This window comes from Pecten maximus, chromosome 4 (genome assembly GCF_902652985.1).
Source record: "Pecten maximus chromosome 4, xPecMax1.1, whole genome shotgun sequence".
Classification (NCBI taxonomy): Eukaryota; Metazoa; Mollusca; class Bivalvia; order Pectinida; family Pectinidae; genus Pecten; species Pecten maximus.
In genome coordinates, this window is record NC_047018.1 from 22,126,428 (window position 1) to 22,185,265 (window position 58,838).

The window sequence follows — 58,838 nt, forward strand, 5'->3', positions numbered from 1 at the left end:
TTAAATGAATTCGAGATCAGAACTCCCCCTTTTTAAAGAGGATTTGTTATGGATATAATTGGATATCGTGTGGTAAAATTCAATGAGTACATATAATCATATTGTATACAAACATTGAGGTGTTGAGATGGCAAATTGTCAGGGGGTCTACCTTAGAGGAGGGAGTTCTGCTTCCTATACAAGATATCATTGTGATTGATCTAGAATAGCCAGGATATATCAGGTCCCCTAAAAAGTATGCCAACTCCCCTTCTAAATATCCATTTTCTCTTTATCAGTCTTCATATCCCTGTTCACTGATCGTTATATATTTTCCTCTTCACTGCTAACTTCATTGATCGTTGTATATTTCCTCTTCAATGCTAACTTCACTGATCGTTATATATTTTCCTCTTCTCTTCTAACTTCGGTATATCCCAGTTCACTGATCGTTATATATTTTCCTCTTCGCTGCTAACTTTACCGATCGTTAATATTTTCCTCTTCACTGCTAACTTCGGTATATCCGTGTTAACTGATCGTTAATATTTTCCTCTTCACTGCTAACCTCGGTATATCCCTGTTCACTGATCGTTAATATTTTCCTCTTCACTGCTAACTTCGGTATATCCATGTGCACTGATCGTTATAAATTTCCTCTTCACTGCTAACTTTGGTATATCCATGTTCACTGATCGTTATAAATTTCCTCTTCACTGCTAACTTTGGTATATCCATGTTCACTGATCGTTATATATTTTCCTCTTCACTGCTAACTTCGGTATATCCATGTTCACTTATCGTTGTATATTTCCTCTTCACTGCTAACTTCAATACAATCAGATCTACATATGTATTCAATACAATCACATCTAAATCCCTATTTACTACAGCGATATCTGTATCCACATTCACTGAAGCCTCCCTTGTGTTTTATAATCCTGACTGAAGCTCCCTTTAAATCAGTATTTACTGAAGCCTTAGTTATATCGTTATATTCGTATTCTTTTTCATTATAACCATCTATATATCCGTATTCAATGTAGTAATTTGTAAACCCCTTTCAATGTACTGTAGCCATGTTTATATCACTTTTCACTGTACTGTAGCCATCTTTATATCCCTTTTTACTGTACTGTAGCCATCTTTATATCCCTATTCACTGTAGTCATCTTTATATCCCTTTTCACTGTACTGTAGCCTTCTTCATATCCCTATTCTCTTTAGCCATCTTTATATCCCTTTTCACTGTACTATAGTCATCTTTATATCCCTATCCACCGTACTCACCTTTATATTGTTATCAACGGTTAAATCTGTGTATCCCTATTCCTTTTCATTGTATCCTAGTCCGTCTTTATCCCGCTTTTCACCTAGGAAATCTTAATACCGATATTCACTGTAGCAATCGTGCTATCTTTTCCACTTAAGCGTTCTTTATATCATTGTCTAATGTAGTCATCGAGTTTCTTCTTTTTACTACACAGCCGTCTTTATATCCCTATTCACTGTAATCATCTTTGTATTCCTTTTCATTGCGTACCGTCACGTCGTCATAATCACTCATCCCAACTTCAATTCCAAAATTATTACTGTAAAGAGTTTCAATATATTGTAGATTTTCTTGCAATTTTGAAACAAAAAGCAATATTTTTTTTTTTTTCATCCTCATAAATACTGGAAAATTAAATACATTTTAAATTGATTTTTTTTTCAAGGTAAACATATTTGTATCTTATCATACGGCAGGCCAAGTTTATGGATCTATATTTACTCAATGCTTAACAAAATTATATAAGATATCGTATTTATTATATAAGAACAAAATATTTCATATATTTGTAAAATGTCTTCTCTTTAAAGAAGTTTATGAGAAAATATGTATCTTTTAAAAAAAAGTATATTAGATATTTTATGATGTGTATGTGATATCTCATTTATCATATGATATCTCCTACAGTATAACACTAATCTTGTGTAATTTGGTTAATGACTAGGTTCTTATTGCTCCATGAATACACGACAACTTTGTTACATGGTCACCATGCCTTTTATTGTCTTAATATATCTCTGTAGCCCTGTTCCTTATGTTGTCATAGGAGTGTCCCTTATTGATGGGTGTTCAAACGTGTGTATTCTAGAGGGAAAATGGCTAAAGCGTCCGCATTTGTCTTAAATGTATCAGTGAGGAATGTTATTGTCTCTTTTATCCGGACACAATCTGAATGGTGCACGTTTGTTTTGAGATACGGTAGCAATGCTTTCTTTAAATTTCAAATCTTTAAAATGGTGTTCACCTCTAGGGCACTAAGAGCACACAATAGAATCCGCTCATAAAACAGTGAATGACCTGAAAGTGCGGACACCAAAGTTGACTTGACATAATTCTTTGACCTGCCATCTAACTTTAATCTGACCAGATGTTGTATAAATTGATTGTCAGATGTACCTGTAACAATCCGACACACAATTAAACGTGCCCTACTCCTTTATCGCCGTCACTGACCGACGGCGCATAGGGTATCGCTGATCGACAAAGGTCAATACTTCTAGGGACATTGACCATTCTATTGATGCTTTTTATAACATGTTTGAATAAGGAAAGATTATGTATTCACGTCTAGAATAGGATATATATCGTATCATTACCCTTTTATCCAGCAATCAAACATTTAGGCAGACAAAGAAGAGGTCGGGAGACGACACAGAGAGACCTCGAGAGAAATACATGAGGCTGCATGCTATTTATATGTAAATGTGATAAAGCACAATATTCTGATTGTTTATTTTATTATACACTCACTTATTAGCCAGATGCCACTTGTAAACATTAAAAAAATCAACACAAGCTCGATTAATATTTTGCACAATACAGGTACACGAATAAATATTTGATGACAAACATATGATTTTCAGGACATATCGACGTGTTTAGTAATATGGCCTACTTAAAGGTGCTAGCTATTCAGTATCATACACTGTGTCCCCAGCATTTCACACAGCTGTTCGAGTCTATGCAAATACAACAACAGAAACATTGATATATAAAACATTAATATAATGTACCAGATCATATACACTTTATTTTCAAACTATATCGCATTGTTTTGAAACAACGACGACGTAACAAATATATTGTTGGTGAAATCCAAGCTAACCAGTCACGCCTAGACCAGCTAATGAGCTGGTAGTGTAGACAATATAGATTATGTATTGTTTAGTCTGTTTGTAAACCCTAGGCCATAGTTCTCTCTTATCTCACATTGCGAACAAATAATGATTTAACATCAAACAAATATGAATTAATCTGTTTCCATATCGATATTGATTATGACAGGGAGGTGGAGTGTTCATTACAAAATGAGTTTCAATAAATCTTTTCTAGGATATACGTAACTTAATCTATTGTTTTATCACTATGCAAACATATGCAATCTATTTATATCTCCGTCGTTGGCACTTCCGGTGTGTTAAATTTATGATCTCCAATCCATTTTGAAACTGAAACCAATACGTAATTAGATTGTATACATACATCACAATGCTTCGTAAGGTACGAGCTTTGTTTCGTGTAGTTATACTAAAGGGGAAACTGTGCTTTATAATGGAGAAAACCAATTATTTTTTGTTGTACATTAATGGTCAGAAAAATATGCTGAACTGTAAAAATGGAACACCTAATTACTCGTTATATTTTAAACGCTAGAATGTTTGCTGGAATAGTTTGTTGGGCGGAGTTACACGTCATCATCATAGGATTATACAAAATACACACGAGTAACTGACACCTTTAACGTGAATTTATAACAGTATACACATGTATGTGAATTTATAACAGTATATGTGAACTGAGTAACAGTATATGTGAAACAGTATATGTGAATTGAGTAACAGTATATGTGATTTTAGTAACAGTATATGTGATTTTAGTAACAGTATATGTGAATTGAGAAACATTTTATGTGAATTTAGTAAGTGTATATGGATTCAACTACAGTTTATCTTAATTTAGTAACATTTTATGTGAATTTAGTAACAGTGTATGTGAATTAAGTAACCATTTTTGTGAATATAGTTATAGTATGTGTGAACTTTAATAACTGCATATGTTAATCTAGTAACATTTTAAGTGAATTTAGTAACAGTATATGTGAATTTAGTAAAATGTTGTGAATTAAGTAACGATGTATGTGAATTTAGTAACAGTATATGTGGAGAATTAAGTAACAGTTTATGTGAATTTAGTGATAGTATAATTTGTGTGAATTTAGTAACAGTATACATGTATGTGAATTTAGTAAAATTTTGTGAATCAAGTAAGAATGTATATGAATTTAGTAATATCATACACGTATGTGAATTTATTTGCAGTTTATGTGAATTTAGTAACAGTATATGTGAAATTAGTAACAGTTTATGCTGAATATCAAACTGTTTCAAGAGCAGGTTCGTCTTAATAGGACTCGTACAGGGAAACCAAGTTTGGAAATCTAAAATGAAGCTAGCTAGACAAATTCAAATCGTCCCAAAGACACTAAGCTTTAATAAGTTTGGTATTTGGCATTTTTCATATTGGATAATTTCTATAGAATATGAAATATGTGTGTATTCTGAGCTTGAGTCGCTATTCTTAGTAAACTTAACACTGCATACAATGGACTTGCCTTGCACTCATCAAGGTTGGAGGATTGCAAAAAGATACACATTGAGTAATTTATAGAATAATGCCGAGTAGTGTATATTAAAGTTCAAGTTCTAGGACTCGTTAATAACACTAGGAACCAAAAGTGTTGAAATCCAAACGGCAAGTCAAGTATTGACGGGTGATGAGGTCTCTCAAGGAAGCACCATTTGACAGTGTCCTGATCACTATAGCATGACACTCCACCCGGTCACATTACTAGGGCATTTTTCTAATCAGTCATTTAACAGTTACACGCTAAAAGTCAAATCGTAAGCAATAACTACCCATTTGATGAATTTGATTTTTGTCTCGATAAAATGTCAGAACTCAAAACTTTCTTCGCTTGGATGGACTAAAAGTACTTAAGAACAATGCGTGGTTTTGACAAAGAATTGAAAAGTGGTAGTTAAGAAATGGAGATTCTAAAATGTTCTCTCTTGGAGTGTCACCATCGTCTGTGGTGATGTCGTCGATTTCAACTGATGCTTCTCAGAGTGGTACCATCATTCGTGATATCGTCGATTCCTATGTTGTTTCTTGGGGTGTCACCATGGTGACGTCGTCTCCACACGACATTATGGTGTTGTTAGGCCTTAAACTATCGCAGTCTTCACCTCGATTGTTTTTGACTTGCTATATGCCAGATTAAATGCCACTACAAACTGATTTGTCGAATTTCTAAACGATATTCTCACTGCACATAGAAACCATTACCCATTACTTACTAAGTCTTAAAACATCTCAAGCATAAATGACGATTGACCTACAGACCTTAAGATTGTTGTCGAGTCCCGTCAGGAAGCATCATTATATCACTTTGTTCGTTCTAAATGCATAAAAGTGTTTGCACTTCTTAGCAAAGTGTCAGTCATGATGCAGGTATGGACTTACTGGTAGGGGTTTGATTTAGTGTGGATACGTGTTCGAAAGAGTCATCGTACTGACGAAGTTGTTAAGACACCAAACCACAGACTAATAAGGTGTCACGAGAGTTATGGAACTTACAATAATGGTTATGATATTATACATACAGTACACATCTATATCAGGTAGTTAAATATGGAACCTCATTCTATACCTATACACTTAGTAGATAAAACAAACGACCCACTAAAACAAACAACCCACACATTAAATCACAATGGTACATGCTTTTATGGTCCATTGATCAAATTATAGTAAGTAAGAGTCGTAACAGCCAGTTGTGACATTAAAACATACGTTTGATAACATAGACTGTTAACTTTCAATATTCAAGCGACATCACAACTTCATCGATAAACATACTTTTTTACTGTGAACTCAAAACATTGAGTCAAATTGGCAATTTATTATTTCAAATCAATGTGGAAATAAGTCTTGACTCGATGATAAACAGAATCTTCCAATTGTAGTCATTACCATTTTGTATTTATCAAACGCATCACGAATGTTTTATTTCAGTCCGCCAAAGGTAGATCTTATATTTAGTCACAGAAATGTCACATATATTTCATATTGTGTTTTATCACGTAATTAGGCTGTTATTAAGTACACTCGCCCATGTATTATATTTATGAGTAATGAGATAAAAATTAGTTTTTATCGCATCTGGAAATTTTATTAAACCTCGTCTCACTTTCATTTTTAATCACCAAGACTTGCAAAATATAAACTTATGAGACTCGTTCCATAAATTTTCATATGAAATAGAAAACGCATTGAAGATCCATTAAATAAAACTGTATATGTATATATTATCAACATGAACAATAAGCTTTCTACTTACTGATAATAGTTCTAAATTCTTTTAGATATTTATTTTCAATTCATCTGAAACACGATATTATATGACGCTGTTTTGATATCCATATCGTAATTATTATCTTACATGGCAGTTGACATTGTCAAGCGTTCTATATGAAGCAGGAATGTTACCTCTGTGTAACAATAGGAATCGTTTAACACCGTATACATATAAACATGGTTGTAATTAAATTAGTTACATAGGTAGACAAAATAGCAAAACAAGGTAAAAATAATTCTATGCGTCAAGTCAAACAAATCTACAAATTGCAGCAAAGTATAGAATATCGACATGCACCTATCGGGATGTCTGTGGGTATAAACAATTACCATATATCAAATATCGTTCTGTAAGACTTGTTGGTGTTATAGGATACTGTGAATGTGATTAATTATAGTAGAGATCTACCTGCTTGTCTTTGTACATAGATACGACATACCTATCACGGCACGAGGAGATATTTATAGACATATTCTAATTTAAAATATTTAATTAGATAATGGTATTTGATTAAGTACATGATATCTTTAGTGTGATCTCGATGTATAGAATACAATAGCTAGTGTGTTTGCATAGTATAGCTAGAATGACAGAGGAATGAAGCGGTCAGAGGGAAGGTCAAATTTTATACATGCTCGTTATCTTCCCTGGTTAGACGATTGTCCCCGTGTGGGTGGCGTCAAAGAATACCTTGGATATGGCATTGCTCCGACGTATTGGCTTATTAATATTGTGACCAATTCGTTTTTGGTCAAAGGATAACATTACTGTCGAATTCTATAGTTTGATTATGGCGTGCCTCCGTTTGAATTTTCTGAGGTGAAATTAAATTATTTGATAAACCAGGAACAAAGATAGGAATTAAAGCTCCATACGTCTTTGTAACACATACTTGATCCATTTATGAATCTGATCATTCATTATTCATCAATTTATTTTTGAAATGATTTAATTCATTGATGAAAATATTGTTTCTTATGATAAACGGTATGTATATAAATATATGTATATAATTTCATAAGAATTTTATAATTCATTAAGGACACGGGCTTGTCACCTCATGATCATATATCCACATATTTGTTGATATGCCTGGTGATTCCTTTGTCACTACCGAGTTCTCATTTTGAGAATGTCACTTAATGAGGAGTTGACCTTTATTCCATACGGGGTGTTGTTGTCATTGAATCAGGAGACGTTCTCCCTCCTCGAACACCTGGTCGTATTCTCAATATAATTCTGTATTTTGTTCTCGTTGTATTGCTTCTGACCTAAAATTATGATTTCGTTTAAATATCGATATTATTTATTGAGTTATTAGTTTTTTGTTTTTTGTTGTTTTTTGTTTTTTGTCAAGTTTGAAAATTCACATCATTAACAAAGTTTTCGTTTCATGTGTGTATCGCATTGAAAGTAATACCGTTGTTTCCGCAGATGGTGTTATATTAGCCACATATTTAATTGTACGACATTAAAACTATTTTCTTCCATAAGACAAACTACTACAGATGTTGTTATTTTCATTGACGGTATTGTTTGCAGTCAAACACACTGGAAATGGCTACCTAGAAAATGATCAGTGAAGAGAATGCTATACTCAGTAGTCTGTTTCACTATTTCCGCTACCCTCCTTTTCCCCTACTGTTGGTAAAACCATGGAAACCTGAACCAAAGTTTTATTGTATGGTGATGTCACAATGATGGCAATGGTCATATCATTTGGAGAGATTAGAGTCCACAGGTATTTGTAAACCCCGTCACTTTAAATAGTTTCCAATCTGTTTCAAAAGCGACCATCGTCTATTTTGTTGACAAATTATCGGGTTCCTTTTGCAGCCATCTATTATCGATTTACACCTAGCAGAAGTCGGTCTGTCATTTTGACCTATTGATCCTACTCTTAGGCGCACGTGCACCTGTAAATAAAGGTAACATTAGCTTCATCATCATCACGTAACAAGAGCAATAGGTTAATATAATTCTAAGTTAAACTTTAAATGACACAAAAATTACCATAAGTGTCTGCGCACTTTCAAAATTAGAATCAGCTGAATTAAAACACTGAATTGATTTCTTAACATTTACAGAATTTCCATTTGTAAACATAATTTGAATACTCTCAAAGAATATTTACATATTTTTATCGGTTAATCTCGACTTGGTTTATACACGTGTAGGTAGTCGTACTCACAAACAATGTTGGTTGGACAAAGCCGTTTATAAATAACTGGATTAAGTAAGCCTGCACAGACGTATTATAGAAACAAACAGAGAATTAAATCGGTAACTTTAACGCACCTTGCTGTTTTTGTCACCCATTCTGGCAGACTGCCAAAACCAAAGGTGAAACGTAGATTATTTGCTGGTTAAAATATGTTTCCAATTTTGACGTAACTTCCCTGTAGAAAGCCCCCTGTCCCCATTCTAAGTACCATTTCTGATGTAAACAAAGATGTTTCGTCAGACTTCGGAACTCCAATAAAATACCCGGAAACTAATGACATGTAAGCCTTACAAATATTGACACTGGTATGATATCTTTATGACCAATTCAATAGGGTGTTTAGCATTGTCCTGTGAACCATCAAACACATTGGTCAGTTGACATATTGCCAGCATTTAAACTGACCGAAAATATAAACAACTCCGAAACTGAATGGAGTAACGCGATCGACATTTTGGTTAGTAAACTGAAAACGTGGACATTACTCAACAATAAACAAAACTTTCTGGAGATCTCAGACACATGTACCAGGAATAATAACCTGTTATTAATAATAAACAAAACTCCAAGATTAATATATAATACATAAAACACTCAGATATCAGGTGCCGGATACGATCGATTAAAAACTAAAAACCCAGATACCAGTAGTTATAAATTATATACCAAGTGCCCAGATATCAGTAATTATAAACCATGTACCCAGATATCAGTAATCATTAACCAAGTACCCAGATATCTGTAATTTAAAACTTAGAACCCAGATACCCAGTAATTATAAACCAAGTACCCACGATATCAATGCTTATAAACCAAGTGCCCAGATATCAGTAATTATAAACCATAAACCCAGATATTAGTTATTATAAACCAAGAACCCAGATATCAGTTAATATACTAGTAAACCAAGAACCCAGATATCAATAATTATAAACCAAGAACCCAGATATCAGTTAATATACTAGTAAACCAAGAACCCAGATATCAATAATTATAAACCAAGAACCCAGATATCAATAATTATAAACCAAGTACCCAGTTATTAGTTATTATAAACCAAGAACCCAGATATCAGTTAACATACTAATAAACCAAGAGCCCAGATATCAATAATTATAAACCAAGAACCCAGATATCAATAATTATAAACCAAGTGCCCAGATATTAGTTATTATAAACCAAGTACCCAGATATCAGTTAATATACTAGTAAACCAAGAACCCAGATATCAGTAATTATAAACCAAGAACCCAGATATTAATAATCATAAACCAAGAACCCAGATATCAGTAATTATAAACCAAGAACCCAGATATCAATAATTATAAACCAAGAACCCAGATATCAATGCTTATAAACCAAGTACCCAGAATATAGTTATTATAAACCAAGTGCCCAGATATCAGTTAATATACTAGTAAACAAAGAACCCAGATATCAGTAATTATAAACCAAGAACCCATATATCAATAATTATAAACCAAGTACCCAGATATTAGTTATTATAAACCAAGTGCCCAGATATTAGTTATTATAAACCAAGAACCCAGATATCAGTAATTATAAACCAAGAACCCAGATATCGGTTATTATAAACCAAGAACCCAGATATCAGTTATTATACTAATAAACAAAGAACCCAGATATCAATAATTATAAACAAATAACCCAGATATCAATAATTATATACCTAGTATCCAGATATTAGTTATTATAAACCAAGAACCCAGATATCAGTTAATATACTAGTAAACTTAGAACCCAGATATCAATAATTATAAACCAAGAACCCAGATATCAATAATTATAAACCAAGTACCTAGATATCAGTAATTATAAACCAAGTACCCAGATATTAGTTATTATAAACCAAGAACCCAGATATCAATAATTATAAACCAAGTACCCAAATATCAATAATTATAAACCAAGTACCCAGATATTAGTTATTATACACCAAGAACCCAGATATCAATAATTATAAACCAAGTACCCAAATATCAATAATTATAAACCAAGAAACCAGATATTAGTTATTATACACCAAGAACCCAGATATCAATAATTATAAATCAAGTACCCAGATATCAATAATTATAAACCAAGTACCCAGATATTAGTTATTATAAACCAAGTACCCAGATATCAGTTAATATACTAGTAAACTTAGAACCCAGATATCAATAATTATAAACCAAGAACCCAGATATCAATAATTATAAACCAAGAACCCAGATATCAATAATTATAAACCAAGTACCCAGATATCAATAATTATAAATCAAGTACCCAGATATCAATAATTATAAACCAAGTACCCAGATATCAATAATTATAAACCAAGTACCCAGATATCAGTAATTATAAACCAAGTACCCAGATATTAGTTATTATACACCAAGAACCCAGATATCAATAATTATAAACCAAGTGCCCAGATATCAATAATTATAAACCAAGTACCCAGATATTAGTTATTATACACCAAGAACCCAGATATCAATAATTATAAACCAAGTGCCCAGATATCAATAATTATAAACCAAGTACCCAGATATCAATAATTATAAACCAAGTACCCAGATATTAGTTATTATAAACCAAGAACCCAGATATCAATAATTATAAACCAAGTACCCAGATATCAATAATTATAAACCAAGTACCCAGATATTAGTTATTATAAACCAAGTACCCAGATATCAATAATTATAAACCAAGCACCCAGATATCAATAATTATAAACCAAGTACCCAGATATTAGTTATTATAAACCAAGAACCCAGATATCAATAATTATAAACCAAGAACCCAGATATCAATAATTTCAAACCAAGTACCCAGATATTAGTTATTATACACCAAGAACCCAGATATCAATAATTATAAACCAAGTGCCCAGATATCAATAATTATAAACCAAGTACCCAGATATCAATAATTATAAACCAAGTACCCAGATATTAGTTATTATAAACCAAGTACCCAGATATCAATAATTATAAACCAAGAACCCAGATATCAATAATTATAAACCAAGTACCCAGATATCAATAATTATAAACCAAGTACCCAGATATCAATAATTATAAACCAAGTACCCAGATATCAATAATTATAAACCAAGTACCCAGATATTAGTTATTATAAACCAAGAACCCAGATATCAATAATTATAAACCAAGTACCCAGATATCAATAATTATAAACCAAGTACCCAGATATTAGTTATTATAAACCAAGTACCCAGATATCAATAATTATAAACCAAGAACCCAGATATCAATAATTATAAACCAAGTACCCAGATATCAATAATTATAAACCAAGTACCCAGATATCAATAATTATAAACCAAGTACCCAGATATCAATAATTATAAACCAAGTACCCAGATATTAGTTATTATAAACCAAGAACCCAGATATCAATAATTATAAACCAAGTACCCAGATATCAATAATTATAAACCAAGTACCCAGATATTAGTTATTATAAACCAAGTACCCAGATATCAATAATTATAAACCAAGTACCCAGATATCAATAATTATAAACCAAGTACCCAGATATCAATAATTATAAACCAAGTACCCAGATATCAATAATTATAAACCAAGTACCCAGATATCAATAATTATAAACCAAGTACCCATATATTAGTTATTATACACCAAGAACCCAGATATCAATAATTATAAACCAAGTGCCCAGATATCAATAATTATAAACCAAGTACCCAGATATCAATAATTATAAACCAAGAACCCAGATATCAATAATTATAAACCAAGTACCCAGATATCAATAATTATAAACCAAGTACCCAGATATCAATAATTATAAACCAAGTACCCAGATATCAATAATTATAAACCAAGTACCCAGATATTAGTTATTATACACCAAGTACCCAGATATCAATAATTATAAACCAAGTACCCAGATATTAGTTATTATAAACCAAGAACCCAGATATCAGTTAACATACTAATAAACCAAGAGCCCAGATATCAATAATTATAAACCAAGAACCCAGATATCAATAATTATAAACCAAGTACCCAGATATCAATAATTATAAACCAAGTACCCAGATATCAATAATTATAAACCAAGTACCCAGATATCAATAATTATAAACCAAGTACCCAGATATCAATAATTATAAACCAAGTACCCAGATATTAGTTATTATACACCAAGAACCCAGATATCAATAATTATAAATCAAGTGCCCAGATATCAATAATTATAAACCAAGAACCCAGATATCAATAATTATAAACCAAGTACCCAGATATCAATAATTATAAACCAAGTACCCAGATATCAATAATTATAAACCAAGTACCCAGATATTAGTTATTATAAACCAAGAACCCAGATATCAATAATTATAAACCAAGTACCCAGATATCAATAATTATAAACCAAGTACCCAGATATCAATAATTATAAACCAAGTGCCCAGATATCAATAATTATAAACCAAGTACCCAGATATCAATAATTATAAATCAAGTGCCCAGATATCAATAATTATAAATCAAGTACCCAGATATCAATAATTATAAATCAAGTACCCAGATATCAATAATTATAAACCAAGTACCTAGATATTAGTTATTATATACCAAGTACCCAGATATCAATAATTATAAATCAAGTACCCAGATATCAATAATTATAAATCAAGTACCCAGATATCAATAATTATAAACCAAGTACCTAGATATTAGTTATTATACACCAAGTACCCAGATATCAATAATTATAAAACAAGTACCCAGATATAAATAATTATAAATCAAGTACCCAGATATCAATAATTATAAACCAAGTACCCAGATATTAGTAATTATACACCAAGAACCCAGATATCAATAATTATAAATCAAGTGCCCAGATATCAATAATTATAAATCAAGTACCCAGATATCAATAATTATAAACCAAGTACCCAGGTATCAATAATTATAAATCAAGTACCCAGATATCAATAATTATAAACCAAGTACCCAGATATTAGTAATTATACACCAAGAACCCAGATATCAATAATTATAAATCAAGTGCCCAGATATCAATAATTATAAATCAAGTACCCAGATATCAATAATTATAAACCAAGTACCCAGATATCAATAATTATAAATCAAGTACCCAGATATCAATAATTATAAACCAAGTACCCAGATATCAATAATTATAAACCAAGTGCCCAGATATCAATAATTATAAACCAAGTACCCAGATATCAATAATTATAAACCAAGTACCCAGATATTAATAATTATAAACCAAGTACCCAGATATCGGTTATTATAAACCAAGAACCCAGATATCAATAATTATAAACCAAGTACCCAGATATCAATAATTATAAACCAAGTACCCAGATATCAATAATTATAAACCAAGTGCCCAGATATCAATAATTATAAATCAAGTGCCCAGATATCAATAATTATAAATCAAGTACCCAGATATCAATAATTATAAATCAAGTACCCAGATATCAATAATTATAAACCAAGTACCTAGATATTAGTTATTATATACCAAGTACCCAGATATCAATAATTATAAATCAAGTACCCAGATATCAATAATTATAAATCAAGTACCCAGATATCAATAATTATAAACCAAGTACCTAGATATTAGTTATTATACACCAAGTACCCAGATATCAATAATTATAAAACAAGTACCCAGATATAAATAATTATAAATCAAGTACCCAGATATCAATAATTATAAACCAAGTACCCAGATATCAATAATTATAAACCAAGTACCCAGATATTAGTAATTATACACCAAGAACCCAGATATCAATAATTATAAATCAAGTGCCCAGATATCAATAATTATAAATCAAGTACCCAGATATCAATAATTATAAACCAAGTACCCAGGTATCAATAATTATAAATCAAGTACCCAGATATCAATAATTATAAACCAAGTACCCAGATATTAGTAATTATACACCAAGAACCCAGATATCAATAATTATAAATCAAGTGCCCAGATATCAATAATTATAAATCAAGTACCCAGATATCAATAATTATAAACCAAGTACCCAGATATCAATAATTATAAATCAAGTACCCAGATATCAATAATTATAAACCAAGTACCCAGATATCAATAATTATAAACCAAGTGCCCAGATATCAATAATTATAAACCAAGTACCCAGATATCAATAATTATAAACCAAGTACCCAGATATTAATAATTATAAACCAAGTACCCAGATATCGGTTATTATAAACCAAGAACCCAGATATCAATAATTATAAACCAAGTACCCAGATATCAATAATTATAAACCAAGTGCCCAGATATCAATAATTATAAACCAAGAACCCAGATATCAATAATTATAAACCAAGTACCCAGATATCAATAATTATAAACCAAGTACCCAGATATCAATAATTATAAACCAAGTACCCAGATATCAATAATTATAAACCAAGTACCCAGATATCAATAATTATAAACCAAGTACCCAGATATATACTTATCACTCGTTTATCATTATGTATGGACAAAGAAGCCAGATATAAAAAATGAAGAATGCGAAATGTCGTCTCAATTAATCTTTTATTCTGTTATTTATACGGTGTTTTGAAAAAATGATTAAAATAGTATTGTGTATGAATATAGTTCTGATTCAAGCAACGAATGAAGATACACCGTCCTATACTATAACTGGAGACGTTATTAACTGATCTACCTTGTAATTAGTTCTAGGTGTCCCTGTCAACTGGACCTACAGGTTTAGTTTTAGAGTAAGTACATGTTTTGTAAGTCTAGAAATTGTTTATATATGTCCATCAAAAATAATGGGTGGAACCTTGACAGAACCTTAACCAAGTTGATCGTAACGGGAATAGGAGAACTATTTATACCTGTTTACATACTTTGCTTACAAAAGAAATACATTTACAGGTACAACATTTATCATGAAATGGCAAATAGATCATTAAGGCATTTAAAACACGACAAATACTGTGTTCTGTCTGACAAAGACAGATATCAATCTGTGAAGGACATGAACTTTTGACATCTTTTCGAGGTAAACACATTTCAATGAAGGATATTGCGAACACAGCATGCCCGTTTTTGGAATATAAAGAATTCTAAACTATTTGAAGGTGTTTTTATTGCATGAATTTTGACTTCCCGAGAATGTTTTTAGAATAATATCAACGTTACACAGCACTTGACATACTGTACTTCACTTTTATTTTGGTTGGGATTTATTTTCGCGTAAATACGCTAAGAGAGTCAATCGAAATAACAGTCTTGCTGGGTCCATGATTCTAAAACCTCACCATTCGCGAATTTAACGTCATTTCTATATACGCTTTCATGTACTCGCGAAAACATCTGAAGAGGTAAGTTCGCGAAATAAAGTATTATAAATATTGATGAATGTTTTAATATAATGAACTGGTACTTTTTTCATTCGCATGCTGAGGATCGATATTGATATGGAAAGCAATTCTAACAAAAGTACCAACAATGTCCTATGTTATGGGTACACAAATGAACAATTTCCCCAAACCAAGAAACTCAAAACATGTCTTTGATTATCTGATATCATTTCATATAATATCTTTAATTATTACTATGATAATGCCAACTGACAATTGAAATCTTCGTGACAAATCCCCCACAAAATCAAGGTATGAAATAAAGTAGTTGATTTGAAGGGAACGTTAAGAATAATTAATACCTATATCACATAGTACAAATGTATTTATAAAGTGGCGAAACTTAAACTAATTGTCAGGATAAAGGCCTTAAAGGTTATCGAGAACTTGCCAAAACAAAATTAATGATAGGTGTTTTATAAATGTTAAAGAACATTTGTATATGTTTTTGTGTAATGTACTCATATAGTTATAAGTTGTACTCGAGCGGATGGACATAACAATGGCTTGTTGGCAGGGTGACTTGTTTGTATGGTGTAGGTACGTGGGATACATTACCAACCCTGTTTACATTGAGACAACGTGACCGCATGTATTAACCTTATTTTATGTCGACAGCATTGTTCTGATGTACTTGGTATCCTTTGTTGATGTGCAGGTGTTTGTTATGGTATTCGACTTTGTGAAATATCTCTTAGTTTAACAGAATAATGTCGATGATTTAGTTTCTTGATATAACAGAGAATATATGAGAACGGTCTTAGTTTAGTTTTTATTTCTGAATCATACAGATATATGGATAGAATAAATTCACACGAGACTAACCTACGTCAATATATTTGGCTCATTTACGTAGGTGTACTACACATTAAAACACCTACCTGATATACATGGACGTAATTATTTTGTTAAATAAAAGTTTGCGGATTTGTAACTCTGGATCACCAAGGTGGTAACGTAGATAGATTATGATAATCGTACATGTAATTAATAGGTAGGTATAGGGTTAGTGTTGTAAGCAATCACTGACGTCTACGACAAACAATGTTATAATCCCCTATATCGTTAATCCAATGTGACCTTATAGCACGTTGAAAACAACGTGAGAGAAACACGATAATATGTTTGTTGTCAGATTGTTATTACTCTAACATATTACTCCCGTATTTGTAAAAATCTGGATCCACAGTTTGAAGTATCAATTCATGTTCAAACCAACTTTCTTGAAAACCAGGTGACAAGGTTACAGAATGAACACAGAAAGTGTTGAGCGGTATTCGGCTTGAAGTAACTCCTAATCATTGTAAATTGTTAAACTTCGTATAATAAGGATAGACTGAAATTACACAGAATCATGGTATAGAGTCCTGAACATCAGACTGAATTCTCTCTGTTGAACAGTCAGGTTCACCATCTGCCGATTTCCAAATTGCTGAACAAATATTTACTCCAATCATAAACGCTAAAAGTTTCTAATGACAATAACTGTTTCTGTAATTGTTTAACTTGGGTAACGGTCATATCTTCTGACTGTGTAATTTTATTGTAACTGGTGATTTGTTTCGTTGATAAAGCCATTGCTATGTAAGATTTTTGTTTAACTTCCATTGATTTTCTTAGTACCTCATTTTAAGATGGTTGTATTGAAAGACTTATCAAATAATTTTCTTTATGACCCTCATACAACATTTATTTATGAGATAGAACTTATTATTTCTATGAGTTTTTCGTTGGACACAATTATTCATATCTTGTTTTGAACAGAAAGAGGGAACAGTCATATTATCGATAAACAGAATATTTACGAAAACAAAATATTTACAGTCACGTGGTATGGTGATGTTGTCAGAATGGAAGTAAATAATAATGAATATCTTTTGTAGTACAATTGCCTATTACAAATATAAAGAATTCCTAGATGGTTATAATGCTCAAACAAATCACAGCTATTTAAGCAAAACCAAATGCTGAAGAAAATCAAGATAACGAAACTTCTAACGCAGCCCCTGACATGTTCATACTTTTTCAAACATAATGCAAACAGATATTCCTGTAAAATTCTACAGAAAAAAAGTAGGTCATCAAACCCAAACCCACACCAACCCCTCAATATCTGACATTCTGGAATGACCATTGGTCTTGATCATATTATCAGATATATATTTTGTATATATATAAAAAGATATATTTAAGTTTAAAATATGTTTATTTGAGTTACAAAAATATAAACATTACAAAAATGCTATATTGTACAAATTCCTTCCACACATGCTACCATTACTCATCTATACATTTAGTTTTACTCTACTTAAAATAACTCGACTCAAAACTAATTTACATAAATTTGCATTGTTCTGTAGTATGTGGTTCTGTATAGGTTAATTAGCACCACACATACACTCAGATGTATATATGTAATATATTATTGATATATAATATAGCCTCGATATAATGCCACAGAGAAAAATGGCGTCACAAAGAGTTTTGATGGTATTTCGAATGAAATATAGATGAATTGTTTGAAACAACGAACATTTCAATATGTATTGGAATAAGCACAATGACATTTAAACAAGGAACATCATATCGAGGTTTTACTCTTCACTCATAACAACGTTCAAATACCAAATGAATTTCCATTCAGTCACACTCGTGTTTTAAACATCGTATGTTAATATGTTTGTAGAAGAGCTTCACATGTTATACATGATATATGAATAGAGAGACCTTTTTAAATCAACATGATTCGTTATATCATTTCTCTTAGAAAACAGTTAAAGAAGGCAGTAAAATATCATATTGTCATTGACAAATAAAAAATGTTATACATACATACAATTCAATCGCTTTCATACTATCACCTCCGTACATGAATAATAACGGATGTATATTCTACACCTATCGAATACCCGTAATGTAGTATAGTTTTCTATATCCATACATTCACACAGTGAGGTTTACACATGATTATATCATGTATTCTGTCAGTTTTAATGAGGTAGTGAAGGTGCCAAATATTGGGTCTTCACAAATAATGAAGGTCGTCACGTTTTAACAAACGTGGACCTCCGCGTAGTTCAGAATCACTATTAATAAATGTTAATAACACCAGTGCCGAGTTAATATGTCTCCAACACGTCTTCATTATTCACAGATAATGTCACTAGTGCTCCAGGGGTACGTAAGCGTAGCGAGACCAGCGTCCAAGTGAAGAAAATCAGTAGCATACCAAACGTAGAACGTACCAATAATTTTACCAAAGTTCAATAGAAAATGATTTCTCTGAACAAATTGCGGTTAGTAACACATGTCTTGGCAGGAACACATTGGCTGAATTCGGAAGTTGTCCGAATGTATCGCTCATTTGGTTAGGAGCATCTGTTTTGATGAAGGCTCATGCTTCAATATAGATTTTGGAACAGTTTTAATGTAAATTCTTGCAGCGTGTTTTTCAGCATTACATGGTTCGTAAGCTACCGGAACAATATAGCGTTCATCAACCCACTGTACGTGGTGTTCTGACCCCCTTCTTCTAGTTGAACGACGTCCTGTTGCTCGCTTTCTTCCTTCATTAGCGTCTGCCGACCACTTTGGGCCTTCTTCACACTCCGACCCGTCTGGTGAGTCTGGAATTGTAGTTAGACTGTTTTTTTCGAGTTGTTTTCGAGATATACCGTCCAAAAACTTCATGACCTCAGGATCTAGGTTTGTTAGACTTTCCTCGTCGGAGAAATTTAGCTGTTTCAGCACCATCTGAAATGCGTCCGATCCCCTCCTCATAGGGACTTTATGATTCGGAGAGGGACTCCTTGACATTCCGCCCATACTGTGGTCACTGTCACTGTCCATTTTAATGAGGTAGCGATTTCCACTTATTCAGGTTAAGTCTGAACAGCAATGTTTCCCCTTAGATCCGCGGACACAACATATAATACTTTAGAAAAAGTTTACCAACAGTAATTATTTTGAGTTAAAATAATTGTGTCACTTTCCACATGTTGTGTTTATCACTCCGCCCGGTTTTTTCGTAACAAGTGTAAACGTACAACAAAAGCACTTTTAACACGTCCGCTCACAGTAGTCGATATGGTTTAAATGAGTCTTACAAGCGGGAGTTGTTTACAACTTATAAACTCCAAACAGGCTGGTCTAAGCCTAACCTGGATAATTGCCAAATCTAAAGCTCATTTCTAAACACACAATAGAGCTCTCTCAATCCGCACAAATCTGCAGTATACCTTTAATTTATACACCGGCTTCCATGTCACTGTACACATAAAGCCGTGTTGTTATCGGGGTGATATTATGTTACTGCACTGATCTGAGTCTATACACGCCAGTTATTTTTGAACCTCATAAAGCTATTTTTCATACCCGAGTTGAAATTTATAGTTAAAGGTGAACAGACCGATGTTTAGGTAGATAGCACATACTTAGAAACGGACCAGAGACGACTCATTTCAGTCAATACAATGTGTGGTTGTGTTTGCCGTACAAAAGCATAATGTATGTGGGCCATTTTTCGCTTCCTACAGTTATGCTTTGTCTAATATTGAACTACTATTTACAATTGATTCACATTTCCACGCCCAGCACTCAGTACCGTTTTTAAAACATACCTGGGACAATTGATCACATAACGGTTACTCACTTGGAGATTCGTTGTTTATTCACAGGTACGTTTTTTAATTAACGTACTGAACACATTAGGTTCTTTGCGACATGTCCTCATAGTTGTACAAATGGGGATGGTCATTTGCTAGAGTAGAAGGACACTGAAGAGCAGGATCAATTTAACACAATATTACTTTATTTTTCGTGGATAGAATATATATATAAATATGGCTTGTACGGCTCACCTGGATATTTCAGCAACGAATGTAAAACACCTATTTGCCCCCATCCCTCTGCCCTTTGAGGGGGCAGACTCTCAAATTTTCAAAACATTTAGTCTCATTCATTAACAAATTCCAAACAAATTTTGGACTAACATTTACATTCACACAGAAGAGAGATTTTAAAAGATTTATTTCTATTTGTCTTATTTGGCCCCTCTGTCTTCAAGGGGCTAGATCATCTCGTTCTTATTTACGGGAGCCTGAAGTTGGTTCCGAGTTCCGAGTTTCGAATTCCGTTTAAGTAAAACGGAACTAGGAACCAGTTCCGAGTTCCGTTTAAGAAAAACGGAACTAGAAATTAGTCTCCAAATTCCTTAAAGAAAATATTCCTCGTACTTTATCTCAATATGAGACCCGAATCTGAAAAAGAAATGATATGTTAATGAGTGTAAGGACACTTATCAGTCAGGTATAAACTTTACGGGACTTGGCCCTTGTTCCCAGTTCCGTTTAAAATAAATGAAACTAGAAACCAGTTCCGAGTTCCGTTTAAGAACCAGCTCCGAGTTCCGTTTAAGTAAAACGGAACTACAAGGTATTAGCTTTACGGGTTGTGGTCCCCGTTCCGAGTTCCGTTTAAGAATAACGAACTGCTATGTATAAACTTTACGGGACTTTGTCCCAGTTCCTAGTTTCGTTTATCTTAAAAGGAACTCGGAAAACCAATAAAGCTAATGCATAGTATGTCCGTTATTCTTGAACGGAACTCGGAAAACCAATAAAGCTAATGCATAGTATGTCCGTTATTCTTGAACGGAACTCGGAACTGGGACCAAAACTCGTAAAGCTAATAATAAATTGTAGTTCCGTTTACTCGGAACTGGTTCCTAGTTATCTTAAACGGAACTCGGAACTGGTTTCTAGTTTCATTTATTTTATACGGAACTGGGAATAAGGACCATGTCCCGTTAAGTTGATACCCGACTGATAAGTGTCCTTACAATCATTGACATATCATTTCTTTTTCAGATTCGGGTCTTATATTGAGATAAAGTACGTAGAATATTTTCTTTAATGAATTTGGAAACTAATTCCTAGTTTCGTTTTTCTTAAACAGAACTCGGAACACAGAACTCGGAACCAACTTCAGGCTCCATTATATATATTGATTCTTCTTAGACCATCAAGGCTTCAGACCAAATTTAGACACAATATGTCCTTTCTACAGAAGGACTCCCCTTAAGCCTTATCACCCAGGACTCGTATTTCTTTTTTTTTTAAATCTTTCCTCCAGGGATATCCCTGACTAAATTTTATTAAAATCCAGATAGTCTATTTGACGTGGTAGTCGTACAAAGAGTTCTAATTAACCATTTCGAGAGTTCTTGCAAAAAATAGTCTTGCTCGAAAGATGATCTTCCGGTTGAAACTATTATCAATATGCTCAACTCAGCAAATACACCTTGTGAATAGGAATTATTTATATAATAACTGAATGGGAATGTCTATTCTATTAAGAAACAAATACTGTTGAACATGTCTATACATTGATTTCAGTATGCTTTTTTTCTGATAGAAAACGTACCTATCCTGAATGTATGCAAATAAATTCATGATTTTAATCATCTTTCATTGAAAGGATAAGCCGTGTTATTCCTTGTGGTTTTAAAGTACGTTCCATTTTAGAATAAATTTGTCAATTCATTTTAATATATTAAAGATCGTTTGTAGGAATGAACTTGCCTATTTGTATTTTTTGATGGCAAACTTCCAAATGATATATAACTTGATGAGTATGTGTTAGATAACAAACTGTGTCGAGTTAATAAATGCGGTTAGAATAATAATAGATTTGTACCTAAGACGAAATTATTTGTAGTGTTGGGATTAAAAAAAATCGGTCGAAACCATAGCAACTAGTAAAGAACGTGGATAAAGAAAACGAATTACACCAATATTGATTGAATACGGTTTATTACTTGCTTACGCACCTCTTTTAAGATAGAAGTGGGGGTGGATAGATGTGTGCTTCCAGATAGGGAATGTTCTCTGGTGAAATCGAGAGTATTGACTCTGTGTCAACAAAGCCTTAACACAGCGGTAAAGACACACATGAAGGAACCAACATATAAGATTCAATTAAGGAGGACTGTACAGCTACTGTTGTACGGCTTCCCATCGTAAACATTGTTGACTTTTTATTTTGAAGTAACAAAAGTATTCGACATGAGGTCAAGTCTACTAGGATACTAATATATATCAACGCTTGAACATACAATAAAAACACTCTATATTCTAAAATTAAAGTTTTATGACGATTTAAATCATATGATGGATACCGAAGAAGAAACAAATACGAGTCAGTTTTAAGTACACTTTTATGATGTTGACAATACTGATGAACTACGGGTATGTATGTGGGTATAGATGATAGTGAGACTGGTGATATAATATATCTATTGTAAAGGCTGTCACGTCTAAAAACAAGTGATTAACGAAATTGAAACTCAAAATCGATATGACAGAGCCAAAAAGATATAAAAAAAAATGTACTACCCTTGAAAAAGTACAAGGACCATGTGTTCCAGAGCGTTACGCGTCTTCTGCCTCAAAGCAGGGGAGGGGTTGTGTAGATTTCGTTGTTTTCGAGAACAGGATAAAATCGCCAAACGCACATCGTAAATGAATTAATCAACGAGAAAATAACATAACTTTTTGCAAAAAATACAGGTTTTTGCTTCAAACATCTAATCGCACAAAAAATGAATCAACAAAAATCAACATATGATATATCGTCTTCTGCTGGATTTAGTGAAAGGACGCGTCTCCGTGTCATGTAAGATACATTAGTAGAACTACATTTTGTTTCTTTTCTGGAAACAAAAATGATATAATTCTCCTTTGTTCTTCAGGATATTCCTTGAAATATAAAGTCACGACCACTATTTGTTTGGTATACAAAGGGTTGGACAGAATATATGTATTTATCAGTGATAGATATACAGTATAAGCCGTATAAAATATATAACTGCACCATAAAGCAGTTTCGTTCTGGTGCCAAAATTTGAAATCCAGAGGAAAGATAAGACATAGAAATGATCCTAGTAAATGTAATACCATAGAAATGCCACCTAATATATAATCTAATCCATACAGATACAACGAACAAGACCAGACAAAGGAACATTTGATATTTCAGTTTTTAAAAAAAGTATATTTCACCAAATGAAGTCAAGTGTTGTCACTTTCAGAAGATTTCTACACCAACATGGTTTTTTTTAGAAGGTTTTCTTTCTTTGCGTTTGCTGTGCCTTTTTTTCCCCTCAAGATGACTGTAGTAGTGGAACCCCTTACGTTGACTGTCCGTTCATTTTTGAATTATTTTCCAGACAAGCGACGTCGTAATTGACCTCCACAATTCAAAGTTAAAATTATTTTTTGAGGTGCTTAAGTGTGACCCAACTTTAGATGGTTTCACTGTATTACACCATGTAAAAGAATGTATTTAACATTATTATGATTTACATATTTTAGAATTATTTGAGAAGATTTGACGTCAGTTGAGGAATCAGATGTGCTTCACCAGTATTTTAACATGACTCATTCACATTACAGCAAAAAGATGTATCCTCTTTAAATAGGTGTTATATTTCCTTTTTCATAATCAGAACAATGCACATTAATGCAGGGTATGATAAATTAACCCCTGTTGTTCCTGTTTTTCGACTGTTATGAGGTAGTTCCAGAGCAAATTATGATTATACTAATTGTAATTGCTAAATTACTAGTGTAAAACCACGATATATATGTATCTCACCATTGTTAAGCTATAGCGAAACACCTGCTGTACCATTCTCATTGATAGTCAACATTGTACATTCCACGTAACACAAAGGCATAATTCGCCTACAGCATTTATGAATAAATAAAAACTTTGTTATCATAAGCAAATACACTGTAGTTAAGTATACTGTTACTGTTTGCCCATACATACATGTATTTAATGCATGAATAAGTATTTCCCAGATCTACTGATCCCCTATAGACCTCCCGTTATGTTGGCATGTGTTGCATTGTTATAATACCCGTATCTGTGATATTCAAAGTTGTACACAAGTCTTATATTCATTTTGCTTGACCAGCCACTGATGAGTTATAAAGGGACTCAATAACAATATTAAACAGGGAATGTATACCTGTCTTTCCTTCAATATGTGATACTGTAATAACATCTGGTGATCACCATTGGAAGTACGCTTATCACATATCATTGTCTATTTCTCCTTCACAGGCAGTTAAATTTATGCTCTCAGAGACTCTTTGAAATAATTGGACGAGTGGCTCGGAGTTATTGCCCATGTATCCGACGAAGACAGATTTACACCATTATCCTATAATGTACGTTAGGACACTTTTGATGCCTGGTGCTCCACCACCAGCTTTAAATCTAAAAGACTGTCTACTTATAGAAATTAACAATAAAGCCTCATTTATTGAAAATCTCATTGTTCAAGAAAATTAAATTCAAGCGGCATTTGAAAAGATAAAGGAGAGATGGTTGAGCCGAGAGCAGCATATCTCCTAACCACACAATATGTTGATATATGAGTATTGTTACCTGTTAAGTACTATTTTGATATATAAGTATGCATAGCTTGTGAAATAGTATGTTTTACAGTAAAAGTTACTTATACCATATGTCCAGGGATATTATAAAAGTGTCCGAAAATATATGAACAGAGAAAAGTAATTAAGAACGAGATGATTTTGAAATATATTGGCGATCATGAGATGTCAAACAAAACTTTAAACTGATATTTTGCGTGAAGTCTTTCTGATTTCAATTTAGAATTTGAATATCAATTCAGAAACATACAGAATCGGAACAATAAAGCATTCTTAAAAAGTAACATACAGGAATCAGTTATATATGGATAAAAGAAATATCATAAATGCTCTAACATTACTTCTCATCGACGAAAGAAAAGACACAATCAGCTAATAGGTAACATGTATTCTATTTTAAGAATATAAAGCTGCATCGTTTTTAATATGGATGATAAAAATACATCATTCTTAGCAAACATTCAAAGAGTTATACATAAAGGACACCGCGGTTGTGTCCCTTGGTAGACGTTCACATAAAAACAAATCTTTCTCTGGCAGTGATAATGAAGTGTGTGTGAGCAGACAAAATAGGTTCCAAATGCGATATTTATCAACATTTGATTAACGTATTACAAATATACACCAGCAAAATATCTGAATAAGGACATTTTAAAATCAGAAGCAATAACTATTTCATAATTGTTCTCTGTTCACAATGTAGGGTTTCTCTCTTTCTTGTGTCCTGCGTCGTCACAATTCTAAAAAAAACAAGCGATGAACTTTTATAATCTTACTATTAATTTCCCTCGCTTATAATGTATTTAGTAATACTATTAACTTCACATCTGATACTTTAAACAAAATGAAATAAACCATTAATAAGAAACTAATAATGAAAAAAATTAAATTAAAAAAGGCGAATATGCAACAATTCCTGCGCCACTACAATAACAATGACGTACTTTCTATTCTGTATAATGTGAAATAAGTGCGTTTTCAGTTGGATTCGTACAATCAGATTTTAATGAATCAAGAAAAAAATATCGCCATTGGTAAACCAGTCGTGTTATCGTAGTACACCTGCGCATACTTTTTCAACAGCCCATACGTCCCAACTTTATAGAGGAAGGCATCATCAATATTTGTACATGGGTAAAAGGAGCAGAACTCTTTTGAAGTAAAGTGTTTATTAATATGTTTTCTTTCAAAACTTTGAGGTGCTTAATATTGACTCTGAGATGGAAATGAAATGAGTTATTAGGATGACATTTTAAATTTGGACAGTAAAACTGTAATTCTTTATTCCCAAACGAAGCAACTGTTACACGTGTATACAAGTATTCTACCATTTTACATAACCGTTTTCTATGATTCACCCATACACACGTATCTTATTATTTTATATAGATACGAGTTTTCTATTACTTTACATATAAAAGAATTCCATTATTTTACATATATAAATATTCTATTGTACAAAAACTATACCTGTACTTACCGTCTTCCATATCTTTATAAGTAATATTTATATTAGAACTCTTTCGGCTTGTCTTTCTTCTGAATTTTCTGCAACAGACAAGCCACACAAGTAAAGATATATTTGGATTATCATTTAAAAAGTAGATAAATGATACATAGGAATACTCACTTAAAATTTTTAAAAGTCAACAAGACAGCGAAAACAAGTAAACAGGTCATAAAACCATTTCGCCGAAAAGTTGTATCAAGGGTCAAAATTGGAAGACATCAATTAATGACATTAACACCCATGTTGCATAATAAATGTATACAATACATTTCTGACGTATCATTGAACAGAAAATGTGAATATCAATAAAAATAATTGTATATGGTTTGATCCTTACCTTACAAGAAAATATGTTGCTGTTGCTACTGCTGTACCGAGAATTATGATTACACAGGCAGCAATGATGCCTTTATCAAGTACACTTAATTCTTCGCCAGAATCTGCTTCCGGTAACATCTTTAATGGAGCTAAAATAACAGACAAAAGAGTGACAGGTATACATGTATTATTCATTTGTTATTTTATACTTTTATCAAATACTCTTCGTTAACCTCAATAATCATATTGACATATATATAGGGTAATGATTAGTTGTAAATTGTGTGTGTGTGCGTGCGCGCGTGAAATTATAGTTTGTGATACTAATGTATGCTAAAATTATCTGAAATAAAAAAAAAATACTTCACTTTTTCCTTTTATTTTATCACAAGCTGGTAATGACGAATTCCATCTTTTATCTTTCGTGCACATCAGACCAACGTATTTTTTGTCATTTTTACAGCCGACAGATATCACCCCTCCTACAGACAAGGAAGCACCGGCATCCATCTTCATCACATGCAGGTCATTTAATGTCGGAAGTGGACATTTCACCGCTGAAAAGTATTATTGAAATATTTCAGTGCTAAAATCACAAGCAATTACCAACCAGTAAATGAAATCGTAATTCTAACTAGGTAAAAAAAAAAGCAAAATGAACATTTACAGGAGATCCTTGAAAACGTAAAACAAGATTATTGCAAGGTGTTCCAGAGGTACGCTTCATCGTCAACGCCCACTAGGTTATAACTAGGTGTTCCAGGGGTACGCTTCATCGACAACGCCCACTAGGTTATAACTAGGTGTTCCAGGGGTACGCTTCATCGACAACGCCCACTAGGTTATAACTAGGTGTTCCAGGGGAACGCTTCATCGACAACGCCCATTAGGTTATAACTGGGTGTACCTGAGGTACGCTTCATCGACAACGCCCACTAGGTTATAACTAGGTGTTCCAGAGGTACGCTTCATCGACAGCGTCCGCTAGGTTATAACTAGGTGTTCCAGGGGTACGCTTCATCGACAACGCCCACTAGGTTATAACTGGGTGTACCTGAGGTACGCTTCATCGACAACGCCCACTAGGTTATAACTAGGTGTTCCACAGGTACGCTTCATCGACAACGTCCGCTAGGTTATAACTAGGTGTTCCAGGGGTACGCTTCATCGTCAACGCCCACTAGGTTATAACTAGGTGTTTCAGTGGTTCGCTTCATCGTCAACGCCCACTAGGTTATACAATGTAACTAGGTGTTCCAGAGGTACGCTTCATCGACAACGTCCGCTAGGTTATAACTAGGTGTTCCAGGGGTACGCTTCATCGACAACCTCCACTAGGTTATAACTAGGTGTTTCAGTGGCCGAGTGGTTAAGGTGTCCCGACACTTTAACGCTAGCCTTCCACCTCTCTGGCTTGCGAGTTCGAAACCTACGTGGGGCAGTTGCCAGGCACTGACCGTAGGCCGGTGGTTTTTCTCCGGGTACTCCGGCTTTCCTCCACCTCCAAACCTGGCACGTCCTTAAATGACCCTGGCTGTTAATAGGACGTTAAACAAAAACAATGTTCCAGGGGTACGCTTCATCGACAACGCCCACTAGGTTATAACTAGGTGTTTCAGAGGTACGCTTCATCGACAACCTCCACTAGGTTATAACTAGGTGTTCCAGGGGTACGCTTCATCGTCAACGCCCACTAGGTTATAACTAGGTGTTTCAGTGGTACGCTTCATCGTCAACGCCCACTAGGTTATAACTAGGTGTTCCAGGGGTACGCTTCATCGACAACGCCCACTAGGTTATAACTAGGTGTTTCAGAGGTACGCTTCATCGACAACCTCCACTAGGTTATAACTAGGTGTTCGAGGGGTCGACACGCCCACTAGGTTATAACTAGGTGGTTCCAGGGGTACCTTCATCGACACCCTCCCCCCCCCATAGGTTATAACTAGGTGTTTCAGTGGTACGCTTCATCGTCAACGCCCACTAGGTTATAACTAGGTGTTCCAGGGGTACGCTTCATCGACAACGTCCGCTAGGTTATAACTGGGTGTACCTGAGGTACGCTTCATCGACAACGCCAGCTAGGTTATAACTAGGTGTTCCAGAGGTACGCTTCATCGACAACGCCCACTAGGTTATAACTAGGTGTTCGAGAGGTACGCTTCCCACACGTCACGACCCACTAGATTTACCTAGGTGTCAAGGGGTCGCCTTCATCTACAACGCCCACTAGGTTTAACTAGGTGTACCCCTGAGTACGCTTCAGTCGACACACGCCCACCTAAGTTTGATAACAGGGTTTCCAGAGGTACGCTTCATCGACAACGTCCGCTAAGTTATAACTAGGTGTTCCAGAAGTTCGCTTCATCGGCAACGCCCTACTAGGTTATAACTAGGTGTTCCAGGGGTACGCTTCATCGATAACGCCTACTAGGTTATAACTAGGTGTTCCAGAGTTACGCTTCATCGACATCGTCCACTAGGTTATAACTAGGTGTTCCAGAGTTACGCTTCATCGACAACGTCCGCTAGGTTATAACTGGGTGTACCTGAGGTACGCTTCATCGACAACGCCAGCTAGGTTATAACTAGGTGTTCCAGAGATTCGCTTCATCGACAACGTCCGCTAGGTTATAACTGGGTGTATCTGATGTACGCTTCATCGACAACGCCAGCTAGGTTATAACTAGGTGTTCCAGAGGTTCGCTTCATCGACAACGTCCGCTAAGTTATAACAAGGTGTTCCAGAGGTTCGCTTCATCGATAATGCCCACTAGGTTATAACTAGTTGTTTCGTAATAACGCTTCATCGACAACGCCCACTAGGTTAGGACTAGGTGTTTCAGAGGGTTTCATCAAGAACAATACACGGAAAATACAAAACTGACAAACATACAAAGCACACTGGTGTTCTCATATTGAAAGAAAGGTTTGAATTCAATTGCGAGGAAGTACTACAAACGAGAAATTAATCTGAGACAATTTCAAACTGAATATCTTATATTTTCATGATATTGAAAATATACATCTTTCTATGTATTCTTAAGGGAAATGTGTGTATTAAACAAGTACCTGTACATATGGATTCGAGTTTCCCCCATGTGCCGTCAAGTCCACACTGAAGTGTACGAGAGCCCTGGAGTTCAAATCCATCCTTACATTTGATACTAACAATATCCTTATACAGGTAGCTCGTCTTCTTTGGTATGATATTGTATTCAACTTCCAAAGGTGGCGCACACGATATATCTACAAAATATCAATGTTAATCGGTACAGATTAACGTTTTCCTAAATCATATTTTCTAAGATTTCTAGCAATTTACTCAAATCACAAATATATAGGTCTGATTCAACCCTGCTGCTTTTACTAGCTTTCAAATGAACTGTGACGGAATATCTACGCATTGTAAAGACCGTATACTATTACAATGAGCGCTTTAGCGATAAGATTTGTAATCTAGCACAACATATTTAATACTTTGATGTTAAAAAAAACCAAGTTTGTCATTCCCGAAATTTATAGCTTCGTTACATACAGCAACCGACCATTTTAAAAAGATAAATCATCATTCTTATACTTTCATTTTAACATATAACTACTACACGATGTAGATATATCATGGTACATAAAACTCTTGCAGGTGGGACAGATTATGATATATTGTCTTGTAGTTGGGATCCTTACATTGACATGTTGGAGTGGAAGCGTTCCAGGTCCCGTCCTTAAGACATTTCATATACGAGGAACCTACTACCCTCATCCCCGGCCGGCACCATATAGATATGACATCCCCGGGGGTGACGCCACTACCCTGCTCCACCATCACATACAGGTCGGAAGACAGACTCGGTAGCGCGCACATCATTGCTGAAATACAGTTGGTTTTATCTTTATATATATATATATATATATATAATGAGAATAATTTGTGATATTGTAATCAAGGCATTTCATTAGTTAAAATGTTTAACTTTATTTGTACACTGAAATCAAACACATATGTTGTTTATAAGCAGCTTGGATGATGAGTTTTAAGATATGCAATGCATTTAAAAAAATTAGTAGTAACTATGTACAAAAGTTATATAAGAATTAAGGACCTACCATTTATATTATATCGATATATAGACATCTCACTTCACCCTCAGTCAATATTTTTCTATCAGGCGATATAACACCTTAATGTCCTCACCAAAGACCCATTATTGATAAATATGTAGTTTCTTACTTACCTTGACAGTCTGGCAGATGACCTCCCCAATGGCCGTTTGCTTCACAGATCATCTCTTTATTCCCGACAGTCTTATAGCCAGACTTACATGCAACTGTCAGCGTTCCACCAAACAATAGGTCTGAGGAGCTATTTATAATATACTGCAGCGTATCTGGAGGGGTGGGCACTTGACATGAAAGGGCTGCACAAAAGATGGAGAAAATTATTTCCAGATATGTTCTGAGTAATTAGAATTTATATGAGCAAACATTTATCTATAACCAACGTTCGATACTAACCATCACATCTGTGCATTGTTCCGTTCCATGTCTTGTCATGCTGACAAGCTAAAGCGACAGGAATTTGGGGACTATATCCTTCCGCGCATATCACCAAGATCTTGTCTCTGTAACTGTAAACAGTTTTCATACCCCGAACTATAACGCTGTGGTCAGGCAATACCGGACTTGAGCAGCTGGACACTAAAACAAACACACATTTTTTTCTTATTTGCAGAAAAAGACTATTTACACATACGAGTAACAGTGTTGAGTTGTTGACATGAATTGTTACACATTATGTGCGTTTTAAGATTTCAACAGTATATAATAATCGTTATCCTCTTTATTGATAAGGAGCCACGATATAGATACTCTTGATAACAACATGAGTATATTTTTGTTTACATTCTTGATATATATTTAAACACATGCTTAGAACCATTTTGGTTTTCTCGATTTCCCTTCTAGATGGCCCTAAGATCACCTGTACAAACTCTGACTCTAGCATGCCTGTTTCATCGAATTACTTCGTTTACCCTTCACAACCAGGTCCGATTCAACCCTTTCTAAACCTGATTAACATTCCGTGCGGCAAGTTAACCAGTAATACTATAATAAAATGAACAACATTCCCTGGAGCAAAGAAACCAGTAATACAAAAGAAGAATGAACAGCATTCCCTGGAGCAATGAAATGAGTAATACGGAAGTAGGGAGAGCAACATTCCCTAGCGCAAAGAAAATAAAACAGTAATACGGAACTAGAATGAATAACCTTCCCTGGAGCAATGAAATGAGTAATACGGAAGTAGGGAGAGCAACATTCCCTAGCGCAAAGAAAATAAAACAGTAATACGGAACTAGAATGAATAACCTTCCCTGAAGCAAAGAAAACAATAATACGGAAGTAGAATGAACAACATTTTCAAGGGCAAAGAAAACAATGAAAATGAACAACATTTTCTAGGGCAAAGGAAGCAATACGGCAAGGAAAAGAGTAATCTGGAAGTAGAATGAACAACATTCACTACGACAAGAGCGTTACTCTTACCAACAAATAGTTAGCCAACCTTTTTCCAATGGATTTCCATTCGGGAAATGATGCTCGATATGTTATCTGACGGGCGCTTTAATACTTTTTACCAACGAATTATCTGGTTTTTTCTTTGCTTTCCTCCCGTCTAATTGACCAGGCATTCTTCATGTTTTGATTTTTTGACTCCCACGAGCTTGACCTTCACGATTGCTGATGCCATGACCTTGACACGTTGCTCATACCATCAAAAGATAATTTCCTTATCATTTGACCTGTGTGACCTTGATTGAAGGTCAACGTTAACAATAATCACCAGTGTTACATATAGCCAGCCATAAGCCATATCATTATGCCTCTTTTCGAAAAAAAATTTGAAGTTTGGCGAAATATCATTTTTAATGTGCGATGTGTAATCTTTCGCTATCACCTTTGTATATGCGACCATTAGAACATGTTCGTTTTGATCTGATATGTTTATATTTGACCATTATTTGACCCCTCAATAAAGTCTTGAATTTGATATATTCTCTTATCCCGACCAGGACCTACACCAGACACTAAGAAAGTGTGAAGTGAAGTTTTTCTCGTTCAAAATTCTTTTTAAATACATGTAGTTATATTTATAGATCCCCGACATTAACCTTCTCGGTATCGTTAATGTCAAAATTAGCTCGGTATTCTTTATCAGGTACTAAAATATGAGCGTTTAATCGTGTTTACAAGATATATGGAAATAAGAATAACTATAACAATAAGAAGAAAAACATAACGAAAATTATAGGGGTTTCCATCTGAAATGAAAATCTCTGATTGAATATATAATAAATTACCTATACATTCACTTGTGTCGTACGACCAGGAACCGTTGACCAAACAGGTGAGCTCAGCAGGACCTTTCAGTTCCATTCCGCTGACACAATTAAGTTGCAGCGTACCACCAACATTCATGTCCTCACTACGATTCATGATTACGTACTTTTCTGGTGGCATATCTGGTGGACTACATGTCACCGCTATAAATGGAAAGTGATTACAAAAACTAAACGTTGGTATATCTATCGTATACGTTATAATTGTCCAATTCTTACACTGGCTCACTTCTGATGTTTTACCTCCTTCGAGCCAAACTGATAAAGCAGTTACCAGCCTGTATTCGCTTTGTGTTTTCAATTTTACCACGTTTACCTAAACATAATTAACAAATCAAATTAAAAAATACATTATATAGAAATACTGCTAACAAGGGTTAATGGTGTCATCAATATGACGCAACGCTATACAATGGTGTCATTTCTGTTGCCTTTGACTTCAGGAACAACGGGAAATAATTATCATAATGTAGTACGGGGATATGAATATCTTACAACTCTATGTGAAGCGTTCATATTATATGATACTAAAATACACAGTTAAAACGAAATATATAAAAGATTATAATCAATGGATATAAAAGATTATAAGGGTTGGATAAACGTTTGAAATCAATGGAAATCATGCCTTTTACTCTGGTTAAGCGTGATTCAGTCATAGTCAATTTGTGTTTTATCACGAGGTTGAAGTAAATGAAAATAATTAGAAGATTATTATGTTAAATATTGTTAACTCTATATATGCTCTATACAAAAACGGGCATTAGTGATATAATCGGGTCAAATAAATAAAGTTAGTATACTCACGTACGCATTCTGGAACCTGACCGAACCACGACCCGTCTAGCTGACAGGTGAGGACATCATGAGATTTTGGAGTGAAACCCCTTTTACACAAAATCTTTAACGCATCCCCGTAAACGAACGATAATGTTCTATGCTCTATATAGCTGTTGTTGGTCAAAGTCGGCAGAGGGCATTTAACACCTGGAATGAAAACACCCCACAGATATGTTTTATTAGGTAACACCTGGAATGAAATCAAGCCACATATATGTTTTATTAGGTAGCGCCTTGAATGAAAACAGGCAACAGATATGTTTTATTAGGTAGCGCCTTGAATGAAAACAAGCCACATATATGTTTTATTAGGTAGCGTCTGGAATGAAAACAAGCCACATATATGTTTTATTAGGTAGCGCCTGGAATGAAAACAAGCCACATATATGTTTTATTAGGTAGCGTCTGGAATGAAAACAAGCCACAGATATGTTTTATTAGGTAGCGCCTGGAATGAAAACAAGCCACCAATATGTTTGATTAAGTAGCGCCTGGAATGAAAACAAGCCACTAATATGTTTTATCAGGTAGCGCCTGGAATGAAAACAATCCACTAATATGTTTTATCAGGTAGCGCCTGGAATAAAACAAGCCACAGATATGTTTTATTAGGTAGCACCTGGCAGGAAAACAAACTATACATATGTTTATTTATGTATAACACCTATATAGTATGAAAGGAACATCAACATTTTATAGGTCTTTAGGGCCAAACAATGGTGAGTGAAAACGTAACAACACCAGACAAGAGACTCAGAGGGCCTATAGCGCTCACATTGTTGGACTTGACCAAACGTCAAAATAATGTTCGATTCATTAATAGCTTTATTTGTTGATGTCAAACATTGCTATATATGGTCATGGAATTGGGATCTCAACTGATTCAAAGATATAACACAGAAATGAAGGGGACATTTTTATAACATTATTGGGTTTATTTCTGGATGCCCAAAAAAACTATATACGGTTATGGGGTCGGGATCTCACCAATATCAAAGATATAACAATAAAACTTAGCCTGTAGGGTTGGAGAAAACCCCGGGCATACTTTTATAACAATATTTTGTTTATCCCTTGAATCCCAGCAATGCTATATGTGGGTATGGGGTCGAAATCTCAACAAAATGAATAATATAGCCAGGAAAGAAAGTCCCTAGGGGTGGAGAAAATCGCATGGTCTTTTTTTTGCAATATGATCACGGTTATCTCTTCCTGTGCAGCAAATACTGTATATGGTAATAGGATAAGGATCTAAATCGTTTGAAAGATATCACCCAGAAACTAACATTCTAGCGGTAGTTGATTATAACAATATAGCCAAATTACTCACTTTTGGTCCACCTCGGCCCCTGGGGGTCATCACCACCATTTGTAGATTTATTAATACCCTCAATTTCAATTTCAACACATTTTATTGTCATTTAATTCGACAAATGGATCTGACATCAGGCATAGCCTATTTAAGTCATCTCCATATAAACATATATACAGGTAACAATTTTTTAATCTCGAATATAACAGAAGTAGTATACATAATTTTATATATATTAACAGGAACATATATATGAATATATATATTAATTTACGTAGTTGATACATACAATTGCCAAATCACAAATTAACAGTAGATTAGAGTATAATTTAAATAATGAAGTATATATCACTCCAGGTAGATTTTTTTCGGTGTGTATAAATTGAGTCAAATCATATGAATTTAGGTATTGTCTGTACACCATATTTATTGATAGAATTTTCATACATTACTTCCTTGGGCTGCAGGTCCTATAAAGTCCCCGTGTTAAAACACATTGACCAGTCACCCTAAAAGATGTATGAGAATTCATCAACAACTATGTTATACACATTTTTGCTAATACATATTACATAAAAAAAAAAAAAAAAACAAAAACGGGAGTAGTCAAAAGTGTTATCAATCTACCCTTAATTATTTTAGGAAATTTGTTACTTTATATAACTTAATAATACTATGACAACTTCCATCCAGTCCAATCTTGCCCATTTGCATAATGTTATATTGCTTGCAGGGTACTGTATGTGCTACATATATATATAATTGAGATTTACCCAGAATCAATATAGAATTGTCATATATAACATATGCATAACTAAATTACTATGAATTTTACTAATTGATAAAAATATATGTGTTTGTGTGTGGGAGTGTGTGGCATGGGTGGGATATATATTGCATGTTAGATTATATGTTAAATCTTCCAGTTTCTTGTATATATTGTGTTACAAATTTTAGAATATTTATGTTGACATTAGTGTTACATAAACTACATCCTTTTAGAAGAGTACTAGCATTATAATGGTTGTGATCATCTAAATGGTTTATTTGTGCTAAGTTCTGAATTAGAAGTTGTCTAGCATCAATAAATATGGGACATTCAAACATAAAGTGGTGTATATTTTCATCTTCATAGTTACATGCACATGCTGCAGACTCAGCTAGATGATCTTTGTGAAGATCAGAGTTTAGGTTTGAGGCTTTATTTCTTAGTTGACAGAGTAGTAAGTTATATTTTCTTAGTCCGTAATACTTGAAAGTATCAGTTATCTCTAATATGTTATTATTATTATTATTATTATTACCTGTAGATTTAATAAGTGTTTTGAATTTGTTCAATGAACTAGCATTTAATACTTCTCTATCTAGCTGGTTAAGTTCATTCAGTGTTGATGGGAAAAAGCTATTTGAGTAATTTTCCGTCCTACAAAATGGAGGATTGAATAGTCGATTATTCCTGAGTGGATATCTAACATGTGTACATGTGTTATCATTAATGTGTTGTTCAACAATGTCTGCAAGGTATTTTGGTGTTTCTTTGTTCAGTATTTTGTACATTAATATAAGTTTATGGTTCTTTCTTCTACATTCAAGAGTTTCAATGCCAGTTTCAGTATATAATTTATCATGAGATGTCCCCCTTCTTAATCCTGTTATTATTCTCAGCGCTTCTACTTGGATTGATTCTAAGTAGTTTTTATTTTGGTTTGTACAGTTATCCCAGATTACATCACCGTATTCTAAAATTGGTCTTATATACGAGATATAGATAGTCAAAAGGCTTTTTCTATCAACTTTATGTTTTAGTAATCTTAATATGTTCATTCTTTTGTATGCTTTATCGTGGATATTTGTTATATGATGGTTCCATTTACCGTCGCTACTAAAAGTTAGTCCTAAGTGTTTGTGATCCAAGACACAGTTGATTGTATCATTAGCAAATAGGATATCAGGGTTGATTATCTCCCTTTTTCTGGAAAAAAGTACTGATTCTGTTTTTAACGGATTGAAGTTTATATCCCAATTTTTTGCCCATGTATCTATATTATCTAAATCATTAGTTAGTTTTCCAGCTATTTCAATATGGTTATCGTTAATTATTTCATACAGTGAAGTATCATCAGCGAAGAGTTTAATTTTACTTTGAACACAGTCGGTTATGTCGTTGATGTATATTAAGAATAAAAAGGGACCAAGTACAGAGCCTTGAGGGACACCTGCGTTTATATTTTTGAATGTTGAGTAAAATCCTTCTGTTGAGACTCTTTGCTTCCTGTCAGAGAGATAATTCTTAAACCACTGTAGTACTTTCCCCTTAATACCATAAGTTTCTAGTTTATAAAGTAGGCCTTCATGCCATACTCTATCAAAGGCTTTGCTGATATCACAGAAGATAAATCTAATTTCATTATTTTTATCCAAGTTACTTACAATAGTATCATATATTTCTAATAATTGGTTAATAGTGGAGTCTTTTGGTAAAAAACCTGACTGGTGCTTTGTAATTATATCACAGTCTTTCATATAGTTAAACAAATATTTAAAAATAACTTTTTCAATTATTTTACTAAAACATGGTGTGATAGATATAGGTCTATAGTTGGAAACATCACTATTTGATCCCTTCCCTTTGTAAATTGCATTTATGTTAGCTGTTTTCCAAGAATATGGTATAATACCTGATTCAAGAGTTTTATTGCAGAGTAATGTTAGAGGATGTATTAGAGATGGGGTTAATTGTTTGATTATTTTTGGTATAATGTTATCAGGACCAGGAGGTTTTTTATCATTAAGTGTTAATAGTTGATCTTTAATATCTTGTTCAGTGATAGTGATATTTTCTATTCTAAATGGAAAGTTATTATCAGGTGGATCAGGGGGTTCAAGGTTAGGAGTGGATGTAGATATTGAGCAAAAATAATTGTTTAAGCATTCAGCTTTATCAAATGGATGATGGATAACAGTGTTATTATCACATAGCGGAGGTAAACTATTAGATATATTATTACAGTTCATTACTGACTTAGCTATTAATACCCTCCACCTAAGAATACTACCAGTCAAATATGATTGAAACACATTGCTTAGTCCCAGAGAAGAAGACGTTTATAGCAATATAGCCAAATTGCTCCCTTCTGACCCCATCCCGCAGCCACTTACAGATGCTTCCAGTCAAATTAGGTTAAATTCCAATCAGTAATTAAGAAGAAGTCGACGGACGCAACGGTATGGCATAAGCTCAGCTTTCGTGAAAAAAATATATTGGTACACTCTCGTGTAGTTTGAAATGTAAAAAGTGGCTACGGTTACTCAAATCTTGTGATGTAGACCAACAGCTTTTAAATGGCTATGATTTTTGCATATGCTAACAGTTTTGAAAATAAATGCTGTTATAAACACTTTCCTTTTTTAGGTTATAGATCATTGCAATGCAATGAGAAGTGTCTAAAGGTATCCGGATCTTGAACTTATTCTTTATATCTTCTTTACATATCCTATTTCAGAAAATATCTCTAACCTCTGACAGTGGGCTGGGGATTATCATTATTCAATATTATAGAAAAAAATAATCTGAGATCCCATGCATTTTAAGGTAAAAAATTCTTTCAAAATGCTGTTTTCATGATCTTACGATATTTGTATGAAAGAATATTACCCTGTGAGCAATACTTTGAAATGCATATTGACCGTCTGTTTCAGCAAACAAACAAAAAACAAAAAAAGCAAAAACGGGGATTGGCCCACAATAAAATTGTATTGTATTTTGAGAAAATACATTCTGTAGTTCTCCTTGTTATAAGCAACCGCCAATTCTGGTAATAAATGGTAAATTAAGGAGCAACATACCTACCATTACACTTGGGTATCGCTCCTGAAAACGTTCCGTTTGGTAAGCACTGCAAGACAGATGTACCATTGTGTAAACCTCGACACACAACCGTCACATTACCTCCTGGACTGAGGTCAGCCAAGGACCGGACAATGACCACATGGGACGGGGGTACATCCGGTAGACTGCATGATGGAGCTGAAACCACGAGACATTGAGATCGGACATTAGATTCGACCAAACTGCCCCCGAACATTTACTAAGGATACATTAAAGGGGAAAATATCTCTAAAAAATAAACTGTCTTGCGTTGTATTACGTCCATGAAAGAAATTAAATAATTAGAATTATCAGCAAGATAACCTTCGCAAAATTAAAAAAGACATATGGTATTTTTTGTCAAGAAAACAGACTGTAATCAGGAAACCTACATAGTCTCTATACAAGTACTAACCTTTACACTCAGGCATTTCTCCGTCCCAGCGGCCATCTGAAAGACAGCTAAAACTTCCTTGTCCAACACGATTGTATTGATTAATGCACTTTACCAATACTTGGCTGCCATAAGGATACTCGTTCTTTATCGGGTCAATGTAACTGAATGACAACAATTTCGGTTTTGGGCACATAACAGCTGGAATAAACCAAACAATCATACCAATCACATATCAACGTCTTTCAACTGCTTTCAACGTCTTTATGATATTGTATACAGGAAAGGATTTTGGACTGATTATAGGTTCTCCATACACTGTGAGGCAATTCTCTTAAAAATCATCTCGATATACTTCGAAACTCGCCGTCATGTGAGTAACACTAGCCTTAACATATATGTGACGTCATAAATTTTCAATCTCATACCTCTACACCGCGTCCTTTCTAAATTCCAGGAATAGTTCTGTTCAGAACAGGTTAACTCAGAAGTCCCCTCCAGGGTGTACCCATCTTTACAACTGACCTGTACAGTCACGACATATGGGAAATGCGTTACAAACATCCCTGTGATGTAGGTGTGATCAGGGAGGGGTTGGTGCTTGCAACGCACAGCTGAAAAGGGTAAAAGTTAACGCGTTCGCTATTACGTTTGAAATACATTGTATCAAGGCCGTTATTACCGACTCTTTATAGAAGTTTGCTGTAACTGAATTGTAAAACCTTGACAGCGATTTGCTGCCAATGCTACCTGTATCTCTTTTAAATATATCGACATTATCTCGATTGACTGGTATCTTTAGGACATAGAAGCCTGGATTACGGAACAACAGTTTTACTTAAACTTATCTTTTTGTACTCTATAGGATGGTTTAAATCTAACCTTGACATGTCGGAATGCTATATGTCCAAGTGCCGTTTTCCTGACATGATATCCGTGGAGTAGCCACTGTTCTGAGTCCTTCCCCACACTGGAGCTCTAACAGAAGCACAGAGCCTGTGAAAAAGGCGATCTTTGGTGGGTTGACTACGGTAACGTTTTGTGGTAGTACCGGCGGCGGACACTGATTTAACGAGGCTGCAAGGCAGATCACACTCCCTAAACAGCATGGCACTCTAGTTCGCTTCTAGTTTCATCATAAATATTAATTCATCTTCTTCTTTTATTTCTCTACGTATATTATTTCAATTTTCTGCCTGTGTGCTCATGTAATGTTTATGTTTCTAGCTCTCTTCACAACAAAACGAAACAAGGAAATCTAAAGTCATTCAGTTTTCTATTTTATTTCATTTTAAATTTCCGTTCTTTAATGTGAAATACTTGACTGTTAAGACTGCAATTTTCAAAGGATTCTATTATTTGATCTTTTTGCAACAGCAACATATTTTATAATGAAAACTATATTATACATAATTATATATACATATATTATAAATCCTTCAATTATTCATAACGCAAATTTCACTCACAACATAGTGGAACTGGACAAATCTCCCAACGCACATCTGGGTCTAGGGTATAACACCAAGGGCTAATCTCATTGTCAGGATTCCTACAGAAGTTTCTAGCCTCTTTGTCAACGAACTTCGCGTAGCGGTGAGAATGAAGTGTTGTATCAGACCATTCCTGACAAACTCGCCCATTCACTGTAGAGTTAATATCTCCGCGATATTCTTTTCCTTTTTGTGTCAGACGACATCCGAGAGCTGAAACATCAACAGCTTGTAGTTGTTTTAGTGGACTTTGTTCCATTCAGGAACCTTGTAATATATTTTGCTTGCACTTATTCTAGTTCTCCAGCAAGTATATTTGTGTTAGTCTCTAGAGCTTGATGATACTTTGAGCAGATCGTTTTCAGTAATCGTGTGCACGTGTTGGTGATATTCAATAGTACAACCTCTGAAGCAATTCCTCCGAAAAATAGTGATAACATTAAACTGTACAAAGGCAAAACAATGAATAGATAAACAAATAAATAAATAAATACTCACGGTACTCGCAATGTCTTCCCCACCACGCCGAATCACACTCCGGACAGCCTCCGTCCGTGTCAACACATGTCTGATTAGCCTTGCAGTGTAAAGGGCAGGTTCCTTCTGGTCAGCAGTCAAAGAGAGTTGAATGAGGCATTCAATTGATTAAGGAGTGAATTTAACATAACAAGAAGCGCATGGACCTTTAACGGTCACTTGAGTTCTGATATATTTCAGTCAATTTAATCCTTTTTGGCCCCGCCATCAGCTCCTGGGGATCAGTCAGAGCTAACATACCACTATACTGTCATTCTATACTGATAATTCTAACTTAGCTTTATAATTCCTAATGGTTCAAAATGAAATTTACCTGTATAAACTATAGTAAAGTTTATCCTGCCCTTGAGCAAACATGAGACCTTAGTGTTATGAAATTCACAAATCTGGTAAAGCATCTTAAGACCCTTCCAATTATGAAGAGTATTTGATTCTACCTTATTTTGGTTTTGGGAAATTTAGTCAATTTTACCCTTTTTGTCCCCGGGCATCGGGCCTTAGGGATCAGTCAGATCAGGATGTGCATACCATCACCCTTACTGAGAAGATTTTTGAATTTTCAGTCAATTTGACAACTTTTTACCCCACCCCTCAGTTCTCTGGGGGATAGGGACCATATATTCTTCAATTGTGGCTGACCTTTGACGATGGAATAGTTCTGCAAACTTTCATTAGAATTGGTCCAGGGTCTCTGAGAAGAAGTCAAAAATGTTACAGGCGACATCGTACGATGTAAGACGACGGACAAAAGGTAATTGGAATAGGTCACTCGAGACTTCGTCTCAGGTGAATTAAAAACCGAGTCACGTTGATCATGGTAATACTAGCCTAGTGTTTAAGCACTACACAAAACAGTTGATGGGCTGCATGATAAATAGATACGACATACATTTACCAATTACCTTTGCAAACGGGAAACTTTCCATCCCAGCTTCCATCATTCTTACACACAAACGTATCGTAACCGTAAAGCTGATAACCATCCTTACACCGTACCATGATAACATCTCCGAACGAGAACGAGTCACTTCCATTTTCTACAAAGCTGTGGTCGTTCAGAAGTGGCACCGGACAAACCACCGCTACAACAGAAGACCGGAAATCATAGATGTAAGTAATAATGAATACCATATATATATGTAATATAACTCAGTCGATTTATCAATTGAAACGGAAACTGCATAGAGTGCGTTTTCAGATTAGACACCACTCAATATTCATTGGAAGATATCGAGATTGTAGTTTAGTCAGACTTTGAGAGTCAGCTATTTTGAGTTTTTAGATTATATCCAGAGGTCAAAGACAGCACCATCAAGACAAACACCATGCTACTTGATGTAAATGTTTTCATTTTCATTAAAAAGTATCAGAATAAAAATAAAATCATTTTCAGTTTTTCCCTAAAGATTTTCTACTGTCAAACTACCTTGACAGATTGGCAATGACGAGTTCCACGTGCCATCTGCCTGACAATGCAGGTGTGCTTCCCCTATCAATCTATAACCTGTATCACATTCGACCGTGGCGATATGGGTGTATGTATATTGTACAGATTTGTCCATCAAGAAGCTGTTTGTTGTTGGTCTAAGTTCTGGACAACGGACACCTGTAATAGTAATGTGTATTCAATGAAATGTAGAGATATAATCGGTCGAATGTAAAATAAACCATATCCTTTCTTGATATTAATTTCAAATTGTCATTGTTCAAGAATATGAAACCATGAAACAATACCATTATCGTTTAGATAAAATCAATTCAATTAGGCCTATTGCGAAATAAATGTGTTCCCGGCAACATCATAGAAGCCGAGATTTTTTTCTGGCCGAGTTGTAAACACTATACAAATGTATGTTAATTGATGTAAAGTTAAAAAGAAAAGAAAGGAGATCTTACCTTCGCATGCTGGCATGGTGCCGTTCCACTGAGAGTTGTTCTGACAATTAAAAATCGTTTGTCCTTTGGTTTCAAAACCTTGATCACATGCTACTTGAATGGTATCGTTCTGCTGATACGGACCTCCCGTGTCTTCAATAATACGACTGTTGTTTTTCAGTGCGGGACTAGCGCAAAACGTCACTGAAATAATAACCGTTATACTTTCTTTTTCTTCATACAGTCACGGATTCACACTAACCGTTACATAAGACATACTGCAAATTATGGTATATCAAAAAGATTTTGAAAACATTTATAAGGCAACCATTCTTTCTCACATTTGATTTTAAATACATTGTATTAAGCGATAAACAGTGTAGCATTTATTTAAATGACACATTAACAATTAAGAAACTCCACAAAGACAGAACTTATCGTACATTTACAAATTATTCAACTTTTGCAATACAAGATATCATGACAACATATTAGACGTACAAGAACAGGATAATCTATTCATTGTCCATTTTCTGTTTGCTTGACAAATTATGTTGACTTGCTCTTGGGTGTCTCCACACGTAAGGTTCACCAACAATGTAGAACCCGTGTAAAATGCCAGATTTACTGGTGACAGTACGCTGGAGTACATAGGCAGAGTTGGTGGTGGGCACAGGGCACCATTATCTGGTCAAAGATTTAAAGATAAACTTGATTATGATCCATTGATGTTCCAACATGTTGATATTTGAGTTAACTATGGTTTGTTGTTGCTATATCACAGTTTATATTAACAGCTAGCTATGATTGTGTATTAGCGATATGTATAATGAAATCATTATACTGCCGTGTTATATTCGTCTGGACATGATTATACCAGTAAATATTGATTTATTTATCTCTTTTCATTCAACATACTCAAGAGTCAAATGATAGAATTGATACCACGACATAAATATCGTTAAATATCACAGAATAAAAAAAAACCAGAATGTAACATGATTATGAAACAGTAATATTGCAGTATGGTGTACATTGCATATCTATGATTATTTTATGACTATGAAATTTATTAACTGCATCTTGGAACTGGACAGACTTCCCATCGCCTCTTCGGGTCTACAGTATAGCACCAAGGCTTAGGTTCGTTGTCTGGATTCCGACAAAGGTTTCCAGAGTTTGCCAACTTCAGTTTGTGCCTATGAGGTGAGTTCGACATCCATTCCTGACATTTTCGCCCACTAACGGTAATTGCAGTCGTCCCTTTGTAATTCGCTCCGCGGCCATCGTAACATTCCATAGCTTCAAGAATGTAAAATAAAACTGTTTTGACTACATGTATATAGAACTATCAGTTTTAAGCTAATGTTACAAGGCAAATGGGGAGTTAATTGGAATCTATCCCCTTTTGACCACTCTTCATGACCTTGATAGTTTTTTTTTTCCTTTTTTGTTTCGTTTTCCTTATATTTCGTGTAGACCATACTTTCAAACAAGGATTGCTAAATGAACTTAATACGGTGTAAATATTAAAATAAATAAATGTGACCTGTATACTTACGGTACTGACAATGGCGGCCCCACCAACCAGGTTTACACCGAGGGCACGCTCCATCAGGCTCCGTACAGGGTACACCTTCTGCGCACATAGGCGGACAGATACCCCCTTCAAACCATAATTTGAACGTTAGTAATGCCATGAAAATGTGTTTAATTACCTTGAAATTATGACGTCATGAACAACATACGCATTAACATAACAAATCCTCAAACACTAAATACTTCAGTATAAATTTGGTTTAACAAGATGGTATCGAATTATATCGAATAAGAACTATATTTTCACTTTGAAAGACGTCGGGTTGCCTTTTGAAGCAAACACTGATAAATGTACTTAAATACGTGTATACATCACATTCATAACCGGTTAATTATTTTTTATCCCTAGAATATTTTGTTTTGTAAAATGTTGATCATTATTTTGAAGTAATAAAGAAGTATCAATGACGCTATATTGTTGTGTAATGTACCATCACAGGTAGGCATGGTTCCATTCCATGATCGGTCACCCTGACACCGGAACAAATGTCCACCCTTCTGGGTAAAACCCTCGGGACACTGGACCTCAATGGTATCGTTTTGAGCGTACAGTCTGCTTGTGGCATCTCCAACTATAAAGCTATTGTTATGGAGCGTAGGTCGTACACAGTGAACAACTGTAACATAAATATGGTACATGATATCTTGTCATCATTCACGGAATAAATCTATAAAATATATTAATAACATAAAGATAATGTTTGAAATCATGTCATTGTTCACGAATTTTTTTTGTCCAATCCTATCATAAAGATAATGCATGATGTCTTGTCGTTATGCACGGAATAAATTTATCCAATCATAACATTAAGATAGTGGATGGTATCTTGACATTATTCACGGAATAAGTTTATCCAATTTACATTTTAAATCAATGTATTCTCTCTATCTTGTCAGCAACTAAATCAACCAATCACCAGTCTCCGTTGACAACGCCAATTAACCGATGACGGTACATTGTGCTTACCTATACAGTAATAAGTTTTATTTGATATTCCAAGAATATTCTTTTAAACTTTGAATTCAATAACAGCAAGCACGTTTTCACGAGTATGTCTTTTTTTCAATTTATCAATACCTCTCCGTCATACAATGTGATGGTATGACGTCATATTTAAATAACGACGGAAAATCCGGAATTAATTCCAATCTTCAATCGTCGCTTGTCAAAAATTAATAACTCATTAGGATCACGACCCAGCTTCCTTGCGATGACTGCTCAGTTTCAAATTATGAATTACATTTATGAGAAACCCAATGAAACTATTTTATTTTTAATGCTTCTATGAATTATTTAGATGGATTGAAATGATGTCTTTCACATTTATCTTTGTATACAATACAGTTCTGCCTAAAATTTAATCCTTAATGCGCAGTAGACAACTCATCATCTTTATTTAATGTGCAGTAGACAACTCATCATCTTTAATGTATGGTAGACAACTCATCATCTTTAATGCGCAGTAGACAACTCATCATCTTTAATGTGCGGTAGAATATCTTATATTTTGCATACTATAACACGTTTTGTTAAATCTTTTTTAATCCTTAAAAGTTTAAGATAAATGCAGTATAAGACAACATTTTCATGACTATTTACTTAATGTTTTATGTCCAGGGGAAACTTTTTAATGCCTATTTGCCAATAATGACATGTTCATTATTTCTTTAGTCTGGTATATTTAAAAGTTAACACGTCATAATGTAGCTCGGTTGTATCATATTTGAAAACAGATAAAACTAAACACCCTTTATAAGCTTGGAAAACTATAAAGCCCTCTAGCATTTCAACATTATGGCGTATGTCTTTAATTTAATCTAATGATAAAGCGAGTTTGGAACAACGGACTATTCCATTGAGTTTAACAGTTTTCTACACCTTCGTCCTAATTGCCTTCAGAAACATCTGACCACAAGGAAACAGTTAGCTGATAATGTATTTACCATACCAGGCCCCAATTCCATCAGTATTCCCTATCTTTTGAAATATATATAGTCGTTCGTATATCTATATTATATATATGGATGTTTTGCAAGATTTTATTGCTTTAGTACTGCTGAAAAGTTATAGATTTTTTTTTTTAAACTTGCTTGAACGATGCTCTAAATAGTTGCATCTAGACGTATTCCAATTTCCTAATTCGACTTTTTTCAAAGGATAAAAAAAACAATAAAACGTTAAGTAAGTATATTTAAGTCAAGGTGCAAGAACATTTGTAAGTTTTACCCTTTTATCAAAACGTGTAGTTTATGGTCACATTTGGCAGTTACTGTTTGTGCTATATTTTTCAATACTAAATATACCGTATATACTGTATACTGTCTGACAATCTTTTTAATATGATCATTTTACCATCTTTATGTTCTGGATATTGCTTGAATATTTTAGTTACTTATTTTTGTTTGTGTAAAACAAATGGGGTAATGTGCAATTGCACTGAACAAATGACTTTGTAACTTAAAGTGTAAACTCACCGTCTGTGACCATCTTGGTCAGCCACCTTGAAAAGACCCATCCCGAACGGGTAAACGATATTGGATATTGTAGTAGTAAACAATCAGCTTACCTTCACATGACACATTATGCGACCAGGTCAAGTCATCCTGGCACGTGGTAACCATGGTCACGTTTTGGTCGGCACATCTCATTTCCACAAACATATTGTAGCCTATGTTGAATGGTTTATTTGTAACCTCTACCAGATGACTGTACATGGGCAGCGTAGGAGGAGGGCACACCGTGTCTATACAAACATTTTAAATGTATATATCCGCGGTTATTTTCTATCATATATCGTTCGACCTACCTCTGGAAAAAGAGATTTCATGGTTAGTACCGTTTTGTACAGATTACAGCACTTTTTCAGTAACACTGGATTTTTTATGAAGAAGGTGTTATATGATGCGGAGATTGGCTCCTCCAATTCTGACAAGGAATGTCATTGGCCGTCCTTTTTTATATTCCTCTGTAATCAGATCCTCGTTCTTAATTGAAAATATAAACTTCTACTAAGAATCATCGGAAAAATTATCATCAAAAATGCTATTTGAACACAACCACCAAAACATATGGCTCGCAAAAATTAATATTATTGTAATACAAACAGGTCTGTTACCACATTTCGGCACGTTGCATTGTTGCCAGCGGACACGGGAATTAGTTGTGTAACACCATGGAGTAAGTTCAAGGTCAGGGTTGCGGCAGTAGTTAGCGGCTCCGTCATCGACCCTGTTGCTTAAAGGATGACTGTGTGGAGATTGGCTCTTCCAGTTCTGACAAAGAATGCCATTGGCCGTCCTGTTTTGTATTCCTCTGTAATCAGACCCGCGTTCTGTGTTGAAACATTCCACGCCTACAGAACAATATTTTAAAAAGATACAAATGCTTCAGTTGAAAGTCTGGTCATTTTAAACTGCATCTAATTTACAGCAACGACAATTTCTTATCTATCTTTAATGAATAAACATCAATAAATTAGTGTGTTGGTGTTTATTCAGTATAATCAACAATTTAGGCTTGGCGGTGGAATTATTATTTAGATATCCATTTTATCCTCAGTTATCATATATTCCATCAGGACGAATATGATAGCTTCAAGTAAGTAAACGAACTATGTCACATCGCTCCCCTACAGTTAACGGCGCGTTATTTTAAAAGTACATTGTAGGAAAAGTCTCACTACCTAACCGTTGTTTGTACTCCAATTATACAGACATATTTGCAACATGCTTGTGAGATAGATTGATATGTACTACATCACCTGTACCTACAGGTGTCGGTCAGATTGTAAGCAAGTCATACAAAACACTTGCTCTATACTTAAATTCAAGTATATTCAGAAACAGGTTTTAGAGAAATTACCTGTACCTTATCTCAATTTGAATGTATTCACCTCCATCCCTCCCTACTCCATCTCACAACCTATATTAACAGATTTCAATCTGTTTTCGGACATTTGAAATACAACCATGTCACGCGGTTTACTTTCTTTCCAACTGGTACAAAACACGTGTTTCTGTCTAGGAAATACGCAGTAAAGCGGTTACGTGCCTCAACCTCATTCGTGTAGTTGGTTAGATTGTACAAAATGCATAATGAGTACACTTTTCACGTGATAGTGTGGCTACTTCCATATGTAGTGATTTCTCTGTCCTGCTTAATCACTAAACAATTATGTAACTTACACAACTAAAGAGTCCACAGTCATACCCATTATCAGTTTAGTTGGGCGGACAGTAAAATGATCGTATAATCAACGCGATGTGGAGTTCCAAAGTTGCCTCGGTGGTATCCAAATCAATATTACCTTCTTATTTCACTCAAATATAAACTTATAGATCATTATGGCACACAATGTTGTATATACTTACGATATTCACAGTGTCTTCCCCACCTTGTCGGCTTACACTTCGGACAACCTCTGTCTTCATTGTCGCATGTAAGGTCGTCCTCACACATTGGAGGACAAAGATGACTACCTTTAAGAATAAATTTTGAATAGAAAAGAAAACACCAAAGTCATACTTATATTTGCTCAGGAACGATCAAACCTTATAATGGCAATACATCTAGGTACAGCAATACAAGCAACGTTTTACTCTGTTATGACAGTCAGTAGACAAGATGTTGGGCGGAAATGATAACAGATTTGGGTGTAATTTCTCATCGTTATCCGACTCAATTTGAAATAAATTTATATCAATGTATTATTTCAAAGAATTTTACAAAAGACACACAAGATACAAGCACCTTTTTAAAAGTGGATTGCAACTAAAGCATGAAATTAGCTATACATGTAGGTGTTTGCTAGGTTCCTAACAAGAATTAAGGAACAAATATGAAAAGGTTACATACGTTTCATTTTAGAGCGAGGTCTGGTGTAGTAATTTAAATACTTGATATAAATTGCATTTAATTCGAAAGAAGAATTTAATCATATTTACCATTCATAAAGCAAGTGGGTAAAGTGCCATTCCAGGAACCATCTTCTTGGCATTCCAGAATACCATATCCTCGGATGTTAAATCCAGGTAAACAGCGAATATCCACGGTGTCATTGTGGTGATAGACAGAGTCATGGTCAGCAAAAATGTAGCTGTTCCTCTCCAAAGCGGGCCTCGGACAGAAGGGGGTTAAATCTATTCTTGCACAAGCAGGTGTCAAATTATATCAGGGAAAACACTCAAAGATTGTATTTCATAGTCCGCACAAGGCAAGAAATGATTAATTTTATGAAGAAATTATTATGAAATTGGAGAACAGTGACAAATGGATGAATCACTTTGAAGATGTCGGCTAACTCCGTTTTCTCTCTTAAGCGAATGTTATTTTGTGTGGCATTTGTAAATCAACTTTGTCTCTGTTTAGGAATTACCTTGGGTAGAATAGAATATAGGTAATTTTTGTTCTATATTGTCAGTTTTGATATAGTGATCAAGTGCCGATTTAGGCCAAAACGTTTTTGTTAATTCATTGTTGTGCATAGGGACAAAAGTAAGAGAACAAAACAAAACTCAAAACAAAGAATAACCACGAAAAAAACATAAAAAGTGTCATTTCAATTTTGTATTTCGTGTAGACATAATGATTCTAGTTATAATGTTACCGATAGACTCGAGGAAAAAGTCAAGCAAAGTACGTAAAGAAATCGCTAGATTTAGAATATATAGTTAAATGCATGTTGGGCAAAGAAACATGAACAATGTGATCAATTACTTCAATCAAGCCATACGTTATAAATAATATCAAGGTTAACCTCCAACTCATTAATACCATGTTACTAAATATAGTAAGAAATTTTGTCAGATATGGCGTGGAATTACCTGTACAGCCTTCAGATGAAGCCCACGTCTTGTTAGATTGACACCATATCGTCGCCTCCCTTTGAAGAGTTCCACACGAATTTACCACGCGCAGAGATGTTCCAGAAAAGAAAGGCTTTGAAAACGGAACGCCTACTGGTAGTACTTTGTGTACAGGGAATGGAGGTACAGGGCATAGTTTTTTTGAATCTGAAAACAAAATGTTTAAATATAATATGACATGACACCTAACTAGGGCCAGCTTCTGCAACGCGTCAAATATGCGCATTTAAAGCATTATGGACAAGTGTCTTCAATATAGCCATCCACTGCGGGGCTGATATTTACTTTCGCTATCATTAAACAGCATCTACCATAGTAGTACTAGCAACACTACCATCGATATTAGGAAGTGTTTAGTTATGTGACAAGTATTTTTTTTCATCAAAAGATTATTTATTTTAATTGCTTGTTGATAACTAAACATTATCAAAATCCAAATTATCGTTTTCCTTTGTAAAGAGCAAATAAACATATCACATATCACCTATCCAAGAATATGCTGAGAAAAGGAGAAACTGACCTTTTCCCTTTTGCATTCTAATTCTAATCACACCAACCAAAGTAAATATGCTTGTGTTTACGTTTCTATCACATAGGTTGTAACTGGTAATAACTTACCGCATGTAGGAACGTCACACACCTCCCAACGAACGTTTTTGTTAGTTGTATAACACCAGGGTGTTGGGTGGTTGTCAGAGCTACGGCAATAGTTTTTGGCTCCTTGAGTAAGGTTTCCGAATCTGTGTTTGTGTGGCGTGTTACTGGACCATTGTTGACAAACGCGCCCACTAACCGTCACTGACGCCGTGCCACGGTATTTTGCTGGATCATCAGCCCAAAAACAACCCATGGCTGTAAATAAATATATATAATACATACATGTATGCGGAGAACCAATTCCAAAGTAAGATATAACACTAAATCAAACAACCAAACAATAACTGTATAGATTAAAACGTGCTATGTAGAGTTTGTATGAATCCCATTGCGTTCATACCATCGTAAACACAATACAACACTCTTCAATCCCTATATAAGCTTTAAGGGTCCCGTTTATCATTTATTATATATAAGCTTTAAGGGTTCCGTTTATTACCTATTATACATATGGGGAAAATGACAAATCTCTGTTTAATAGATAGTATCTCTGTTTAAATCGTATGTCTGTTTATATCATATCACTGTTTATATAGTATGTCTGTTTATATAGTATCTCTGTTTATATTGTATCTCTGTTTATATCATATCTCTGTTTAAATCGTATCTCTGTTTATATCATATCTCTGTTTATATAGTATGTCTGTTTATATCGTATCTCTGTTTATATCGTATGTCTAATTATATCGTATGTCTGTTTATATCATATCTCTGTATATATAGTATGTCTGTTTATATCGTATCTCTGTTTATATTGTATCTCCGTTTATATAGTATCTCTGTTTATATCGTATATCTATTTATATAGTATCTCTGTTTATATCGTATATCTATTTATATGGTATGTCTGCTTATATGATATCGGTGGCTTAAATTGTCGATAGGTCTTTGCAAGCTTTATTCCCGCACTTAAATAATCAATTTGATAATAAATATGTTAAACAAAGCGATATTTACTGATAATAACATACTTACGGTTGTCACACTGTCGTCCCCACCAATTCCTCTCGCATTTAGGACATCCACCATCAGGGTCATCACATGTCTTTGACGCACAGTTTGTAGAACATGTGCCTCCATCTGTGGAAATAATATGCCAATGTTAATATAGCATTTAAATATAAAACTAAGACCCGTTAACTACTATTACATGTACATAGTTATCATTGTGTAATGGGACAGTACCAAAAACGGACTACCAAACACGCATTTTGTCCACTCATTAAAGATCCAGAAGATGAATTAGACCCATGTATGACTGTTTAAAAAGAAGAATATCGAATGTTGTTTCAAAACCCAAAAGTGTCACCCGCAGCTCACATGTACTCATCTCATAACGTTCTGATATCACCAATTAGTTATCTATGACCAGACGACTTTATTTTATCATTATAATTGTTGTTTTTTTTCTTTTTTCGAGCAAACCAGAGCATTTTTTCCCAAAACATGGATTTTATGACGTTGGACCAATCACTAACATATTAAACAATTTGTATATCTGTTGGTTTTCGAACAACTATAGCTCTGTGGACATAAACAGTATATGACATGCTATCTTATCTCATTTTGCAGTATTTCTGACTAGGTATAGCGTTTTATAGATAATTCGATATCGGCAAATTATCAAGGCCGATTCCGCCTCGATTTCAATTCGTCCAACTTCACGATGGATTGACAATTATTTTGAAAATGAAGGACAAAAGCACGAAAATTTAATCCAAGTAGGATTTTTATGTTCAGTATGGTACTTGTCATTGTGTGTACACACAACTGATCTGGTAGCTTGAAGTTAAGACCTGCATTCTTCGCACATCCTGGTCCGCCATCTTGAAAAGACCATCGATAGTGAAAACGTTACTCCCACTCAACACACACTACCTTTCCCATGAAATACCTCTCCAACATTTGGCTTGTGACTTTCTTAATCATTTTTATCGTTAAAACATTATTGAAGAGTGTTATTGGCCAATTTTCCTTCGGTGTGATAAACAATTTCGGCTTAGTGGTATGATAATGCTATAAATATATAATTATTCCTGTTTGGCTTCGGTGATAATATATTCACTCAGGACGAATATTTAGTGTGAAAGACACAAAGTAAATACATTTCATCATATCGCTCTACTACCCATACCTAAATCATATTCTTAATGCTTCGCATCCTTTGATAATTAATCATGGTGTTATTTTATTCTGTTACGCTGTTTGCCCACATATTTTGTGCTCCCATCAGTCATGTTTTTATTCACCATGAACTTTAACTACCCTTTAAAGTTAAAAACATATTGTTGTGTATGATCAACTTAAAACGAATGAGTTAAGCATGAACTAATTTATACAGACTGTAGAGAAAACAAATAAGCTGGTTAAAATAGTCTTTAGTAAACATGAGCTTAATTAAGATACAGACTCGAGAACAAACATGATTAAAAATAAAATAAAAAATGTAAGCTGATGAGATAGTCTGTGGAATTATCATACGAGTTAATTAGCAATGACTCAGGAGTAAGCATAAAGGTTATTTTGATCAGTTTTGCGAGTAAATTTATAAACATGCAACCCTGCTAAAGAGATCTTCTCTGTAGCTTGATCGGTTGAGTGTAAGACTAGTCAGCCAAAGGTCCCGGTTTCGATCTAGAGAGGAAGCATTGAAGTGATTATTATGTTCTCTGTTACAGAGGAGTGGGGTGCTGCAGTTGAAAGTGTCTCCTGTCCATACGCAGTAAAAATGTTAGGGGAAAACATCACCATTGATCCCTGCGTCACTGCTGTACTGAATGGTATAACTGATCTAGTTACAGAGAATTTTAAAGATGCTGTTCTCGGGTATGCAGTCTGCCGTCGTGGGGTTAAAGTAAAACAAATTTTAACTACAGTTACAGTACCTGTGTAAACACCTCAGCAAAACCTATTGTTCTTAATCAAAGGTCAATATTGAGTACAGGCAAACAGATGAAGGTACATAGTAAATAATCTAGCTTTAGATCTTCCTACGAGGAAAGAAGTTATCTTCGCGTGAGGAACTTGGTGTATAAATAAAACCAATATCACATTGTCCGAAATATTGCTCTGGCTTATAAAAAAGTGATCTTGTCAAACATAAGATCAACCCTCTTAATGAACGCATTGGGCATGCTAGAATCGGTGATCACCAGACTCGTCTAAATGTCTTTTGGGTTCTTTAAAGCAGTTATGTTTATCGAACAGGCATGACTTACTCGTGTCTGCCTAAGTTGTGCATCGAAATAAGACACTGGCATGTGAGAACGGGGGTTTCTATGTTAATTGCAAGCTTAGGAGACTGTATCCTGTTCAATATATCATATACTTAATAATGACCCTGTCGAATATAGCGATCAAATGGCATTTACATTACTCAGCTACCATTGAGGATATGTACAGAATTCACTCCTTATTTTCCATATGATTCTTACATAGGACAGTGATATATTAGTATTTCTCCGGAGAAAGCAACCGAAACATATCCATTACTCTCATTCAGTAAGTCTTGGTCTCTTATCATCCCATTTATATGAATAATTAGAACAAATGTAACCAGGATGAGAACGAAACTACTGGCATTGGATGCACAACATTAAATAGCAGTAAAAAGTACACATTATAAATGGTTCATGCATTATTCTTATACATGATCATATATTACAAACAAAAGGTCACAATTCTATAATGCACAAACTGGATTGAGCGATGAGCTTCCGCGTGGCCTTTCATTAAACATGTAAAACAGGTCAACATAGATACGAGGTAATCTTGGTAAATCATTATTTCAATGAGCAAAAATTAAAGTTCTATGAATAGAATGAGGATTTTTGCAATTATCTATTCGATTTTATTTTTTTATTTTATTTATTTATTTATTTATATATATATATTCATTCTTTATCTTGCTTTTGACATTTTCTTTTTAACATTAGACAATGCCGCTTTGTTAAGCGATATTTCATATGCGGTAATAGGTCTGATTTATAAACAATAACATATATCTCAGAAATGCCTGTCAAACCAGTATTTGAGTAGACTATTCTTTTTAAAAATCGCATCTTTTTTTCTTTTCTTTTTTTCTTCTTCTTCTTTCTTTCCTATTTTTTCATGGTTTTCTCGTATTGAAAGTGTTCACTCCATGACCCTTTTGAAATGAATGATACGCACGTAGCCTAACATGTTATTATTAGAATATCCGTACTTAGTAAGCCCGTGTGTTTGACAGTTGTATGGTAGCGGTAGGAAGAATGAGGCGGATTTCCTGTTCATAGTGTAAGCGAATGTCCCTAACCTGCCTACCACCCCCGTCCCTACTTAAACCGAAAGTACCACAGTAGTCCGTTATTGTCTTATCTAGTTTTATTTTAAGTTTGAGTGACATAGATAAACAATTATGTTATTATGTTACAGTGTCGTTAATTTCCGTCATTCAACAATACACATGTACGCAGACTGTATTTTGGACGCAGTAGGCCCACTTTCATTTTTTTTTTTTGTAAAATTTAGCAGTGGTGAACAGCTACTGTTCAGTTAGCTGAAGATATATGTTATATACACTTTTACGCAGATTTGAAAAATAGAAGCTGTTCCATAGCATTGCAGATCAATTACGTATTCTAACTGAATAACCATTGATTGGTTTCTGTATTGACTGGCCGCATACGATGCGACTAGCGTTCTCTTTCAATAGGCCAAAACCACATTAATATAAATGTTATATATCACTTAAATAAATTATTGCTGGTTAAATATGTATGTTGATACACCTTCCAAAATGTGTATTTGTATTATTTGAATATGTGTGAAAGAAATAACGGGCGGGAGGGATGAGCGAACGGACGAACAGAGAGGCGGATAAATAGACAGAAATGGCTGTTAGTTGACAGACCATCATAGAGACAGAAACGCAAACAGAAAAAGTCCGGATAAATCGGAAGAGTCTGTGTGGGGCAAAACTCAGATGCAGTAAAAATGTAAACAATACTTACACGAGCCCTTCATTAAATACAAGAAATAACTGAATACGAATGTGTTCCATTTGTAATGCATCCCTGTGTCGCTGCAGGACTACTGTCAGACAGTGGGCCGTCATGATTAACTAGGGGGACTGTAACCCCACACTGAAGTGGCATCCACTTAACTAACCATCTATCATGTTATGTAAATTGGGGGATGTATAGCGGCTAAACTCTCTTTCTTATACGTCTCAAGTCCATGTTGCCTGTGTTCATGATAATTATATAATTATAACAAGAAACGTTACACTGCCACTCTTCAGCTACTATAAAACAGGGATTGTATTTGTACAAGTAAGAAATATCATATTTTAATCCTCGTTATATTGCCACCAATTCATCAAGCTAAGTTAATTTTGACCTATTATATGACTTTTCTAAATATGACGATAGAGTTAGGGATATCTATGAGAGAATCGTAAAAATGTTTTCAGTCAGCGAGGTTGTCGATGAATAGAGGGAGAAGCATTACAGGCAGATTTACTGTGTATAAATGAGTAATTGGGTATGTCATGTCGATGCTCCCCCAAATATTTTAGACGTTTGATTCATCGTAAACTATCATTTATTTTGAACAGTCTGATGAACAATGGCAATCATAAATGTTGTCATTTTCATCTATCAGAGTTACTTCCCTTCCTTTCACTCCGTCAGTTGGAAGAGCGATAAGGTTGACTGTCAATGAGTACCGATAATGCATTGTTGTCAGAACATACGCATATTTAATCATGTGACTATCGTACCACTCAATCCAGACTTTTACATTTCGTTCGATCTATTTTGATTTTCCTCAGTCACCTTCTCCATAACCATATCGACACTTTAGGCAATTGGCAACAGCTGTATGATGCGGTTTGATTCATTAATGGCCGTACTGTATCTGACTTGATTTGTATTGAAAGTTGCTAATATCTTGTGTGTCTTTAGTGCAGCCTTGTTGATCGATTCCAATGCGCCGCCAATCTTCGATATGTTTTCTTAATGGTAGAGAAGGTTATTTTTGGTGACCAAATCACTTCTTATATATGCTTTATATTTAAAACGCCTAGCGCGAACATTTAATATGGTATACAACCAGTACAGGTTCTCCATAAACATATTTAAATATACTGTGTCTCACAACAATGCATAAAATGACACCCAAAGTATAAAAAAAATGTCTAATAAAAACCCAACAAACACTTAATAAACTAATTGACTGACTATAGAGGCGAAAGGTGATACAATTTCTTCGAAATGCATCTGATTATTTATTCACTATAGATTCGAAATATACAAATATAAGGTAATACGTCTTTTGGAGGTTGATAATAGCGTAAAGTATATGTGTATGTAATCGGTATATTGTTTAATACATTCTTTTTCTTAAGCATTGAACTGTTACCAAATGGTAGTATACAGTCGACATGAATACAATTTAGGTGACAGATAAATAGAATGTCGGCCGTTAGGGTTGGCAAAATTTTAATAAACGTTATTTCTTATTGCAAAAGTAGAGCATTTGCCTCAAATTCCCACCGTTATAGACAAGACCATGCTGTTTCTCTTCTTTCT

At 34.4% G+C, this 58,838-nt stretch overlaps 1 protein-coding gene across 2 annotated transcripts; it reads right to left on the reverse strand.

Annotated features, from left to right (window-relative positions):
* Positions 1-22,928: 22,928 nt before the first annotated feature.
* Positions 22,929-57,357, reverse strand: LOC117325513 (sushi, von Willebrand factor type A, EGF and pentraxin domain-containing protein 1-like). Of its 2 annotated transcripts, none has more exons than XM_033881783.1 (31): positions 57,258-57,357; positions 53,242-53,346; positions 52,228-52,461; positions 51,568-51,756; positions 50,689-50,883; positions 50,116-50,223; positions 48,861-49,097; positions 48,312-48,488; positions 46,176-46,361; positions 45,707-45,811; positions 45,223-45,447; positions 44,647-44,832; positions 44,167-44,349; positions 43,697-43,876; positions 43,173-43,352; positions 42,232-42,333; positions 41,710-41,946; positions 41,123-41,317; positions 40,669-40,854; positions 40,262-40,441; positions 39,829-40,005; positions 34,634-34,813; positions 33,788-33,970; positions 31,941-32,123; positions 31,661-31,843; positions 31,113-31,295; positions 30,498-30,674; positions 27,794-27,982; positions 27,445-27,574; positions 27,078-27,145; positions 22,929-26,337 (listed from the first exon to the last, which is right to left on the reverse strand). In XM_033881783.1, the coding sequence occupies exons 1-31, from the start codon at positions 57,316-57,318 to the stop codon at positions 26,330-26,332; spliced, it is 5,112 nt and encodes a 1,703-aa protein (XP_033737674.1). In that variant the 5' UTR covers positions 57,319-57,357; the 3' UTR covers positions 22,929-26,329. The 2 variants fall into 2 exon arrangements, with proteins under 2 accessions (XP_033737674.1, XP_033737673.1); XM_033881782.1 differs by having other exon boundaries at positions 42,232-42,336.
* Between the last annotated feature and the right edge of the window lie 1,481 nt (positions 57,358-58,838).

Coding starts and splice junctions, on each gene's coding strand:
- LOC117325513 (XM_033881782.1), bottom strand. CDS start 57,318: ATGCATTACAAATGGAACACATTCGTATTCAGTTATTTCTTGTATTTA. Junction 41,947..42,231: donor GGGAAGACATTGCGAGTACC/GTGAGTATTTAT, acceptor TTGATGTTTCAG/CTCTCGGATGTCGTCTGACA. Junction 34,814..39,828: donor AGCGATACCCAAGTGTAATG/GTAGGTATGTTG, acceptor TTTTCATTCCAG/GTGTTAAATGCCCTCTGCCG.